This window comes from Microtus ochrogaster, linkage group LG3 (assembly GCF_000317375.1).
Source record: "Microtus ochrogaster isolate Prairie Vole_2 linkage group LG3, MicOch1.0, whole genome shotgun sequence".
Lineage (NCBI taxonomy): Eukaryota > Metazoa > Chordata > Mammalia > Rodentia > Cricetidae > Microtus > Microtus ochrogaster.
In genome coordinates, this window is record NC_022029.1 from 14,797,107 (window position 1) to 14,869,195 (window position 72,089).

A 72,089-nucleotide genomic window follows, 5' to 3' on the forward strand; every position below is an offset into this window, starting at 1 on the left:
CTATTTAAGTGACTGATCCCACCATCATTTTCACTTATTTCTCCCTCTTCACAGAGCATCCGTCTTTCAGAACTCCTGTTGTAGAATATACAGATTAGAATATTAATGAATGCTATGCTAGTCTTCCTATGTGCACACCAGTAGCTTGGAGAGCCTGCTTTCTTATGAAACAGGCTGTTCCAATTGTGAATAGCTCTGTTGTCAAAGAATTTTTTGAATACATTGAATTTGACTTAGAATTTTTATTCGGGTATTAATTCTGTCTTCTGAAGGTATCCCAAGCAAATTTCATTCCATTTCTGTTTGAGAAGCTTCTTACTATCTTGGCCTTGCCGACGCTTTTTCTCTAACATGTTCCTTCTTAAGCTTATCTTGTTCCATAGACATGGTTTCTTCTCACTCATTCAAGTACTCATCTTTGAGCATAATAGACTTTTTTCAAACCTATTTAAAAGTAAGTGGCCCACCAGTTCCAATATTCAAGTCACAGGCAAGAAAGGGATTCGTAATTGCTTTTAGTTCTGTACCACTGCTGATATCATACAAATATTCGATGTATTTGGGAGTTGCGATGGCTCATCTTGGTTGTCAATATGCCACACCTGGGAAGAAGGAACCTCCAGGAAATCAGCCTGTAGGCATTTCTGTAAGGCATTTTCTTATTGGTTAATTGATAGAAAAGAGTACAGCTCACTGTGAGCAGTGTTACTCCTAAACAGGTATTTCTGAGTTGTTTAAGAAAGAAGCTGGCCTTGGTGAGTTCCTGATAGAGCATCTCCATTGTTTCAGTGTGTGGGTGCACCCCTCGCGGTCCTGAGTTCCTTGCTTGTGCTCTCTCTCCATCTGCTCCTGATTGGGACCTTGAGATTTCAGTCTGGTACTCCAATGTGGGTCTCTGTCTCCTTTCATCCCCTGATGAAGGTTAATATTCAGGAGGATGCCTATATGTTTTTCTTTGGGTTCACTTTCTTATTTAGCTTCTCTAGGATCACAAATTATAGGCTCAATGTCCTTTATTTATGGCTAGAAACCAAATATGAGTGAGTACATCCCATGATCCTCTTTTTGGGTCTGGCTTACCTCACTCAGGATAGTGTTTTCTATTTCTGTCCACTTGTATGCAAAATTCAAGAAGTCATTGTTTTTTACTGCTGAGTAGTACTCTAATATGTATATATTCCTTACTTTCTTCATCCATTCTTCCATTGAAGGGCATCTCGGCCATTTCCAGGTTCTGGCTATTACAAACAATGCTGCTATGAACTCACCAAGGCCAGCTGGTCTGGGTCTGAAAAGGCCTGGGATAAAACCCAACTTGCTGAACATAGCGGACAATGAGGACTACTGAGAACTCAAGAACAATGGCAATGGGTTTTTGATCCTACTGCACGCACTAACTTTGTGGGAGCCTAGGCAGTTTGGATGCTCACCATACTAGACCTGGATGGAGGTGGATGTTCCTTGGACTTCCCACAGGGCAGGGAACCCTGGTTGCTCTTTGGGCTGACGAGGGAGGGGGACTTGATGGGGGAGGGGGAGGGAAATGGGAGGCGGTGGCGGGGAGGAGGGATAAATCTTTAATAAATAAATAAATAATAAAAAAGAAAGAAACTGGGCAGTAGTGGTATACACCTTTAATCCTAGCACTCGGGAGGGAACCAGAGGTAGGCGAATCTCTGTGAGTTTTAGGCTAGCCTGCTCTACAAGAGGTAGTTCCAGGACAACTACAGCTGTTACACAGAGAATTCCTGTCTTGGAAAAAAAAAAAAAGACAGAAAGTTAGGTGAACAATCCAATGCAGGAGATGTAAGCCAATAAGCAATATTCCTCTGTGGTCCTTGCTTCCAGTTCCTGCCTCAAGGTTTTGACTTCTTTAGATGATGGACTATAGCCTAAAAGCCAAATAAAGCCATTTTTCTGCCAAGTTACTTTTGGCTATGCTGTTTATCACAACAGAAAAAATAAAACAGAGCAGGAGTCATTATAAAATGTAGTGTGGAGCTGCGGGCCTGCTTTTTGTCCTGCCCGGCTCCCACATGGCTAGCTTTACACCCGAAATAACAACACACAAACTGTATTCATATCAACACTGCTTGGCCCATTTCTATTAATGTATGTAGCACCACGAGGTGGTGACTTACCAGGGAGATTCTAGCCTACGTCCATCTTGGGTCGGAGCTTCATGGTGTCTGCCTCAGAGAGGGAGAGCTATGGAGTCTGAGCCCACTTCCTCTTCCTCCCAACATTCTGTTCTGTTTACTCCACCCACCTATGTTCTAACCTATCAGGCCAAGCAGTTTCTTTATTAATTAACCAATGAAATCAACAGATTGATATATGACACTCCCACATCAATAAAATATAAAGCATTATATAATATACTTTATAAAAGTATATTATGAAAATCCACAATGTCATGCTATCTGATGTAGCTAAGCTATGCCTTACCTATAGTGTGTGATCACATATTTTTATTAGTTGCTTTGTTTGTTTCACCAGGAACTTTATTTAGACACTGAATTCTGATTCTCTCATTCACTGTTTCCTTCTGTTTCATTTGATGCCTTGAAATATTGCTTAGTAAACCTATATTTTTTATGCAAAGTATGAAAATAAATCATAAAATATAAAGGTTAGGATAAAAGTCATATTTATGTTTTAACAATTTATTTTTTAAGTTGTGTCTTACCTGTCTATGTGCACACATACATGACATAGTACACACAACCAAGTCAAATGTTAGCTTGTGTGAAGTGATGCCCCTCTCTCAATTGCACGTGATTTCTGGGGATTGAATGAGGTAGTTATACTTGGCAAGAAGAGCCTTTCCCCTCTTAGCCATTTTACTGTCCTCTCACTCGTGAATTTAAGAAAGAAAAAATGAAAAATAATTTTAGACATCTTTTTTCTTCCCTTTTGGGATAAAGGTGCTGGCTTCTGGTAATTGATACTTTCTCTATAGGTTCTTTTAAATTATATGTTATTGATTCAGTGATACATTATGGAACTTTCTTAGAGATTGATGTCAGAAGGACCTATTCATAGTTTCCAGAGTTAATATTCATCTTCTTCAACCTAGAATAATATTTGCTTTATGTTTCCTTACGTTCTCTGGGATTAAAAGTGGTTCCTACAATTATAAATTTGGGTTTCCTCCTCTCTTAGAGTCTCCTGATTTGGCCTAGTTTCCTTCTTTTTAATACCTATATACTTTACTGCCTAAAGATCACTTAAGTTTATATTACTATCATAGGTAATTGCATTTTAATTTATTCATTCCATAAAGGATTTTTTTTAGTGTATAATATGTATTAGGTCTTACTTTAAAGGCTTGAGAAACAAGTTTGAACAAAATGTATTAAACTCATGTTTTCAAGAAATTCCCAATCTAGACATTAAGAGCAGACTTGAGACCCATATCTTGATGTTAGCATGTGGTAAAATTTGTAAAAGAAATGACAAGAAAATAGGGCAAGTGTTGGGAAGCGTCATTCAAGAAGGTTTGAGAGGGTGGGCTGGCTGACTCTCATCTGTAATCTCAGCACTCTAGAGGCTAAGACAGGAAGATTGCTGAGTTTGACATCAGCTTGACCTACATAGTTAGTTCCAGGGATAGCCTTCCATACAGGGTAAGAATCTGCTGTGATCAACCACTCAATCATTCATTCAATCAATAACAAATAAATGAAGGTATTCCAGACAATTTAATACCTTATGCAAACCAGAAGAAGTTATAATGCCCTTGTGTTTGTGTTTACACGTACTTCAAGTGGATCACAGTGGTTGTGGAGGCAGGAGATAGGACCAAGGTCAGGATGTCAATGTCGTACTTACTCATAAATTTGGATTTTCTATTATAGATGATTAGGACTGGTGGAAGGAGATTGATCAGAGTGATCACAAATGGAGACTTACATCATCTTCAAGTGTACGTGCATTTCAGCTAGTGTTGACAAAGCCTCTTTGTTTGGGTCTTGAGAGTACAGTGCCTGATACCTATGGGCTTTGCAAAGTTCCACTCACTGCTTAAAACATAGGAAAGAAGAAATATTGATTTCATAAAAAACTGTCTGATCAAAATAGCAATTATGTGTCAGGTTATGTGGCAGAGTGTGTAGGCCCTGGGTTCAAACCTTGGCACGACACATATAATAATCATAATAATGAATATTATATTAATTAGATTTCAGCCAATATCATAGAAGTTTTAGAAGTATACTAACTGTTGGTCTGCAGATTAGTTCTTATTTTCATTCAAATGAGATGGATGTTGTACTGAGCAGGAAGGGTTTGTAGAGCAAACACAACAAACATCTGTCTTCTTTGGTCTCTTCAAGTCCACTCTCTGAGTTGGGTACTTTCTCTTTAGATAAGATTTAAGGAAAGCTCCATGGTGTCCCTGGTCAATCTTTGGGAATTCAAGGTCTTAGAATTATTTTAAGAGTTTCTGCCCAGTCTGGTAATTATAATGACTACTCATAGAAATTAATGTTTCTTCTCTCTTTGCATGTGAGTGCTTTTGTACCATTGGTCTGGGTGAAAGGAGAGCTTTGTTTGGCTTTTTCTGGGTTCACATCTGAGAAATTCATTTTTTTTTTTTTTGCCACACATCAGCTGTCTCTGGGGTTGGAGTTGAGGGGGGAGAGTGGAGAAACGAAAGAAAGGAAGGAAAACGGAGACAAAATGGCAATTAGAAAAGCATTATACACAATGTTGGGGAGTTACTAAGGAAGGAAACAAACACAGCCTAGCAACTAATTAAAACTGAGAATGAGGGAATGAGAGCCTTCCCAGTGACTTGTACTTTGTGTGACGTGCTAAGGTGGTGCCTCAGAGGGGACAAAGCTCCGCGTTTATTTGTTCAAGGAGTATTAAGTGCATACTTTACTTTTATATCCATATGAATAAGCCATTTGCAATCTGTGGACAGCTCACATTCCATTGGAGAGAGTAGTAAACAAACAATTAGAATGCATTGTGGCAAGAACACTACCAGCATCTTGCTTTGGAAATTACCGGAGCTCAAAGGAGGAGCCCGAGTGGCTCCGGTAAAAGAGTACTTGATGACAACCTCTGGAAATTCAGACTCCAGTCTGGACCGAACTTGGTGAGTAAGTATTGATTGCGTTGTCTGTGATGTGAGAAGTGGTGTGGTGGTCTAGTAGAGTTAGAGGGATAAGGGCAAGGTTTGCTTTGATATGAGAGTTTTGAGTTATTAGTTGATTGGTGTAGTGGTACACCGTGCAGCATTCCAGTCACCGAAGGACCGCATATTACATGGTGTTCCCATGCCATTGTAATGACCCTGAGGAATTCCTGCTAGCTAGTAATGTTGCTGTCAATCATTGCATCATGATGAAAGTCTCAGATACTGCTGATGATGTGGGTGTAAACGGACTAACTCCACTGATGTTCTTATAAAAGCCAGGCTCATACAATGATGGACAGTAAGTAACACTTAATAATGTCAATAAGCAACTACATTGCTGGTTGATGTAGTTACTAGACTGCTTGTTATTACTTTAGAGTCTATTCTAATTATTTTTGAAGAAGTTTGCTATACAACAACAACATGTCATGCTTCCAGCAGCCTCACAGATGTCCTGTCTGTTGAGTCTCTTTGGTGCAGCATTTTCTGTTGTGCTTGATTTAATCTTTAATCGCATGTTTTGCTCATCATGTTCCTAGTAGTCATCAGCTACTACTGGATGCTATGTTGTGCACAAAATGACAAAATTATCAAAGAATGCATTTCCTCAGAACATATTTTGACTATAAGCAAACTAGGATGAGAGAGGTCATCTGGGATAAATTACCCAGGAGAAGGTTAACTTTTTGCTTATCATTTATGGGGTGAGACATTTATGCAGGCATGGGGACTGAGTTAGATACTGAACAAAGTCTCCCATATCACCCTGCATTCTGAAGATGCCTTGTGAATTCACTTCAAATGCCCAAAGTTCTATTTCTAAAACAATTTGAAGCTAGGTTTGAACACATTACTATTACCCTGCCCCAAACTTAAGAACATCAAAGGATAATCCTAACATGAACTTTTACTTTCAAATATATCCAGTTTGTAAATCTAAACTTTAGTAATCTTACTTCCTTCCTCTTGCTAACTCTTAGCACCATCATTAAAAGAGATCCAAAGAGAAATGTGGGCATACAGATCTGCAAAGGGAAATAAAATGAGACAATTTGTAAGACTTAGAACCATGAAAGTCATTCCCAGTTATTCTCATATGCCACATAAAAATGCAGCTGAAAAATCAAATAATTAAAGCCTTAAAATATGCAATCATTTATTGTATTTAATAATTGCCTTTAGTAGTGACTACAAATTAGGCCCGGAAATTATTACTTTTACCACATCACAGATGGAAGAAACAGAAGCAAAATAAATGAACAAAAGAAAACCCAGGTTATGTATTGGCACAGCTAAGATGCAAGACTGGGCTAGGTGCGGCATTCCTGCCAAGGTGTCTATAACTTTTGTGTGGAGAAAGTCCAGTTGTATACCTTCCGTTGATTTCTTTAAGCTCCATCTTCATGAGCTTGAAGGAGAAACTTACCCATCAGGTGAGAAAAATGCTCCTAAAGGAAAGCTGCTAAGACATTATCTTGAGCCATTGGAAATAGGTGGAACTCGGTTAAAACAATCAAAGAAGACATGAAAAGGGTTAATTATAACCCTCAATACAAAAGCTAGTACAGGCTGTAAACGGTTTCTTTATTTCGATCTTCATGACATTCTGCAAGGTAAGTAATGGCATTCATATTTTATAGATGAGAAACTGAGGCGGAGAGAAGTTAGTAAATTATCTGGGTTGACACCGAAAATTCGCCCGAGTTGTCTCTTTCATTCTTGGTGTTATGACTGGAAGAGTGAACATCCTCAATAAATATTTTTGAATGAATGAATGGCTGAATGAAGTAATAGAGTGGTTTGATTCATATATACCTGATTCTAAAGGTCATTTCTGTTCTGTGTCTTACTCTTTATAAGCAAATGTATTGCGGTCTTTGAGGAGAGAAAATGTCTCGCCTAGGCATCTAACGTAAAAATTAAGATGCATTAAATCAGATGAGGAAGATGGCTCAGTGGATAAAGTGCTTCCACACAAACATGAGGATCTAAGTTTGGATCTCCAGCACCCATGTAAAAGCTGGGCACAGAGGCACATGTCTGTAACCCCAGGGCTAAGGGGCCAAGAGAGGAAGATCTCAGGGCTTCAAAGACAGCAAGCTCAAGAGTCAATGAGAGACACTATTTCAGAAAATAGACATTAGACAATACCTGCTGCTCATGGCTCCCCTTCACGTGTAGAGATGCACACAGAAGCACACACTGTACACGTCCTCAAAACATGCACTGCAATTTCAGATGATCTGCTATGTAAAGTAAGAAAAAAAGGTTATAAAAGACTCTCCGCAATGGCACACAAAATAGCCAGGTCTGAGCTCTGTTTTTCAGGAGCCAATTGCCTTGTTTGGATAGGGCTGGGGTTTTAAGCTGGCCCATTAGTAAGCCATTCAGCACCCTCCCCTAGGGCTCCTCTGACTCCACTACCTCTCACTCTTGAATTTCTCCCTAATTCTCCAGGCTCTTAGCAAGAACTATTCAAACAAATGCACCTGCAGAGATCATAGGCAGCTTCAAGAAGACTGTTATTTTTTAACAAGGATCAAATAAATATAATTCCTTCTATCACAGGAAGGACAAAAGTACTGCTCACTTATCACGGATAGAACAAAGTCAGGAATAAAATGCCCTTGCCATAATCATGGATTCTCAAAGAAAACTTTAAAAGGAAGGAAAAACAGGACTCTTCTTCTAGAGAGAAGTTTACTTCCATATCCTCAGGGCCAAGACAAACTCACAAACCAACAGCAATGGGAAGAGGAAGAGGGGGGTGAAGTCACTATAAGTGACTATAAAGCCATGCCCCTCACTTAGTTTGGCCCCATGCTAGGCTATTCTGGAGGTAACCACGATTCTTATTGATATTTTCTAAGGTTCTTCAAATCAATTATTGTAAGGGATATATATATATATATAAATTATTATCAATATATATCAATTATATATCAAATCAATTATTGCAATATATATATATATGTACACACACACACACACACATATATATATATATATATACATATATGTATATATTTCCAGAACATAAAGAAGTCAGTACGTTGGGAAGACTGGTCTGAGCGTGAACAAAAGGCAAGGAGAAGAAGTGGAGGAAAGGGATGTTCATATAGAAAGACAAACACAATGGAAGAAGACACAGAAACATCAATGCATGGGATAAAGTCATAGTATAAAATTGTGCTTTCTTGTAAGCCTTTGGCCTAACCCTTACATTATAAACATGTGTATCAGACTCCTATGTTTGAACACTTTGTCCCAGCTGGTGGCACTATTTGGGGAGGTTCTGTAACCTGCCGGAAGTGGGATGACATCTGGAGATGTTCACCTGAAATGTTTGCCTTGTTTGCATCAGTTCATCCCGCTGCCTCCTTGAGCTCCCTGCTTCCTTATCAGTACCATGTAGCTAGAATCTGCTTAACACATCATCTGCGACAGACCACGCCCTTGCATCCATGCCTTTCACACTATGACAGACTATCCATGCATGGAAACGAATCTTTGCTCCCCTAAACTGTTCCTATCTTTCACAGCAGTGACAAAAGTAACTAATCCAGTCGTGCCCTGCAAATGCTTCACACTGTCTTTCACCCATCTCCAAGAATGCAGTAGCGCAGTCTAGTTGGAGGTCATGAATCGGGTACTCTCTAGATAGAAAAAAAAGCATCATTGCAATCTGGTGTTTGTATAGAAAGCACAGGCACAGAGGCAGAGAGGGAGGGAGGCTCACATCAGAACACCTGCTCCAAGATACCACCTGAGAAACAGCCGAGGACTCACAGGATGCGAACATCTGTGCACAGCTCCAGATTCCAAGAGCCTTGGATGGCAGGAGGGAGGAAAGTGGAGTGAGGAGTAGGGCAAGAGGGAATCAGACTAACAGGAAGTAAGAAATTAAATGATTCGGATAATGCGGAAGGAGGTGCTGAGGATAAAGGTGTCCGTAGAGGTTACGGAAAGAGGAAGGGCTGCAGAATACTGTTCATAAGTAGATGGCTTTGAGTACAAATGATGAATACGGCTCTTCTAGAGGACAAATCAACACTCTGTGCTCTGTGACACAATTAGACTAAGGATAGAAAGCCTGGTCTACTGCTGGATATTCACAGAACCCTTAGACTAAGGATAGAAAGCCTGGTCTCCGGCTGGATGTTCACAGAACCCTTAGAATGAGGATAGAAAGCCTGGGCTACTGCTGGATGTTCACAGAACCCTTACACTGAGGATATACTGCTGGATGTTCACGGAACCCAAAGCCAAAGATCATGAGCGGTTTGAAAGCAGCCGGGTCTCTGACCAGTGAACATGCTGTGGCCACTGCCCACATCCCAGTTCTTTGTAACATTTTCAGTATCAACTGTTTCTCATTTGTTACTTCTTTGGCTTCTAGAACTCTACTCACCCCCCTCCCCCCATTCTGTTTCCAGTTCTCTGAAGCGTCCTTTTCTAGTTTTACTTTGTCTCTACTCCTTCATGAATCACTCTTGGATGCATTGCTATATTATTTAATTTTGGACTTTGCTTGGGATTACTTTTAAATGAATCTGAAAATTTTTATATACGTGGGAGGTCTAGAAAGAAAATGTGAAAGGGATTCTAGTCCACTACAGCCAGTCCATTCATGAAGTCTGCTGTGTGATTGTTGTGGGCCCTTCGTTTTGAGTTGGTATTGGAGTTCCACAGTGGGTCAGCCACTTGTGCTGGATCTTGAAAGTTGCATCGGTGTTTACCAAGTGAAACAGACCTGTGACCCCTTTGGAGGAAGGACCCTGGGAGCTTGGCAGCAGGTTTGAGTGTAAGGGGTGTATTGTGTGTAGGGAAGACAGAGATCTGCAGCATAGGATGAAGCTGGGATTTTGTGCGTGGCTATAAATTTTTCTGCAGATTCTGATAAAGAAATGTGTTCTGCAGAAGCAGTTGTTGCAAAGCCTTAATTTATAGACTTTGGTTGGACACAGTTTACTTTGTTATGGTTCAAAGGGGGCTACAGTTTCTTTCTTAATGATTGTATTATTGCGCTCAGCGTGCCAATGAGCAAAGGTTTATGAAGGATTCCCCCTGCCTGAGGAAGTCATGTTTAATGTGTTTCATCCATTAATTTGTGGTAATGATAAATCAGATGTATTTATTTTTTTGCTGAAGTGTTTGGTGGCTTCTTAATGTATACATCATTTATAGAATTACTAAAATGCTATCAAAGAATCACATAAATTGGGGTCAGGAATATACCATCTTCTAACAGTGCTCTGTAAGCCTGTATAAACCCAGTTAATTCTGCAATGGGGCCCAGAAAAAGACAAGAGGTGGAGGTGAGAAGGCATGGACAGATTGGAGTCCCCAAGGGATAGAGATAAAGAATGCTGGAGATACCATAAGCTCGAGATCAGGACCTGAGCCTCCATTTTGGAAGCAGTTGGAAATAGGGAATATTGCAGGTGGACATTCTTACTGCTGAACAGGGACTTCATCAGCGGGAACTGTTTAAAGGGTGAGAGACAGTCGTGGGACATCATGGGTACCTCATTGTAGGGCAAGAAGACTTGAACTCACCTAAAGTTACAGAAATACAAAAGAAAGGTGTTTTCAAAAGTCAGACGTCCTTGGTCCTAGCAAAAGGCAACAGGGTAAATGTAGGAGGAAAGTAAAGTGGCATCTGGGCAAATTCCTCGGCTTCTTGGCTGCCAGGACCCAGCAGGGAATGACACTGCTCAATGGTCTCTTGTTGTTAATCATTTTTCTCATTTTCCCTAGCTGGTAACCCTGGGACCATACTAATCAACTCCTCGTTCGCCCAGTATCAGCAGTCTGCCTGTGGCTTACATGGTTCTCTGGTTATTACATGGGAGTTTAATCATTGTCCAAACCCAGCTCCATGTCTTCCTTGCAATTTCACCCTTGATTCAGTTTGTGTTTTCCAAGGAAATGTAACTGCACAGAGGTGGAAAGAATCTATTTAGAGAGAGGGTAGATGGGAATGGAAAACCTCATCAAAAAAAAAGATGGGACATAGGGGTGATGTATAGAAGATTTTCTTTTTCCTGATCCCGGAGACAGAAATGAAAGAAATCCAGAAAAATAAAGGAAAAATTAATGCTACTCTTACAAGTTGCTGCATTCGCTCTTCATCTCATTGCCCGAGGAAGGAGCCCAGGGTGGAAACTGGAAAGCATGAAAGTGATGAGATGAAGAACCTCAGAATGTGAAAACTTGATATTTCAGAAGGGATTGTCCGCAAGTCACATTTGAGTTCCTCTCTGTCCTTCCCATTCCTCCCTGCCTCCTGCTCTAGGACTCATTCACATTCAGAGACAGAGTGGAGGAGGCTGAACTGACTCAGTCCTGGGTCCTTCAGTTACTGGGACCTGTCATGCCGGCCAAGTCAGTTGAGGCTGTGGGATCTCAGAGATGTTACTCATCTCTCTCTGCTCTATAAAGCTGTCTAACTTGCAGGTGGCAAAGGTTAAAATCGGCTCTTTAGGGACTAGCTCCCAAAACCTCAAGGGAATTTATGAATAGATACAGGTGTATTTATATTTTCTTTTAAGAAACATATTGCCAGATACTTTGATCCCCTAAAGAATACTTGATAGTAGAGAGTTATTTTCAATTAACATAAAACATAAAAATGTCCTATGATTTTTCCCATCTCTAAATGCAAACATGTGCATCCTGACTCTGTTTTCCATGACAACATCTCATGTTTCTCCGTCAAAGCCAGTTTACTCAAAGGTATCGTTTCTGACATACACCATCCCTAAGGTTTCCTTTTTCGCTCTTGAAACACCCAAATTAGGCTTTCTCCTCGACCGACCACTTGGATGAAAATCCTCCTGACAGGATCGCCAACAAGTACTCCTACTCCTGCTTTAGAACATTCCAGTAATTACTTCCTGCTCCTTGCCCTGTTGGCCTCTGTGCAGCATCCAGTGTTGCCTTTTTATCTTCCCCATCACACACACTATCTTAATTTGGTTTTCAAGTAAAACACCTCCTTCTTGTTCTTCGGCTACCTTATAGGCTTCTCTTCATCCTTGATCAATGGTTCCTTCTTAGTGGATTTTATTTATTGGTTTGTTTAGTTGTTTTTGTTTTCAATTTCTCGGTTGTGTGTGTGTGCGTGTGTATACATGTGTGTGTGTGAACGTGCCTGTGCATATGTGTACACGTGTGTATGTAGGTATAATTTGCCATGGTGCACATGTGGCAGTCAGAGAACAAACTCAGATGTTGGTCCTTGCCTTTCATCCTGAAGCAAGGTGACTCACTACAGCACGTGACAAACTAGCTGTTCCATTAACTTCCATGGATTATCTTGTCTCTACCTTTTGTTTTATATAGGACTTCTGGGATTATAAACAGATGCTATCATGTCAAGCTTCACTTGGGTCCTGAGGATCTCAACCCAGATCCTATGCTTGTACTGTAAATGTTTAACCCACAGAATCATCTCAGCCCTGTTTTTTGTTTTGTTTTGTTTTGTTACTGTTGTTTGTGTGAGCCAGGACTTCAGTCTATATGTAGTTCTGTAGCCTATGTTGGCTTTGAAAGCATGGAATCATTCCTGACTCAACATTCTAATGTTGGAATTAGAATATAAACTGCTATACAATGCTTGAATATTCTCTTCTCTCTAGTTCTGGTATGTACCACTGATCAGAACTTGGAGCTTTTATTCTCTGTTGACACTCATCTCCCTGTAATCTCAGCCAATAACATAATTTCCCATACCATTCACAAAATGTAATTGCTAAATATTGGCTGTGCCAAGATTACCAGGCCAAGGGGCTCCTGGCATCCTTGACTCCTCTCTTGCACAGTCCTTATTTGTCACCATCAGGTTCTAGGGACTCTACTCTGGAAATCCACCCAGAATCAGATCACTTCTAGACACCTCTTGTCCAGGTCATTGTCTTGGGTTTTGGATTAGTGTGCTACAACCTATATTTCCAAATAATGGAGAAAAGATGCATCTAACTGTGGTTGCAGGGGGCGAAAGGCATCTGTAGATGATTTAGCTGTTGTCTCCATGAGCTGAAAATGGGGTGGGAAATGTCTGGATGCTGTAGCAGTCGAGATGCATCCAGAAGCCTATTGTATTACTTTAATCTCTGACCCCTGATCTGTTTGTCATACTTTATGCCTCATTGTATACTGCAGAAATCTGACTACTTGCCCTATGGCTCTGAGATGTCTTATCCTCGACATGGCCAGTACGTCAGAGCAAAGGGGAAGGGAAAGAATCTGGTTTATCTCATCTGTCCTCCTGATTCCTGCTGCACATCTGACAGTGACATTCCTCCAAATGCAGCCCATGGCAACCTATCTTAATGTGTAGTTGCTAACCTGTGGGCTTTGGAAATACCACTCACACCTCTGTTCTGCTGTCTATCCTTGGATGCTTCATGATTCTCTATCATCTTTTGAGAGCTACCAATCCTCTTGAACTTCTTTGGGTTTATTCTTTCTAGTAAACATTCTGGGATGCTCCTCTATTTCATAGTAGGAGCCCAAATAACATATAAAATTACTTTCTCATTATGAAATAAAAATAACAGTGTTAATTAGTATTTGTGACCATAAATAAAATATTATAAGGGGAGGGTACTGTTGTGAAATATTAGTTGAAGATGTGTTACATTCATTTATGCTGTGGAATATTTGTTTAATGATGCAAATATGTGTTGCATTTTTAATAAATATTTATTTATTTATTATGTACACAATATTCTATCTGCATGTATGCCTGAAGAGGGCACCAGATCTCATTACAGATGGTTGTGAGCCACCATGTGGTTGCTAGGAATTGAACATAGGACCTTCGGAAGAGCAGGCAATGCTCTTAACCACTGAGCCATCTCTCCAGTCCCATGTGTTAGATTCTTTAATGTTGTACTTTAACTCTGTGAGGTTGTACTACTTTGTCTACCTAAAACACCTGATTGGTCTAGTGAAGAGCTGAACAGCCAATAGTTAAGACAGGAGAGGGAGAAGTGGGTGTGCCAGGCAGAGAGAATAAATAGAAGGGGAAAAAGAGAAGGAGGAAAAGTTAGAAAAGGAGAGAAGGAATCCAGGGGCTAGCCACCCAGCTACTCAACCAGTCATGGAATAAGAAGAAAAGAGAGGAATATATAATAGAGAAAGGCAAAAGGTAGGCAGAATAATTTAAGTTAAGAAAAGCTGGCTAGGAACAAGCCAAGCTATGGTTGGGCATCCATAAGTACAAATAAGTTTCCATGTATCTATTTGGGAGCTGCGTGGTGGGTCCTCTAAAGAGTGAAAGGGGAAAAACACCCACCCAACTACAGGCTACAGAACCGTAGGAAGTTCTGCATCATGGGTGGTATCTGCTACCTTGCTTTAACCTGAGCCCTTGGGAAGGGTGAGAAAAAAAAATTAACTCAGAAGTAAAGCAAATCTACAAATCTAGACTGAGTAAACATGAACAAGTTTAAACACAAGGTCACAAGATAGTCTCCGTTAACATTTCGGTGAGCTTATTTCAGGGATTTAAATCTTTATATCACTTTATTTCCCCTGATGTTTGACAATAATATTTCTTAATACAAAAGGGAGGATATTATCAGAAAATGGGAATATGAAGCAAATACAAAGAACAACAACTAAATCCTAAGTTCTGTCACTTAAGGATAAATTTGAGTAAAATGTGCTTCTTTCCTTAGAATATTTCTTTGGAATTTAGAATAGTTCCTGTCTTGCATTCATGGTGTTTTTGAGGTACAGTGAAAATACATCAGTCATAGTTTACAGGACAGAGAAAGTAAAAAACAAAATGAAACAAAAGTCTATAATCTTGACTACTTGTTAGATTTTATTGCTCTCTCATCTTAAAGTAAAAAAAAAATATTTCAGCCATTGGTAGGTATTTAAATGATCAAAATCACTTATTCAATTATCTGGGTTTTAAACCTGCCTTTATGTCTTTGCATTATGCTCCCATGGCAAGATAAGGTTTATTTGGTAGTCTTCTTGGTAAGACAATAGGGTCTTGGTGCCAACACAACCATTGTAGATGAGTCTGTCAGCACAGTGTGTGTGATGGTGGCGTGTATGTGTGTGTGTGTGTGTGTGTGTAGCTCTAGAGCAGTGGTTCTCAGCCTTCCTATGCTGTGACCCTTTAATACAGTTCTTCATATTTTTCTTCTTTTTAATATTTTTGTTGCTGCTTCACAGCTGTGATTTTGCTCCTGTTATGAATTGTTATGTACCTATCTGATATTTCAGATGATCTTGAATGACCCCTCCAAAGGGGTCATGACCTTCAGGTTGAGAACCACTGCTCTAGAGAGGCAACTCTGAAACAGCAGGAGAGGCAGAGCCATAGAAAGCCAAGCAGGTCCATTGTGGTCTTGGCACGGGTATTATAAATCTTAGCACACATGACTGATGATGGCTCCATGGTTTAGCTGAGCAGCAAAGGGGCTCCAGATTTTTGTTTTTGTTTCTTTTTTAATTATCACTCTCAAAATCAAACATAATTTTGGTTTCTCCAGAGCCATAAACTACCTTTTTAAAGAGATTGTTTCTGAGAGGATAATTGTGTTCATGTTATCTGTTCAAATCTCTTGATGACTCTCCTCTTTTTCTATTGTTTTAAGACACGGAAAATGATTTATTTGTGTTTCCAATTATGCTTCAGTACTTCTTCCTCAAAATTTTAGATACTTTAGTTGTTTGATATTAACTTTGCTTTAAAGAACTAGTATATTTTAAGCTGACAATACAGGATAATTCCCAACATGTGTCTAAATATGGTCTTTTCATTAATCTTTCTAATAATGCACCAAGTAATCTCTGTTAATTAATGCTTACTTGCTTCAACTCAACACTTAAGAAAATACCTTGACTATAGATTTGATACTATTTTTTTCCTTAAAAAATCTTTAATATGTATAATTCTTTTAGATCTCTGTTTGGTATTCCCCCCCCACTGTCATTTTTCATCTTTCTTCTGCTTTCTTCCCCAGTGTCAAGGAGTTCTTCAACACCTTTGTTAATGCCAAATTTGACTTTCTATCTCATTAAATCTACCTTTATTGCTTTCAATCTGGAATTCTCTTCCAAATTTGAATAATATTTACATTAATTCTTTCCCTTCATCACATGTTGGCAAAGGTTACCTTATAATTCTAACCCATGTTGTGATTTCTGTTTGTTTGTTTCGGTATCATCCTCCCATCCTCTCTCCAGTCTGCCCTTCTTGCCTTCTGTTCCCCTCTCCTCTCGCCTCTGTCCCCCTTCTGTCCACTGCCCTCCTTTCTCTTCCCTAGGCTAGGGATAGAACTAAAGATTTTGCTCATACTAATGAATATTTTACTACTTTGTAGTACAGTGGACATCACAGTCCTGTTCCTATTACTTAAAAAAAACAAATGTGTGATTCCATTTTGTGGTGACTATCAGGTAATTTTGTAAATATATCTTCCAGTTTTAATGCTGAGTAGTTTTCAGAGTTCTACTTTTTCTAGTTGTTTCTATCTTGCCTTTGAAATTTGAATGAGGATCATTTATACTGTATGGAGCATTCCATGATCTCACTTGGGTACCGTTAAAATGATCTTCTGAGGTGTGCAGCTTGGAAAAAAAAATGGAGTTTACAAACTTGGCCCAATGCCTAAGTTTTTCAAAGGAGGCTGCACTGGGAATAATTCACGTTCAATGAACTGTGTCCATTTAAAGTCTACAATTTGATGGGTTTTGACAGAGGCACAGTGAAACCACCGGTACACTCAAGATGCAGGGCAATTCTGTCAATCCCACAACTATTTTCTCCTACAGCTTTGCGGTCTCTGCTTCCCTCTATCACCTGGTTTTATTTCTGTCACTTTAGATTAATTTTGAATATTCTAAATGCTGATATATATGCAGTCATACAGTATGTAATCTGTGGTGTTTGGTTTCTTTCACTTCTCATAACAAGTTTGCTTTTCATCCACGTTGTACATGTTAATCGTGTTACCAAGGAAATTGAGGTTCCATTTTCTGGGTTCTTAATCTCTTTAGTAAAGGAATTTTAAATAGAAGGGAAGTTTGGAGACAATTTTGTGAGTGATGAAGTGAGGAACACCGGGACAGGTAAGCTGTAAACCTTGGCAGTGGCCGTGGGATGGGAAGAGGAGTGGAGAAAGCACTATGTGTTTGCAAGAAGTAGCCACATGGTGGGTGGGCAGCTGGATGATGGGAAGGGGTGCCTGAGACAGGTTGATAGCCTTAGAGAAACAAAGTGAGGAGGTTCAGAGTGTCTAAGAGATCATCTACAAAATCTGTCCAGTGTGTGAGAGACAAAGAAAAGAAAAAGTTCAACTTTTCTGGAGTAACCTAGAAAAGCAGGCAGGCTGTAGTAGAATATAATGGAAACTCTGTAAGCAATTGCCTCTAGGAGAGGTTTCTGGGAGGGGAAATCTAATTTAAGGGATATTTATTCCTCCCATCTTTTTTGCATGGCTTCAGATGACCCAGCTTATCTGGGAACTGCTCTTCAAGTGATTGACAGGCACGACTGGAATAAAAAGAGGGGACAGTATGTGTAATGTTTTAGGTATAGTGCCAGGTTTCTATCTGGGGTGAAGAAGAGAACTTAAATTCTATTATTTTGACTAGGAGGAAGAAGTTTTGCCTTAATGAGTGTCAACAAAACCCAGATAATTACACTTTGTATTTGTATACAGTTTGGAATTAGAAAGCTGAAGTTTACTTTTCTGTAGCTATCAAGAAAATAGGAGGTAAGGATCCCAAGCTTCTGTGGCCCTTAAGGCTATTATAACAACAGTTCACTTCTGATTTTTGTTAGTATTTTCACTGCATAGCATGGGGAGATACATCACCATTTCTACTATTTGTTCATGGTCAGGTGACTATGAGCAATGATGCCTTAACTGGAAGAAAAATTGATCTCTACCTTTCTTACACCAGTTACAGAAACTGACTGATTTTACTGAGACATAGAAACCCATAGGTATTTTGAGAGAAAATGGAATACTTTTGTGACATTCATTTGACAATGAAATCTTCAAAAGGTCATTAATTATAGGAGAAGCAGTTGATAATAAGGTCCTCATAATTTTTAAATGTTGCCATAAACTAAGAGAAAGTATTTGCAATTCATTTTCTATTAAAGGACTAATATAAGATTATATAGTTAACTCATAGTAGGAAAACCATTCAAAGGGTAAAATAATTTGAACTGATTCAAAGAAGTTTGAATAGTCAATAAGTACATGAAGAAATACTTAAAAGCATCAGTTGTCAGTAAACAAAAATAAATCTATATTTATTAGAGTAACAAAAATTCAAAAGACTACCAGGCAGTGGTGTAGCATGACTTTAATCCCAGTACCCAGAAAGCAGAGGCAGACAGAACTCTGTGAGTTCAAGGCCAACATGGTCTACAAGAGTGAGTTCTATGATAGCCAGGGCTATACAGTGAAACACTATCTCAAAACAAAATGAAACAAAACAAACACACAAACAAAAAAGAATTCAAAAGACAACAATATCCAATGATCACAAGAATGTGGAATACCCCAAACTCTTACAGATTGCTGGTATGAATGAAAACAGCACAGCTTTTTAGAAAACTAGTTTGCCAGTGTCTGATAGCCGTATGTTTACCATAGATATCAAAACATATGTGAACCTGTATGTACACTAACACGCTTCTGTGGTTGCAGCAACTATAGCTATCATAGCTGCATTCCAAAAAGAACTCAGTATTATAAAGCAGCAGCCTGTTTCTGAGTAATATGTAAAATATGAAAATATTACACCTGGTAAAATAAATAAAATATAGTGTTCAGAATGTTATATCATCTTACTATTACAACAGATAGCAGATCAGTAAGTTTCTAGTGTTAGTAATTGGGTGGGAGTGGCTACAAATAAATGAGGGTATTTTCTGGTGACAACAGTTTTCTATATCTCGACTGTGAGCATAGTTGCATGACTTTACATCCATAACAGAATTCATTAAAATATAAATATAAAATGAGCAAATTTTATTCCATACAAAATTTATCTTAACTAATCTGGTTAAATGTTCTTATTTATATAAGCTTATTACTCTTATAAACTCTACTTTTTATAGAAATATTTATTTCATCTAACTTTTAGCTCCTGGAATAAAGTTAAAGATAGTATTCTCTTTTATATACTATTTTTTATATCATTTGTATGGAATTCCGTGTTTCCCTTTGAGAATTGTTTAGTAGTATTGCACCCCTTGTTTCCTTGCTCATCTTTCCACATCTTTTTCCCTCCTTTTTTTTTTTAAGTTAGGAGAATCAATTTAGACATAGTTGAAACCTTTATAAATTCATATTCCTTTTATTAGCTTTATTCATATCATTTCCTTTTCCTTAAATTATTTGAGTTTATCTTACTATATGTTTATTTTATTTCTTATGTTGTTGCTTTTTATACCTTCCTTTTTCGAATTTAAGAATACATGTGTTCTTCTAAAATCATGTTAACCATTTCTCTAATTAACAGTTTTATTGTTGACTTCTGCCTTCTATTTTTATTATGATATTTACTTTCCATGAGTGTATTTTACTTTTCCATCTAAAATTCTAACTCTTTGGGATATATATATATATATATATATATATATATATATATATATATATAATTTTTCGCTCGTACATTGCATCTTGAACAGTTTCTACTCTTTCCACTCCTCCCAGCCCCTCCTTCCATTTCTCTTCTCCCCCAGATCCACTCCTCCTCTGTTTCCTTTCAAACAAAAGGAGCAGGCCTTCCAGGGTATTTCCACCAATCATGGCCTTTTAAAGATACCACAAGACTAGGCACAAGACCTTGTAACATAGCTAGTTGAGGCCTGCTAATAGGAGGAAAAAGGGTCCTAAGTGCAGGCAAGAGTCAGAGTCACAGCCCACTCCCATTGTTGGGAGTCCCACAGGAACACCAATCTGTACAACTATAACGGACGTGCGGAAGGACCAGCTTAGATCCATACGGGGTTCGTGTTTGCTGTTTCAGTCAGGGTTTCTGAGTCGCGGATCCCAGATTGTTTCTGTGGGCCATATTCCCCTAATGTCTTTAATCCCTCCGGCTCCTACAAACCTTCCTCCCCTCTTCTGTAGGATTCCTCTTGCTTTGCTGGTGTTTGGCTGTGGGTCTCTGCATCTGCTCCCATCAGTTGCAGAATGACACCCCACTGATGACAATTAAACTAGTCCCCAATCTGAGCATAGGAGAATATAATTTCATTGACTTTTTTTTTCTTGTTGTGTTTGGTTCTATCTTGGGTCTCTGGACTCTGGTTTCTGGACATGTAGGCATTGTCAGGTTTGGGTTCCCTCTGGTGGCTTGGGCCTCAAATTGAACAGTCCACTCCAGCAAGTTCTGTGTCACCATTGTGGGTCTTATATTTTACAGTGGGAATAGTTTCAAGATAATTTGCCATAAAGAATTTTAGAGGAGCGATGAGTAGCATATCAATAATAATAATATAAAAATCGAAGTAAGGGTGTTTGTGTCTGCTGTATATGCCTATGCAGTACATATGCATGTGTGTGTGTGTGTGTGTGTGTGTTGTATGTATAGTGATAAAAAGTTGCAAGTGCAGTCTTAGATAAGTGGGTATGTGAAGTCTTCTTCATAAGGTAAGATTTGAGTGCTTCTCAAAGAAGAGAGAAAATGTTATCTGGGGGAAAATTTGCAAACCACAGGGAACTTTTATAGCAAAAGCTCTGGGGCAGGATTCTGGCTGGTGCAGCTGAAGCAGTCAATTAACAGAAGCAGAGTGGTGGAGGAGTGGCAGAAGGTGACCGAAGAGGGTATCAGAGAGAACAAGAGTAGGGATAGCTAATGTCATTTAGACATTGGGAAGGAAAACCAAGATCTAAAGGCACTTTTACCCAATCTTCATAAAATGATTGTTGATTTAAGCAGCATTTTACTTTTCAGGAACTGTGCAGAGAAATGCATCTGTTCTGCCAGACAGGCATAATTATTTGACTGAGACAGTGTGGGACCTTTCAAGCTTTGTGAAGACCTTGGCAACAGTACTTTCAAAGACTCTATCTATTCCCTTTTAATCTAATCTTTGTTCAGAAAGCTTTGACTCACTGGATCAATAACATTTATGCTCCTCAGAATAATCTCAATAATTGTTCTTAGGCTTACATCAAACAGATTCAGATGATTTAATATGGAGTCATTTCATTAGAGCATTTTATCCCAGAAGTCTGTAGTGCTGCAGCGGTCATTACCATAACAACAGGTCAGAATACAGCTTCCGCTTGTTTGAATAATCCTGCTAGTCCATTCTTTTTATCTATCCATCATCTATCTATCTATTTATCTATCTATCTATCTATCTATCTATCTATCTATCTATCTATCTATCTATCATTATCTATCTATCTATCTATCTATCTATCTATCTATCTATCTATCTATCATTATCTATCTATCTATCTATCTATCTATCTATCAATCATCTGTCTATCTATCTATCTATCTATCTATCTATCTATCTATCTATCTATCTATCTATCTATCTATCTTGCTCAGTCCATAACTGGGTTACTTTCTGTTTGGCCAAGTTTATCATATCACATATTTGGTTATAAAGTTCCCACTTCTCTGAGCCATAACTTCTCTGTTATTTATTTTTTAGATATTTTTTTTACTGTTTCTATTTAGTGATTATCACAGACTCCTAGCTTTTTAGTTATTCATGGTTTAGGTAAGGATATTATGATTCCTGTATTTCTATGGATAAAAAATCCTGTTAGTGGTGAATTTAGATTTTGTTTCTTTCCCCATGAGTTAGACTCCAATCTTGTCTTTGTATGTCAAAATATGATCAGATAGGTCCCAGCATTGATGGTCATATTAAGTATTTCAATGCAATCTGGAAATAATTGCCTTTATTCATAGAAAAATATTTATATTAACCCCCCTTCATCAGTACAGAAAATGATTTCATTTCTTCAGTGCAATTGAATGTGTTTAGCTTCTTCACCTCCATGATCTTAACAGCCAAACATAAACACAAATCTGGTTCCCAATGCCTTTATGACTTGTGCCTGTCTTGGAGCCAGAGGAATTTCCAACACATTGCAAGCATGAAGATGATTGGTATGAGCCCCAGGTTAATCTCATGTTCATGATATTAATGAAGTTAAGATGAATTTGATGAGGTGTAACTTCTGTTATATTTTTGTTCTGGGGGATACTTAAAAACAAGGTGATGCATATTGCTTTCCTTGAGTGACATGTGATTTTGCTCTGCTTTGGAGAAGGTCCTTGATTTATTGAAAAGATTCATAGCTAGAAGGATATGGCAGAGTGTATTAGAACCATCCACCATCCATCCAATCCTCTAGCCCATACAATTTCAGTTTACAACTTGGGAGGTTCTTGTTTGGTGTATGTTTCTTTGTAAGTATTTTAGTTCTCTTACGATTTGAGATTTTGCTAAAAATCATTTTGATATGATTTTTGTTGTTACTTCATCAGAGGGGTGTCCTTTCTTCTTTGGGTGACAAGATCAGTCACTGGCTCCTCGCCAATGTTGTCCCTGCCCTTGTCTGGCCACCACAGGCTTTAGCATCTAAGCATAACCGTGTTTCCAGTCCCAATCTCTCTCATGTGCAAGCTCCTCATAGACATTCCTCTTTTTCTTTTCTTCTTGCTAACATTTGATTCATCTTCTTTAGTAGATTTTATTGTCACATAAATAACAACATGCGGCCATGTTCTTACTAGGAAGGAAAATATACATGGGATATAGTTCTCTCTTGCTCCCAACACGGGACAGGCATCGACACATGGCTTAGTTGATGACAATTCATAAGCATTAGTTAGAAATTGATTTCAGCCATACACATGGCTAGAAACATGATACGACTCACAGTTTCCAACAGTACTATCATAATAGTCCTATGTGGACCATCCCATGCCATGGCCTTGTATCCGGTACTCTCTATTTCCTTAGGCTGGCTCTTGCCACCTAGTATTATTTTAATCTAACACATGTATTCTGTTGTTTGGTACCAATGATACAGCTTAACTGAAAAAAATTACTTTGTTCAGATTTAATGAGCATGTGTGTTGTTTGTACCCAATCAATGTTTGTTCAATTATTTAGATCGTGCTGGATATGTTGAGTGTGACAGTCAATGGAGGATTTTCAGCACAGACTATTTCATTAACCCAACTGTCATAATGAATTTCATAGTGCACGAATCAGGATCACATTGTAGAATAGTCTTTCTCTCTTCTTTCCTTTTCTTTTATTTTTGGTATGTGATCTCAGTGTAGAATTTCTTCAGTCTGTGGGGTAGCACGTCACCTTTTGAATCTCTGAAGAGTTGTGTTCCATTGTGCTGGGCATCTCAAGCCTGAGACTCAGCATGCTTTCAGGTTCCTGGGAAACTGCTACCATTAAGTGGATAATACAGAAGGATAATACAAAATAGATACAAGTGGATAATACCAAAGAGTCGCCCATTCTTCTTGCTGGGGAGCTTAGAGTGACTGCTTTGCTCTTGTGATTTCAGGGACATGGGCACAGAGGCGAGAACAATGTGTGGCTTCACCTTGTTAAGGTTTTCCCCGGTGGTGTCGGTTTTGGCCAGGTGTTTATCTGAGAGCTGTGATTGGGTCTAAATGTTCAAGCCACAGATGCAGAAGGAAAGGCTCTCTCTGTGTTATAGCCAAGCTCAACATACAACTGTAACTCCAGCCTTGACAATCTCTTGAGCTTCCTGCTTCCACTGTTCTCCCTCTCTCTCTCTCTCTCTCTCTCTCTCTCTCTCTGTCTCTCTGTCTCTCTGTCTCTCTCTGTCTCTCTCTCTCTGTCTGTCTCTGTCTCTCTCTGTGTGTATGTGTGCGTGCACATAATTATATGCTTTATATGTGTGTACATATGTGTGTATCTGTGTATCTGTGTGAATGTGTACATGTATGTGTATGTAAGCGTATATGTGTTTGTGTTGGAGGTCCATGTCGAACATGTTGAACTGTCTCTAGAATTTACCCTCTGAGAGCTTGTGCTGAGCCCCTGGATGCACATTGGATGAATGCAACCCTTCCTGGAGCCTTCTCTCCTGCCAGGCTTCTGCCACACCGCCATGCTGCTAGTCTTTCCTACCATCTCCAGGGAGCCAAGCTCCAGGTCTCTGATACTTCACTGCCTCCAGAAAGCTGTGTGCTTCCACCACGGGGAGTGAGAGTAGTGTGTTTATCAACTGCCAAGCTTGGAATGAAGGCCTTCTCCTTGTGGGAATGCACCAATCACTTCTCAGGACTGACCTTTTGCAGTAGTTCCTCTTGTAAATGATGTTTTGCTTTTCCTGATTGCAGAACAAAATGAGCTTCATAATTAAGCTTGTGGTAGACAAGGTGGCAGTGGCCCTTTGTTTTCCCAGTTGTCTTAGCACAGAGTTCTGAAGCATGAGCAGGGAGTTGGAGCTTTGAGATGATGACATAGATGTGAAATTCCTTTGGGTTTGCAGGCTCCAGCTGGCTAGCAGAATGGTTTTTGTGACATTTGACCTCACAAAGTATTACAGGCTTCTTCTGGGTACGTTGACATAAGCTACACATGAGCATATGCCAAACTCCTCAAATTAAAAAAAAATCCCATAGAAGCTGCATGTGATTATGTATTTATACTATCCAGCATGCAACTGTGCATCAGCACACAACTTGCATCTTGAAATTGGAACAAAGAGGCATTTATTAGTTCCTGAGTAGTGACCATGCAAGTTCAAGAATATTTTGAGACACAGTTCTAACTTAAGCTGAAATCAATGGGATATTTTCCAAAGAGTGTTGAGAGGCCAGGGCTTCATTTCATATCCTTTCGTGTCCTTTGGAAGTAGCCAGCCTGTGAACACACCTCAATTCTCATTACCCAAACTTTAAATGCTGCTTCTATTCTGTTGTTTTGAGGCTAACATGAAACAGCAATGGAACTGTAACAAAAAAACAAAACAAAACAAAATAGAATAGCTCTCTTTGTGATCATTAAGGCAATATTAAAAAGGAAGAAATCAGTACCATTGACCCAACTTTGATATTTTCTGCCTTAGTTCAATGTTGTCACTACACATGCCAGTTACTAAACTCATTGCAGGTTGGAGAAACTCCTAAACTCTGTGAAGAAGAATCCCCTTCTGAATTGAGGTGTTGCATTGTATTACTCTCTGGTACTTGAAAAACAAACACAAGAGCCAGCTAGTACCATTTGTAAGCAAGGACAGTTCCTTCTTCAGGTTGAGCATTTTTGACTAATTATTTAATTCTGAAATTTTTATACTGTATATGCCTTCATTGTGGTAAATAAGTAAACATTGATGACAGTGTCATGGGGCTTGACTCTATGTTGGCTTTGACAAGGTAGCATTACACAGCCTTCATATAGACAACAATAGACAGCAAGGGGTGCCAAGGTCACATGTAATTCACTGGGGCTCATCTGTTATTATTTCCACTCTTTGCAAGTGTTTCAACAAGCCAATTAAATACGTAACTCAGAGTATACCTTGGAGACAAAGTTTTATTATGTAGTCTAAGCTTACCTTGAACTCATGACTTCATGAGTTCACAAACCATCACACCCAGCATAACTTATATGAACAAGAGTGGAGCAATAGTATTAGCCTTGATTTATTGTGTATGATTGAGTTCTAGTAAGTAAATGACCCCCTGACACTCTGCATGGGACTTTTCCCAGTTAAGCCTAGGTGACATTGCTGTAGTATTTTCCCGGGCTTGCTATGTTATCTTTAGAATGAGCTGGACGTGATCTGTAGGAGATGTTCGCTTTGGTCAGGAAAACCTCAGTTTGAAAAGTAGATCCCAGATACATAATCAGAACTAGAAGACTTGCAGACAGACTTTCTCACAGCTTTGTCTTCTGATTTAGGCTTTGAAAGTGAAGGGATAAAAGATCTTCTTTTGTTTCCTGCCCATAAATAGGGTGGAGCTAGGATCTGGGAGCCACAAATGGCCAGTTAGTTTTATCTTATTAGGGGACCGCCAAAGAAGATTTGACTCGCATGGGGTTTTGTTTATCCACCTCCCCAACTATCTTTCTCTTAAAAATTGGAATTCTTGGCAAAAATATGCTGCTAGTTTGATAAATTGTCCTTAAACTAGACAATAAGATGTTAAAGGAACTATTTTTTTTTAACCCCGTGCAGAATCAGCACCTTACCAAAGCAAATGTAGATACAGCAGAACTTTGGAGGAAAGAATTCCAAGAAATGGTATCTCCAGCTTCCAGACATGAAGCAGTTATTTCCTACATTCCTTTAGAAATTTTCCATGGGAAATTGTGTTTCTAGAAGTCCTTTCCACTCCTTTGCTAATGGTACAAAGTAGAAATACTCCCATATTTCACATGGGGAAGTCCAGGTTTAAGTGGGCAAATGACATTTCAGGGATTAAGCAAAGCAAGGATGAATTTGAGACGGTGGCCGGGGAGTAGAATCTGTAGAGAACCACATGGAGATTAATTTTCAGAGAGCCCATTCCCACCTGACTCGTTTATTACATGGACCATGTTGGAGCAAAGTTCATGATATACAGAGGAAGGAGCAATGGCTGCTGTGTAAATGTCCTAAAGAGGGTCATGAGTCTCATGGGCCAGCACTCTAAGAGCATAGCCTTTTCCTTGTTCACTAACCCACTCCCATTCTTGGGAGTACTTCCCTTCTTGATAAACTGTCATGTGTCTCTGGTTCAGTTCTTTGTTCTGGAACAGAAGGGGTTAGAAACTTCAGCAAGTGTCTGCAAGATTCAGATCCTTACTCTTACAGGAGCTATGTCTAAGGAAGAAGATTATACATGCTACGGTCAGTGTTGATGATCTTTCACGATTTAGTGTGGAGACTCTAGCTTGTCTTAGCTCCAGAGATGAACTGAACTTTCCCTCTCACTTTCTCACCTTAATATACTCTGCAAACACAGAGCTATCTTGAATAGGCTACTCTTGGTTTCTATAGTCAAAGCAGTGACTGCGTTGCACAGAGCCTTTTCTATGTGACTTCATTTTTAGGTGCTGGCTGGGAACTAAGGCTCTATTCCTATGATTATTTTCCTTGGTCAATTAGAAAAGTCACTACTAAACATCCTCTGTCTTTCAGCTGATGTCCAATAGATGATTCTCAATGTAACAAAGGTCAAGTCATATAGCAGGTGACTATATTCACGTGAGAGACCATCCTCAGGTTTACAAAGAAATAGGCCTCCAAACTTGGAACACTGTACTTGGTTTAACAGACACTGAAACAGCTCTCATTGGTACCATACAGGAGTCTTTAGAAGTTTAGAATCACATGGCCATTCCAGCTGCAATAGATTAGGACTTTTATTAATTTTTAATTCACTTTTTAAAAAAATGCATTTAAGCCGGGTGGTGGTGGCGCACGCCTTTAATCCCAGCACTCGGGAGGCAGAGGCAGGCGGATCTCTGTAAGTTCGAGACCAGCCTGGTCTACAGAGCTAGTTCCAAGACAGGCTCCAAAGCCACAGAGAAACCCTGTCTGGAAAAACCAAAAAAAAAAATTAATAATAATAAAAAATGTATGTAGGGATTTTGCTTGGACATGTCTGTGGAGGCCAGCAGAGGGTGTCAGATTTCCTGAAATTACAGTTACAGATGGTTGGTAGCTGCTATATAGGTTCTGGAAACAAAACCTGGGTCCTCTAAAAGAGCTATCTCTCCAACCCCAGAACCCTTATCTTTCAATACGACCCTCAAGTGATTTGTAAATACTTTAAAATGTGAGAGGCATTAGTATAGTCAGATCCTAGAAGTTTCTGTCTGAGTCCTTAAATGGAGTAAAGAAAATATTTCAGGGTCTATGAGCTTATTCAATGGTATATAAGTGAGTGATTCTCAACATTGGTAAGATAGAAGAATCATCTGGAACTTTTAAAGAAGCTTAAAAGCTGGGCCCCACTCTCTGATCATTTGATTATAACTGTCCTCTGTTTAGCCTGTCTTGTATGTGTTTACAACATTAGCAAATAATCTTATCATGCTTCTAAAGTTGAGCAGCAATCCCTGTACAAGAAACAGGGAAGTCCATCATGAATCTGAGTCACAAATAAGAAGAACCTTTTGAAATCTTCTCTGTATTTTCCTTCACTCCAGTGTAAAAAAAGGCCATCATTTACAGAGTAGAGAAAATGTGGGCAGAGTTCAGTACCCTAATAAGAAAAGGTAGGAACACAAGAAATTATTGTGGTATACAAGGTGGTGTACTACACACTTGAGATGAATCCGATTTCAGTTCTCCACACCCAGTGAAAAATGTCCTTCATGAGAATTGTATTTCTTCTGAATGGGAGAAAAAAATTATCAATATAAATCCAGATAGAAGTTCAAGGCTGAGATGAACACAGAGAACCCCACGTTTCTGTCGCTTTCATTTGATGGATGTCTGTTCTTTCCACTTCTGAGGAATGATTCTTTCCTTTATGGCCATAAGTGTTTTACCCACAGAGGCCACATGCATTTTCTCAACCACCTGCTTTTCCTTATCCTTAATTCCTTCCCTCTTCCCACTGTCCCTTCTTTTTTCTTTTCTTCCTTCTCTATTGAATACACATGCCTTAGGCATCTTCCAGGTATACTAGAACTCAGTGTTGAATGCAATTTTCTATATGTGCCTCACATTGTACTGAATTTTTTTATGTTTTATATGATTCTTTATACAGTTTGATATTTAGAATATAATCTGGAATGTTAACAAAAGTCTGAAAAGAAGGAATAGTGGGGAAAATTGACTTCTTTGTTTAGGATTTTTATATTTGGCTTATAAGCAACTTGAAATCCTTATTTAATTTTTCTTGCCTGAAAGTAACTCACTCCAGTGAGTTTCTCAAAGGTCAATTAGAATTTTATTCCTGACTTGTGTGGGTATTATCAAATCTTTCTAACTTAGTATATTGTGCAAGGTTGATGTGCACATTGTCGATTCCTTCATCTCAGCCATCAATAAAGATATTGAATAGGCAATAAAGATATTGAATCCTGTCATACTGTGGAACAAAGGCATGGGTGTTTACAATAACACTTATGACCCAAGCAATCTTGCTGATTGAATTTATATATTCTTTTCACAGCAAGGCACGGAGCTCATGGCAATTTTATTTACACAAAGAAATTTAAATATTACAATCATTGCAATCCAGCCTTGTAATCTCTCTTCTCTGATCTATAATATGCTTCAAACCACCCTTTTTGTCGTGGAACCAACTGTTCTTCATTGCCACCTTCTATTTAGATTGAGTTTTAACATGAGTAACTTGAACTTTGATTCTTATAAAATAGCTGCTTCTTCTCTTTGATATTTCCTAATTAATAAATGAACGGAAAAAAAATTAAAGGATGACTTTTACCAAAACTTTCTTTATTCTCTACTTCATGCTATATAGCAGAAGGCTGCTTGTTTGTTCCCAGCTGCCCAGAACAGAAATAATCACACAGAAACCATATTATTTGCAATACTGTTTGGCCATTAGTTTAAGCATATTTCTAGCTTACTCCTATCTTAAATTAACCCACCTCCATTAATCTGTGTATCTCCATGAGGCTGTGGCTTACTGGGTAAAGTTCTGGCGTCTGTCTCTGGCAAGGCTATATGGCTTCTCCTCAACTCCGCCTTCTTTTTCCCAGCATTCAGTTCAATTTTCCCTACCTACCTCTGTTTTGCTCTGGGAAGGCCTAAGACTTTTTTTTTTTTTATTATTAACCAATGGTATTCACAGTATATAGACGGGAATCCCACATCAATTCTACTTATTCCTTCATAAACTGTAGTCCTTCCTACTCATTGAGGGGGTGCTGTTTTGATGTTAGTTCATGTACTGAAACATCTTCTCCCATCACCAAGATAGAATGAGTGGTTGCAGTTGAAATGCTTGGGCTACCAAATTGAACATATGTATTTTCGAGTTTGATTCTAGCAGTTTTCAGACTGAGCATATAAGAATTTCAAAATAAAAAAAAGGAAATTTCAAAATATTTCACAAGCAATAATTCTTCATTCTCAAATGTCAGATAGTCAACAACTTGTAGCAAGACCTCTTCTTAGTGCTTCCTTTTTATTTGGCCTCAGATTATACTCTGATTTAGAAACAAAAAGCCAGTGCAGTTATAATATGACTGGTAGAGAAATGCAGAGTCATGTATCTCCATGGAATGAAACTAAGCCTGCATCAACCCAAAGAATTGACAGTGACACTTCTGCTCACCACCACCCACTAGAGTATCTTTCAGTCTTTTTGCCAATACAAGCCGTCAATTTGAAATGTCAATCACAGTTGGTGACACATTTGAATGATACTTATGCCCCTAAATGCTGGAATGTGTTGCTGCTTTATTTTTTGGATATATACTGACCAACTGCATACTTTGGTCTATAATTTCAATCTCGTTGGGCATCTATGAATCTCACTACTGTTTTTTACATATGTATTGCTCATTATAGCTTTGGAAATATCTTATATGCTGTGGGATAATGCTCTGATACACTGTAAAGATTTTCACTCATTTTGATTTAATAAAACACTGGTTGTTTTATTAAAGTAGCCAGGAAGGAAGTATAGGTAAAGCAATCAGACTAGGAGAATTCTGGGAAGAAGAAAGGCAGACAGGCAGCCACAGGCTAGATGTAGAGGAAGCAAGATGAGAATGCTTTAGTGAGATAAGGTACAAAGCCATGTGACGAAGCATAGACAAGAATCATGGGTTAATTTAAGTTGTAAAAGCTAGTTAATAATAAGCCTGAGCTAAGAGGCCAAACAGTTTATAATTAATATACGTCTCAGTGTGTTTATTTGGGACTGAATGGCTGTGGAACCAGGCAGGACAGAAACTTCCATCTACACTGATGTAATAATATCAACATCTGAAACTACATTGGTTATCCCTGCCTATTTATTGATCTAACATCTTGCTCCAAGTCCCTCTGTCTCAATTATTACTTCTTTTTTACCTTGTTAGTCCTGTTCCATGACTCCTATTTGTCACATAATCTGGCCCTTGCTGGTAATCTGACTTGTAGCATTTACTGTTTGTTCATACATTCACTCACTTATGACCAGATTTTAAGTACCAGCTATATTCTAAAAACCGCATTGTCCACTCAATGGTGGACAAAACTGGGTACAGATCCACACTTCAACCCTAAAAGTGCGATGTAAAACACAAATATTAAGTAATAGGAAATAATTTAAAATTAAAAACTATTTTCTGTGTGTGTTTTTTTAAAAAAAATGTTTATGAAACTCCATTTCCAAAGAAACATTTGTATTGAGCTCTATAGTATAAACAGTGCAGTTTAGGACCAGGTTGGGAGAGGTGCAGTATTCTTGCTACTAAGAATGACACCTTCATTAAGATTCAAGGTAGTGAAAGAAAGGTGTATGTGACCCCTATAACAGTTGTGTGCTATAAGAGAAAGCTCCATTTTCTGGTAGACTCAGGCAGGTTGTGAAATGTGTCCTTGTGAAGAACTTTTGTATATATGTTCAATGGAAAACCATTGATTTGTATGTAGCAGGGCAGAAACATGGCCTTCTTTTGCTTTAAAAATGTCTTTGTGGTTAGTTGAGAAAAAGTTGGTCATAAGGAAGAGTTTAGAAAATTTAGGGAACACCATTTTGTAACATGCAGCAACCTCGGAAAGAAATCTTGACAGCTGATTCCAAGGTGATAATCATAGATATAAAGTTAGAATATTCAGGAAGCAAGATAATAAGAATTCTGTGATGCTGTGAGCATGAAGTTAAAAGGAGAAAGATGCCAAGCATTGCCCCAAGGTACCTGGAGCACAAGGGGAAAGGTCATGTCACTGAAGAATAATCTTATAGAAGGAGACACTCATGAGTTTTTTTCTCAATGCTGTTAGCTTAAAGTACTTTTGAGATAGCTAAGCAGCTCTTAACATAAAAGTTATGAGACACATGTTAGAGTTACTGATGTGGTGTATAGAATGTTGCCGAATTTTTGACTGTGCTGGCAGTACCTGAGAGAAAAAGAAGATGGGATGCTTGCAGGTCTAACAAGCTCACAAAATATATATAAACAATGTACACAATATTATATAGTGTCCTTTATCACATTTAGCAAGAACTACACTTGTTATTTGGTGATGTAAGCCATACACTAGTCCAGTTAATATTTATAATACAATATCCTTGTCACTTTGGCAGCCACTATTCAATTTTCACAGATTTTATGTTATATAAATGTGTAAGCACCACTTAGAGACATAGGCATGGAAATGCAGCAGAGTGAGCTAAGCTCCACTTAGAGACACAGGCATGGAAAAGCAGCGGAGTGAGGCAAATATTTAACTCAGAAGAACAAGGGGTATCAAAGCTGCATTAGGAACCAGGTTCCACCTCTCAGCATGTACTCCTGTCTATAAAAAACAAGCAAAGGTAATATTTTTGTCAACTGATTGTTATCTGATAAATATTATGTCTTCCAATTAGCTGGTGCTTCTGATTTTCCATTTTTTTTCTCACTACTATCTGTGAAATAAGCCTCATCCTATGCAAAATCATCCCAAATGATTCCCTGTCTCTGGATTGTGGAGTCATGCAGAGCATGCGAGATGCAATCTGGCTTACATCACCAAATAACAAGTGAACTTGGGTTGTAACATTGTTTAAAAATGTCCACAAAACAACTGTGCCCTCTCAAGCCTTTGTAGAGCACCCCCAGTATGGTGCCAAGATCATTTGAGGTAATAGAAATTAAGTAAAAGAGAATATTTCTTGGCAGTCGTGTATTTGTGGAGAGGACAGGGTGTGCACTGACTCAAGCCCCCATGTCCTACTTGTCTGAGCTAGAGAAATTTCCTAGGATATGGAATTATTAGCGCCAAAATTTGGCCAGTCTGGTAAAGGACAACAGTTGATCACCTTGTAAGGGAGAAATCACTTTTCCAAGTTATTTGTGAGAAACCGCATGGAAGAGAAGGAATTCAAGAACGATTTCAAGAACAAAAGGTAACTGAGAACGGGATTGAACTGGGAATAGAAAGGCAATGTAAGTTGCCATCCACAGTACCCGGAGCATGAATCCCTCCAGATCTAGTAAGGAGGAGGCATTAGACTCTAAGTCAGCCGTTGTGTGCTGTTCCCCAGGCCTTGCTGAGACAGTGTTGGAATAGTCACCTGCTCTCTTTGCATAGCCCCCTGGGAATTTCTAACCTGACAACTAGAAAACTGATTTAATGAAGTTGAAGAGGCTAGATCATTTTTACCTGTTCAGTCTCTCTCCTGGATGGTCCCATTTTTCCAAAAGAACATGACACATTTTTGTTTTAGAGACTTACTATTGATGAAACAAAAGGTGATGCAGTGAATTAGTTTATACCGTGTACTAAGAAATGAATTATTTGCATATGTGTGCATGTTGATATTTCCCCAAATCAATTATGAGATCAGCAATACCAGACTCCTCACAGTCCTGCAGTTCTTTGAGTCTTTAAGTTCAGTATGGCTTTAGGATAGGGTCATTTCAGGTTCCCTCTCCTCAGTTGCCCAAGGTACTAACTGGGGACATCTCCCTGGACACCTGCGAGCCCGTCTAGAGTCAAGTCTCTTGTGGTGCATTCGGTTAGCGCATTCGGCTGTTAACCGAAAGGTTGGTGGTTCAAGCCCACCCAGGGACGATGGCTTTTAACAAACAACTTTCCATGTTTAAAGCACACTTGTGTGCTGACTTGCCAACTGGAAAGTGCACACTCCTACATTCTTCCCAGAAATTTACAAAGCCCACACAAAACCTCAGCTTCTGTATTTAAGGGATTCATTACCTTGCCTGTCACATGCTGTATATTAATGTCCTGGCGTCTGGTAGGGAAATGAGCAAGCAAGGGCATGTTGGCAGGCTTCCTGGTGTAAGAGTGGAGACAGAGACCATGTAGAGCTCATTTGCTGTGATGCTGTCTTAGTAGATGTCGTTTTCCTTTCTTACCTGACCTTGCTCTTGCTTCTTTCTAGGTTTATTTAAGGATAGCATACAAAGTAATGAGGCTCATTGAGTTATTTCCTTACATATATATCATTGGATTTTATTGGATCTTCTTCTCTGACTACTTTCCTCTTTTGTTCTCTTACTGGCCCCCTGCCTCCCTCTCAGATAGTCACCGTTTTACTTTCATGTTCTGTCTCCTTTTGCTTAATGTCGCACTCTCCTGTCCTATACCCTGCTTTGTGCTTTCTTGACATAAATATGCACACACACACACACACACACACACACACACACACAGAGAGAGAGAGAGAGAGAGGGGGGGGGGTATTTAAACCTAGATTCCATATATGTAGTAAAATATGCTTGTGTTTCTGAGTCGTGCTACTATGGAAATCATACAAAAGTTCTACAAGCTACAATTAAAACTAATGTATTATCCAGATGTTTTATACCTGAGTATATATCCCAAACACAACATGCCACAAAGATACTAGCATATTCACATTAAATGCTCCAATAGTCAAATTAGTTAATAAATGGAATCAGCCTAGATGCCCAGCAGAGAGATGGATAAAAAAACATGGTGCACATACATATCAGACTTTTATTTAACTTCAAGTAAATTGAAGTCATGACATTTACAGAAAAATGGATAGAATGGGAGAGCATTATGTTAAGCTAAATAAGCCAGATGTACCTGTACTTTCCCTGAATGCTTCCAGACTAGATTGAATTATATTTTTGATATATTCTCTTACAATAACCAGGGATATCTGGTTGATTGTCCCAAAGTTGACCTTTAAAAATTCAAGGAAGTATATGAAGGAACTACTATTTCTTAGTTAGTCAACAATATTTTTTATAAAATGAATGCAAGATGCAAACAATATCTTTATGGTGTCATTTGTAGTGCTGGCCCTTTTCTTTGCACATCTGTTTTTAACTGAAAAAAAAAGTAGATTATTAACTCTGGATGGAACCTCAAAATGTCTTATGTAACATTCTTGTTTTGATAATGACTGAAAAATAGTGCCTCTCCTCAAACCACATAAATTTCACTAATGTGTTAGTCCATTTTCTGTTGCTCAAATACAACAGAAAGTGTGCTATATTAAAAAAAATGCTTCATTTTTACAGTTTGGGAGAATGCAAGTTCAAGAGCACGGTGCCAGCATCTTCAAGGCATATGGCAAGGAAACCTGATGGTAAGAGGCATTCTGTAACAAGTGCCAGCATCTTCAAGGCATATGGCAAGGACTTTTTCATTGTATAACCTGATGGTAAAAGGCATTCTATAACAAGACAGCAAGGGACTGGGAGAAGTGTGTTTTAATATAAATTCATTAAACCATGAGTGGACTAATCGTTTAGTGAGAGCTCTGAACTCATGAGCCAGGGAACTACCAATGATCCTACCTCTCTCATTACCAAGCTGGGATCCAATTTCTTGAGCTTGAATGTGTGAAACCTATTTAGACCATAACAGACAAGATTAAATGTGGAACCTACCTATATCCTATCTTTTCCTGGTCTAGATTCTTTCTGCTTCCTGCTCATACTTGTATTTATATGAAACCTTTCCATGTCTTTCATCCATTCAAGACGGGGGATTGGCTTCACTGGTAAAGCTTGCAGCACACTCATTAAAAACAGGAATGAAGGTGGTCTCTCTGACCCAAGGCTGAAGGGCGTATAAAAATTAGAGGACTATGGGAAGCCAAGAGCAGAGTGGGGAGCCCATGGCCAGAGAACTAGTTCTAACAGTTCAGAGCCAAGCAGACAGAGCCAAAAATTGGAGAGGCCAGGGAACAGTAATAAGATTAATAGATAATATACAAGACAGAGCTAACCTGGGAAATTTCTTGGCAAACCATTGTTGTCGGAAGCTAGCTTTTATGTGCCAGCTGCTAGGGAGAAGACAGTGCCAGCTTATTTAAAGGGCCAGGTACAACACAAATAAGAGTGAAAGAGGAGCTCGTGTAGACACAGAAGAAAATATTGGCTTTGCATTAGTCTGAGACTTAAAGTCAGGACGATGAATTAGAAGATGGAGGTGTGGATTAAATCCCATCTCCTCTACACATAAGATGCAAATAATTCTAATTCACAAAGTTTCTTTTATTCCTATAGACTGGGGTGTATGATATCTGCTTAGGTCAACTTATGTAGTCGTAGTTTCCCTTAGAGAGCCCAAAATATAAAATGACTTCAACTTAAAAAAATACCATTTTTTTTTCTTCACACTTATTTTCTCTCACTTTCTGACCTCACAATTGGTGGTCTTGACTTCTGCTTGAGATATATTTTATCTCAAAATATAAATTTAATATAGCCAGTGAGTACTGCAGAGGATGCTTCTACTATATAATCTATTAGCATATGTGTTCAGGGAAAGAGTCATTGGTAGATGAACAAATGGTACAGGCATCTCTCTTTAACAGGGGCCAGAATACGTACCCATGTGCCCATTCATATGTGCATGTTATCTTTAGTTATGTAGTACAGCATCAAGACTGTCTTTGTAGAAAAATGTGCCACCTTGTTCAGCTAAGGACACAGTGGTGTGTCCCGTAGTATTATTCTCCAATATTCTCACTTTCCTCTCATGGAGATATGACTTGAGAACCCAGAATTCTAAGAGATCTTTTAAACCTCCTTTATTCTCAGTTTGTTCTTTCTATAATGCCCTCTTCCTTGGACTGACTAAGCATCTCTCTCAATCACTTGATCTTTCCGAATTCCTCCAAGGTGCATTCATCTAGTTCTCATCATTTCACCCCAAACCATTCCAAATCAATTGACCCTGGTATATGAGTCCATGTGTGAGCCTTGTAAGACAAAAAAATGCAAAGCCAGCATTCTTCAGAGTTTTCAATTCAAGAGCACAGTCAAGAGTTTCACAGGCTATGTGTATGACATTTACAGTTAGATATACCATAAATAAAGACCAGGTACTTCTCACAGTAAATTTGTTGTCTTGTGGTTTTAGCAGGACTGTCTTCCTTTGAGGGCCTGAAGAAAGCATCTGTCTTATGTTTATATTGTAGCTTCTAAATTGTGCTGGAAATCAGCACTCCCTAGATTCTATTGTCTCTGTCTCTGTCTCTGTCCCTTCATGGAGCATGTGCCCCTGGTTTTAATTCCCATTCTCTGAAAGGCACTAGTCATTGTAACCTCATTTTGATTATTTATATTCATGGAAATCCTATTTCCAACTAAGATTTCATTCTGAGGAGCCAAAGGGTATGATATGATTTCAACATATGAACATATACTCTATTCCAGAGTAATACTTCCTAAAAGTTCTATGGGGCTGGGCTTTATTCTCTCTTCCCTCTAAACCCTTCTGGTTCCATAGAGTTTTCTTTCCAAGCTCTTCCTCAGTGACCACACTACACATGGAATTCACCTGTTAGTTCCCAGTTTGTACTTAAGCTTGAGTGTTTCTATTCTTGACTAGATTTAAAATTTTTTAAAATCAGGAGGTGTATCACTGTCATTTTTGTTGTCTTAGCAACTCGCAGTCACTAAAGCCAGAAGGTGACTGGATCTTGGTGACTTGAAGATTCTTTGTATGGTGTAGCATAGTCCAGTGTTTTTCCATGGCCCCCCTTTCACATTTTCACTGCAGTGTTACCCTCAATTTCTGTCATATAGTCAACAGGAGGAAGAACCTCAGGGAATCCCAGCCTTCTGTAGAATCTTCTAGAACACATTCTGTGGCAAGGACCCTAAGGAGAGTATTGGGAAGAGACATTGGTTCTTTGTCACAGCACCTAGGTTACTTCCTCTGATCAAAGTTATAAGCACGAGGAGATTCTATTCTTCACTACTGAACAAAGGGGATCTCATCCAAGATCACCATGATAGCCTCTAACGTCACAAGGTATTCGCACTCATGCTGTTTGCAGCAATAGTAGACACAGAATAGATTCACCAAGCTGCTAGTGCTTTGACATATAAAATGAAGGGAAACACGAAAGAATCCATATGCAAGTTCATTTGCATCTGCAAAGAGCCCAAGAAAAAGATACGTCCATAATTCCATATAATATCTACATAGTGTATAGAATATTGAGCAGATTAAAAACGTATGCGTCTGTGACCTTTTTGAATAAATGATTGGGTTTTGTGGACCAGAGGCTAGAGATCGTGCTTGCTCCTAAGGCAGCAAAGCAGATGGTGCATTAATAATGGGGATATTAGGAAGATCGGCTTCCCAATTCCAGTGTATTCATTAATACACTTTAGACAGTTTAATTGCTTCCTGAAACACTAATTGAAAGAGGTTCATTTGCAAACGCCTAGGTTCTAATAATATAAATCTGGCGCAGTGCCACAAAAGCCCCTTAAATATCATTATAAGATAAATTGTGGCATTTAACTAAAGACAGCTAGATCTTAAAAATAAAGCCAGCACAGAGAAATGTATAAATTTCTTTCAGAGTGTGGAAAAGGAAACACAGTACGTGTGAATCCTTCCCGCATCGGCGTTTCTGCAGTGCTCACCGACGTCACGCAAGCGAGCCCTGGGATTACGAACATCTGGCAAACTCTGTGACTTCGGCGGCACAAAGCAGAATGCTCTCGTTTACATAAACTCATTTCCTAGAGGAATAGCTGTGGAATCTGTTATTTCAAGAGAATATGTGACTAAGTGCTGTTACACCTTTGAGCGAAGGACTTTCCCCTTAGACTCACGCTGCCTGCTGACCTTCCTTAAGTCGGATTTCATGCCTTTATAGGCATATTGATTTTACATGCACTTCCCCGGTATTTACCAAACAAAACTCTGCGCAGTTAGGATAAGAATACATAAGGAGTTTGCCTCGATGTGGAAAACGAGCACAGATTGATCGTTGTAACAATTCCCAGTTTTTGTTTGGTGGAGTAATTTCTGGAATGAACGATGGGTGTTGATGAATTACGTGTTGGCTGATGATGCTGTGTGTAAACCATGAGCTTGTTATGAGAAAACAGAATCAGAAGTTCAAAGTCGCTCAGCAATGCTGCCATCCTTCACTTAAAGGAAGAGAGAGGCATGCTTACCATCTCCAGGACCCCAAGCTCAGGCGCATACCCAGGACCATCGCAGGAGTTCGTGGCATCCGCTTAGAATATGGACAAATAGACTCACATTCAAAATGCAAGGTGTGGAATATGGTGAAAATCAGTAACTCAAATGCTTCTTTCAAAGAAGACAGGTGGCATACAGGAGGAGAGACAAGGCCTATGAAACCTTTAAGGTAAACCAAGAAAACTGTTTAGGGTCAAGATCCACCAAGCTTCTCAAGGAGTAAGGAATTTCCTCTCAAGAAAATGAGAAATGATCCATTGCTTTCAAAGGCTTGCACAGCCCTGTTGTTATCAGGACAGGAATCTTGTTTGCAGTCCCACCTGTGATAAGGAGCGGCTGGCTCAACCGTATCTGCATGTACATATACACCAATTGGATCAGGCCTGTCAATCCATAGTGCTGTTTGAGTGTTCATCCTACTTCGTATCTCAGTTATGAATTTAAGAGTTGTGTTTTACTATACTTGTTTAGAAAAAAATTGAAATTAAATTTTTGTACTTTAATTTAAATATAAACAGTAAAATTTTTCTCATCTCCTCATTCCCCAGTCTTTTGACCCTAAACTTCCCAAAGACAAATGTTACAACTTCAATAAGCAGTCAGATGAAGTACCTATTAGAGAAATTCCGCCAACTATAGTCTTTGCTCCTCACTTCTATCACTGAAACGGTCTATACAATGCCGTGAACTTTACTCTTTTCTCCCTCCCTCTTTTCCCTCTCCAGCTCCTTTTCTCCCTTCTCTCTCCCTTTCTTTTCCTCCTTTTGCATTTTTCCTGTTCTTACCTTCATTTCAATGATTGGACAAGAAGTTGCTAACTAAACTCTGCTTGAGATAAACAAGGCATGTCCCCATGTACATCATCTACTTTCTCATCACTTTTCTTTTTTTAAATTGATTTTTTTTTTGAGCTCTACATTTTTCTCTGCTCCCCTCCCTGCTTCTTCTTTCCCCTTCAACCCTCTCTCAAAGTCCCCATGCTCCCAATTTACTCAGGAGATCTTGTCTTTTTCTATTTCCCATGTAGAATAGATCTATGTAAGTCTCTCTTAGGGTCCTCATTGTTGTCTAGGTTCTCTGGGTTTGTGATTTGTAGGATGCTTTTCTTTGCCTTATGTTTAAAAAATTACCTATGAGTGAACGCATATGATAATTGTCTTTTTGGGTCTGGGTTACCTCACTCAAAATAATGTTTTCTAGCTCCATTCATTTGCCTGAAAAATTCAAGATGTTGTTTTTTTCTGATGTGTAGTACTCCATTGTGTAAACATACCACATTTTCCTTATCCATTCTTTGGTCGAGTGTCATTTAGGTTGTCTCCAGGTTCTGGCTACAACAAATAATGCTTCTATAAACATAGTTGAGCACATGTCCTTGTGGCATGATTGAGTATCCTTTGGATATATACCCAAAAGTGATATTACTGGGTCTCGAGGAAGATTCTTTCCTAATTTTCTGAGAAATCACCACACTGACATCCGAAGGGGTTGTACCAGCTTGCATTCTCAACAACAATGCAGAAGTGTTGTCTTTACCACACAACCTCTTCAACATAAGTTGTCATTAGTGATTTTGATCTTGGCCATTCTTACAGGTATAAGATGGAATCTCAGAATTGTTTTGATTTGCATTTCTCTGATGGCTAAGGATGTTGAGCATTTCTTTAAGTGTCTGAAATTGAGAAGCTCCTGTAAAGCAAAGGGCACAGTCAACAAGACAAAACGACAGCCTACAGAATGGGAAAAGATCTTTACTAACCCCATATCAGACAGAGATCTGATCTCCAAAATATACAAAGAACTCAGGAAACTGGTCATCAAAAGAACACATAATCCAATAAAAAAAATGGAGTCCAGACCTAAACAGAGAACTCTCAACAGAGGAATGTAAAATGGCTGAAAGTCACTTTTCTTTATATGCCCTTCCAGTGAGCTCCACAAACTGGGAATTATTCTCTTCCCTTTTACAATCTTATCTCCTCAGTCACTAAGGTTTGAATAACTTGTCTTCTAGCTTCTAACTAGTTTTCTTCTCTTCTGTCATAACTTTCTTAATCAACCCTTCATGTTGCTTTTCTCTAATCAAATGTGCCAACTTGAAGTCTGACCTACCATCCTACTGCTTATAGACTACCAAATAAAGAGGAAATTCTTCAGAGAAGTGCCCTTCCATCCTACTAACCAGGCTTTCTTTTCTTTACTTTCAGGGTTCTGACTTTTGTTTTCAGTCAAGAGAGTTTCTTCTACAAACTCCATATAGCCTTTGAGTCATTCAGTGATGATAATGTCACACACACACACACACACACACACACACACACACACACACACACACACACAGTCATTATTCAACTCTCTAATAGTTATTCCTTGAAGTAATAATTTTTTCTCATTTAAGATTTTTATAACGTAGTCATTTGTCTGGAGATTAGCAAGTAACAGCTTGTCAAAAAAAATGACTGTCAATTGTAATGAAACATAACAAACAGAAATAGTAAGACTTGGGTTTGGTAAAAAAAAAAAGATATATACAGAGTAAGACCCATATAGTGTCAAATTAGGGGGCCCCAAAGTCTGTAACACAATAAGGTCTTTTGAGGATTTATGTGGCATATCTATACAATGATGCCTAGCAATAGAACCAGACAGTGTATAGACTAGTTCTGTCTGATTTTCTTGCTCATATTTTCATAACTGTTTTGTGGATCTATGCTTTATAAAATGAACACGTGTATGTCTGTATATTTATCTATGGGTATTCATGGATGTGTGCTTTTTATGTTTCAGCACCCTGAGGATATATATGTTAAAATCTGAATGATGACCCATTTGAGAGAGCAAATAAGAGTTACATATGTGGATTTTAAGATATAGAAGTTCTTCTTCCAATCAGATTGGTGACAAAGTCTCCAATTACCTTGTTTAGAAGGGCATGTCTGTGATAAAATGCAGAATTATGTTAGCTAAGGAAAAGTTTACCCACAACTCTGACATGAAGATCCAGAGGGAAGACAGATTGGAAAGCAAGGTGCTAATGCTTAAGGAGAACAATGATATTTTCTGAGATTTTAATGGAAAAAGAGGGGGAGGGGATGAAGAATGAATTCTAAACCATGTGTGTGTGTGATTGTGTGTATGTGTGTGTGTGCTTGTGTGTCTCTCTGTGTGTGAGAGTGTGCCTGTGTGTCCTTCTCTGTGTATGTGTGTGTTGGGTAGATGTGTTCATGAATGTGTATCTGCATTTAGTATTTAGTGGCCAGAGGTTGACTCCGAATGTTATTCTTCAGGACATCACCCACTTTTAATCTGTAGACAGAGTCTCTCACTCATCAGAACTTGAACTCACTGACTCAGTTAGGCTAATTGGCCAGCAAGCCCCAAGGATCTGCCAACTAGTACTGTAGAACAAGCATGCACTGCCATACTAGGCTTCTTTTATGCAGGTTCTGGGGATTGGACTGAGGCCTGTATACTTGTGCAACAAGCTCTTTCCAACTGGATTGCCCTCAAGCCCCTGGGTCAAGTTTTGACTATAGGCATGCTACTTAGATTAGCTTCTGCTATAGTATCTATTATGTGATTGTGTCATATCTGGTGACTTGTAAAACAGGTCCTAATTATGAGGAAGCATTTTTTAAAAGAGGAGGGGCCAGGTGGTGGTGGCATAGGCCTTTAATCTCAGCACTCAGGAGGCAGAGGCAAGCAGATCTCTGAGTTCAAGGCCAGCCTGGTCTACAAGAGCTAGTTCCAGGACAGGACAGGTTCCAAAGCTACAGAGAAATCTTGTCTCAAAAAGCCAAATTAAAACAAAAAAAAGGAGGATTGTTGTTAGAGCTTGCTTGTTCGTTTCCCAGCCATCCAGACCCAAAATTATCACTCAGAAACTATATTAATTACAACACTGCTTGGCCTTTTAGCTTATGCATATTTCTAGCTAACTGTTACATCTTAAATCAACCCATCTCTATTAATCTATGCATCACCATGAGATCATGGTCTACCAGTAAGGTTCCAGCATCTGTCTCTTGTGTCAGCTACATTGCATCTCTGTAACTCTTAACTACTCTTTCCTCCTCTATCTGCATGGAATTTCCACCTTGCCCTATTCTGCATTGCAATAAACCCAGAGCAGTTTTATTCATTAACCAATGGTATTTACAGCATACAGAGGGGATTCCCACATCAGTGGATGCCAAAGGGACAAAGAAATTTTGGATTAGACTCTGTGGGTTATGGAAGTCCTGGGTTCTCATGGCAGATATCAAAGGCCACCTGTAAGACTTAACCTCCTGCTATCAATATTTAAATTCCCACCAGTCTGAACCACTCTCATTATTTTCTAGCCTCTATTTTTCACAAATTTCTCTCTATTCACTGCTAAAGAGTTACAATTGTACATGGGGAGTTGTCCTAAGAACTGTCACTAACATTTGGGTCAAATCAAGTTAAGTGTTTGCAGATAAATGAGGATTCAGAAATTACAACCACAAGAAAAAAGACCAGGAGAAAAAGGTGCCTTGCAATGCTTATATTTCCTAAGCCCTTCAGACATTTAGGTTAGTTGCCTTAGAATTGTATTCATTGACATAGACATGACTAGAGATGAATAAGAAAGTGTGTGTGTGTGTGTGTGTGTGTGTGTGTGTGTGTGTGTGCGTGCTTGAGTGTAGGTGCATGCAGATGCAAACACTATGTACATCATATAGAGGCCAGCGGAGGGTGTCAGGTGACTTCTTCTTTTGCTCTGGCCTTTAATTTTTGAGACACTGTCTCTCACTGAACATGAATCTCACCATTTGGACTTGGCTGGCTGGCCAGCATGTTCCAAGGGCCTGTTTACCTCCACCCTTCAGATGAACTAGGAAACTCCAAACAGGAAACTTGAATGGACGATAGCATCTTCTGCAGGCAGTTAGAATCAGATAGCCCCTGCCAAAAAGATCAACACACCAGTCTCCCAACCCTTCCTGCTCTATAAAATCTGCAACAACTCACCAGCACCTTAGTGTGCAGTCTCCACTGCCACTGAGAACCTGCTGCTGTCCTTTATTGTTCCATTGAGATCAATCTTTTCTTTGTTTTCTTTCCACATCGCCTCAATCAATTCAGATCTAAGAGTTGCAGTTGGCTTCTATTTGGGTGCCAGGGACTTTCACAGCAAGTACTTTTACCAACTGAGCTATCTCCCTGGTCTCTATAATAAATTTTTTAGCTCTCTCCATTGTGTCTCCGACAAAAATCGCCTTCCCTCTCCCTCCCTCCACATCACATGTTCTTGTGTGTGCACCCTGAACAAACACAACGTCGAGCACTAAAATCCACGGTAAATAATTTCTTCTCTACTTGTTTGCATTTTCTTTTGTACAAATCTTCACAGAATTAGCCTTGCAAATCAAAAATCACATTTGAGCAGAAAAGGAAGCAGCGTGTTTTAACTTGACACAAAGTAAGTTTTAAAGATGGGGCAGTGTAGATAGGTGTATTGTTCGTGCCCATTAGACCAGGCTGAGGGATTTTCTGCTTGAAGACACTTAGGAGTTGTCCTTGACTTGAACATAGTGAGATCTCTTAAATAACCTCAGATTTCATAGTAAAACTCTCAGGTCTCATGCAAGGACCATTTGTCCATCTCTACTTTTCTTAAGTATCTTAATGCTATTCCAGCTTTTATTGTTCTCTGTTGTGTCTTGGTGGATGGCTTCATTCTGGAGTTTGAAGAAAATCAGTGGTGAAAAGTCTTACTGATTCTCCAGAAGATGGGAGTTCATTGGTTCATTGGTCACCAGCATCCACAGAAGACAGTTTACAACTCTTTGTAATTTCCAACTCTAGGGAATCTGACACACCACAGAAGACAGTTTACAACTCTTTGTAACTTCCAACTCTAGGGAATCTGACACACCCCCTCTGCTGGCTTCCCAGGGCACCTCCCCACACGTGACAGACTCTCACACAGACATCACATGAATAAAATATAAACCTTGGAGAGTGTTATATAATTAAAACATTTCCTCCTTTCCCTGTCCCCACTCAAAATCCTCCCATATACACATTCCCAATCTCCTTCAAATTCATGGCCTCTTTTTCACTATTGTTATTGTACGCATATGTGCATACACCCCTCCCCCTTCCCCTTGTTGTAAAGGTCCAGCTTTAGGAAGTAGCCTTGACCAAGTTGGTTGTTCTTGCCTCAAGAATACAGGCATGCAAAAGCAATTTAAAATACTAATTTTTGCAAGCATGACATCTAGTGTGAGAAAGGAAAGCATCATTCAGTAGGATACTAGGCTTGTTTCTCCTATGGCTTGATTTTAGCCCTCACTCAAGCCCCCTCTGTGCTTTAATTGAGTTTAGAATTTGTTTTCAAAGATAATTTAAAACTGAAAGATCTCCTGATGGTATTTGGTCCACTTATGTAATTTAGCTCAGTTCTTTTACATGTCCTTTTTATCCATTTATATGACGCAAATAAAATAATACATATGTTCTTAAATACTTAATGCAGTTTTAATAAGGACAGCCGTATTAAATTTTACCAGGTAGAATACTTGTGTTTATTAGTTATCTCTACCTGAGCATGATGGAAGAACAAATATACTCACATTTTGTGTGTGTATGGGGTACGTCTATGTATGTGTGTGTGTGAATGCATGCACACACTTGTCTACATATGTGTAGAATTCAGAGGCATCCAGTGTCTTTATTTATCACTCCATTTTATTCTCTGAGGCATGTTCTCTCATTACTAAATCTGGAACTGGCATATGTCACAACCCTAATGGGCCAGAAATCTCCCCTCTTCCCAGGACTGAGGTTAAGGGTATGTGCTGCCATGCCTATTTTTATATGACCACTGGGCTTCAGAACTCAGGTCCTCATGATTACACAACAAGTTCTGTACTGACTGAGACATCTCCCCAGCCCCAAGTGTTCTCAATTTCTATACAGTCCTCTCTCTGCTCACAACAAGTACCCTAAATCAATGAGGGCTTAGTCTCTAAACTCTGTAGAAGAATGCAGTTTGTTCAGTTTGATATTTTGGAATATTGAATTATCACTTGACATTATTATCTAATTTGGGTTATGTTTAAAAGTCAAAGTCATTAAATATTTTAAGTTTCCTTTGAGATTTGTCTTCCCTTATTAGGATTGGGACATGGAGAGAAAGGATATCTGAAGGAAATTGGTAATGAATTTGCCAAACCTCATGTGTAAAAGGGGTCAAGTTCCCATAAAGAGGAGTGGAAGAGAACATGATTGCAAAATTGAGAGTTTCAAGGAGATTTAGAGGTCAACTTTTTCCTCTTTAACTAAATGTTTAGAGGAAAATTATTTTATCCTTTTGGTTAAGGTCTCTGCAGCCCAGGCTAGCATCTTGTTATGTAGCTGAGGATGACTTTGAATTTCTCATTTGCTTGGTCCCCCTTCTGAGTGCTGGTATTGCAGGTGTGTGCCATACACACACTTCATGAGATACCAGAGATCAAACCCAGGGCATTGTGCAGCTATCAAGTACCCTAGCCATGGTGTTATACCCTCAGACTCTCTTGGGTTTTTTATTGTCCCATGCTCAGGAGAGAGGACAAACAAAAGGGGTACGCTGAGAACTCAGAGGTTATGGCAGTGGTGCTGGAGTAAACTACAAAGACAGCTGTCTTTAGAATGTATTCAATTCATATAGAAAACGTCCTTCCCTATTGATAGTCTGTCTTATAGGTAAAGAAGGTCAGAAATGCTCCTCATTTGTTTGCTGGGGTTATGGTCTTTGATGACAAAACAAGCCAGACATCCAAAACATCCAAAAATATATTTCACTTCTTATACAACAGTGTGGACAGATATAGCTCAAGGAGCATGTGTTTGTGTATCTGTTTTATAAAGAGATTGGAGAAGTTCTTTTCTTTCTTTCTTTCTTTCTTTCTTTCTTTCTTTCTTTCTTTCTTTCTTTCTTTCTTTCTTTCTATAGATCTCTGTGTATAAACTCCTGGGAGTTTGGCTATATAATAATTAGCTTTTGGAATATAAAATATAGTCCTGAAGAGAACTTGGATGACAAACAGGATAATTTAAATTTCTACATGGCTTCCAGTAACTGACTTGACAGTTTTAGACAGACATATTGATTAATAATTATATCCCTGGCAGTAAGTATCTCCACTAAGCCATTCTCCATTTTATTATAGTGTAAATATGTAATCTACATAAAATTAAAGTCGTTATGTACTTGAAACATTGCCTGCTTGAGAGATGCTTTCTCTAAAGAACAGCCCTGTCTTGAATTGCTAACCCCGCCTTTTTTTTTTGGTCAATTAAATAGTAATTATTCTACTCCTCATTTCAAAACTATATTTCTTTCTATATTATTATTTTGCCTAAATTATGCTATCTCCACCTTAGATGTCTCTTTATAGAGCTGCAAATGATATCAAGTGTGAATATTCTGTGTTCATGTTGGCACCTCTGCTAAACATTGAGCTGTTAAATTATGAATTTGTGGTCTCATCACTCACCATACCAGCCCAGGCTAAATGCTCCCTTAAGACATGTCAGTTTTCATCTAAGCACAATTTCAACAGTAAGTGTCTTTTCCCTCGAGAATGCCCTATTTGTTGAAGAAAGATGCAGAAATTTTAGAGTTCTCAAGTTGTACACAGTATCATCCAGTTGGATAAATAATATTGTGCATCTGGAATAATTAATGGCTGACTGGGGGTATTCTACTGTTAAATGCAGTTCAAAATGTTTTTATTTTTCATGTTTTGTAGTTTTTGTCTTTTCCAAAAAGAAAATATTTGGATTTTTCTTAAAAATTTGTAGAGGTTAATGTGTTTAGGGGGTAGCCTAAATGAATGATGTTACAGATATTGTTAAAACAGTGTTTAATATAGTCATGGTGTTTCTAAGGTTATCACTAAGTTTATTATGCTGTATCAAAAGAATAGGGAGAGTTAAAATATGTAAATTGTTTGTAGTTATATCTTACACATATAAGACGTGCTTCACAAAATAATGGTTTTTTTTTTCCAGTTCAAGTGACTTTTATCTTGCTTTGGGGTATTTCATAACTGACAGTGTTAGACTTTAGGTATACTATGGGCACACTGAAGAATAATGTAACTTCATGAATTGTTCATTTGTAGGGTCATGGAAAGGGATTTCTATTATGTTTATGAGTACCTTAAAGGATGGAATAACCTTATATTTTTCCCAAAGGTAGACCCCTTTGAAAACCTTTCATCTATACATATTGACTTAAAAAATGTATATAGCATCAGATTTGAGAGGAACCTGGACCAGGTCCTGCTTTAAGAAGCATGGCTCCAAGTTTACAAAATGGCTCCTGCAGAGTATTTTATGATTCATTCAGAAATGCGCTAGACTCAATCAATGGATAAACTTTCCTACAGTTGGCTTAAGTTTTGCTAGGGACTTATCTACCATGTAGTTTTGGCTACAAAGGGACCAGTAAGTACACAAATGCCTGACTTCAGACATACCAATCATCTGGATAAACTACAAAATAAGACTGTAGAGATGAGCAGATAAGAACCAACCATTCCATATACCACACACACACAAACAAATATACATACACACAAGCACACAATACATACACACATATACACACATATATACATGCACACACATACATGAATGTGTACATACATACGTACACACACATACATACCCTCATACACACATATATTCAAACACAGACACACACACACACATATATATATATACTTAAACACACACATTAACAGATATATACACAAACTTAAATACATACACACATACACACACACCTCACCATCTTCCTGCATAGCCAAGTCTGCACTCTCCTGTTCTGTAAATCCTTATTGCAAAGGGAAGTAAACCCAGATTCTTCCAGGTCTCCTAACTTTATCTCCCTTCTAACCCTGAAAACCAAAGAGAACAATTTACCTAGGACTCAGAGATGTTGTCAGTTTTGTTCACTGCCATATTTCACTAGCAAAATGACTAATACATTATAGGTAGAGAGCACGAGCAAGGAATGCAGGACCACGAGGGGTGGACCCACACACTGAGACAATGGGGATGTTCTATTGGGAACCCACTAAGGCCAGCTGGCCTGGGTCTGAAAAAGCATGGGATAAAACCGGACTCGCTGAACATAGCAGACAATGAGGACTAATGAGAACTCAAGAACAATGGCAATGGGTTTTTGATCCTACTGCACGTCCTGTCTTTGGGGGAGCCTAGGCAGATTGGATGTTCACCTTACTAGACCTGGATGGAGGTGGGTGGTCCTTGGACTTCCCACAGGTCAGGGAACCCTGATTGCTCTTTGAGCTGATGAGAGAGGGGGACTTGATCAGGGGAGGGGGAGGGAAATGGGAGGAGGTGGCGGGGAAGAGGCAGAAATCTTAAATAAATAAATAAATAAATAAATAAATAAATAAATAAATAAAAAGAGATCAGAGAGAAAGTTGCTGCCTCTAAGCAAGGTTGTTCTAATGACTGGGTGTTTGAATCATGGCCTGAAGAAAGCAAAAGAACTAGAGGATGAGCAATGTGGGCATTGGGAATTCAACATTTGGAGCAGGTGACTTGGAAGGCCAATTAGATGACGGTTACATAAAGGCCTGAAATTTGAAGGTTGGCGGCCATGGATAATCTCCGCTTCACACTGGAAATTCACAATTTGAAACTGTTAACTTACAGGAGTCAAGAATCTTTGAGCTAAATGGGCTGACCAAGAAGAGAATGTAGATGGGAGAGGCTCAGAAACCAAACCCTGAGGTACCACAAATCTAGAGATTGGAGATGGGAGGAGAAATGTCTACGGGAGACATTTATCAAACAGTTGAGAGAGAATGATTTCAGGAACCAGGGAAAAAAAGATAGTAACATCCAAAATATCTGTACTTAATATATTAAATATCTATCTAATATCTAAAGTCCACTGTAATTCTGACTAGAATTTTTTTTGTATTACTAGGAAACTATTTTAAACATTGAAGAAACAGTGGTGATGTAGGGTATATCATTTTAAAAACTCAACTATAATTGCATCATGTCCTTCTTCCCTTCTATCCCACTTCCCTCCTCAGTTCCTCTCAAATTAATGGTTTCTTCTTATTTTGTTCTTATTGTTACACACACACACACACACACACACACACACACACACATGCACGCACGCACGCGCGCACACACACACACACACACAAACACAAACACAACTTGCCTTTTCCACTTAGTGTTATTTCAGGGTTGATCACTTGATATTGGATAACCAACGAGGGAGCTCAACCTTGGAAAGACATTATTCTTAGTTGGCTGTAGTCCTTGACTGTCTGGTTTTGGCTAGGGATGATCTTCCCCTTCCATGTTAGTATATCTGTTGCTATTGTCTTTGCTTAGGTTTTGTGTAGGCAGTCATATTGCTGAGCTATCCCTGTCATGTCTAGGAGACACAACCTCACAGCATCTTTCCCAGTCCTCTGGCTCTTACCGTCTTTCTGCCTACTCTTCCACAAACTCCGTGCCACTCAAGTGCAGGAGCTGGGTGATAGATACATCCATTGGAGCTACACACCCCACAATCGATTGTTCTCTGTGTTTTGAGCAGTTGTAGCTTTCCATAATTGTCTCTAATATAAAGGGAGGCATCTTTGATAGGAGGTAAGCACTACATTTACCTGTGGGTAGAAGGGCATATAATTAAAATTAAGAATTATGCTTCTTTAGTAAGGTGGCAATAGTAGGTTCAGAAATCACTTTTATTGTCTACATGTTTATATTCAGAAATGACTGAAGCACAGGTGAAAAGATAATGCGCTTAACTTTATTTCCTGAGAGCTGTTCATGCCCACCGACACAGTTCTATTTGACCAACTTAATTTCCACACATGCTTCAATTTTCTCAGAGTAGTTATATTTTTTCCTGTGAATTCCCTGTCTGGGTTGGTAACATGTCCTCCACCTCCAGCTGTTTCTGAAGACCGTTCTCAGGACTGAGTTCCTGTCAGCTCAAAGGAGCATGAGAATGAATAATGAAAACAACCTTAGTGGAGAGTGAGTTACCAGTTTGGAGGGAGAGCCCAGTGATTCATTAAACACACCAAGAGTCTGTTCTATATCAGTATCCCTGGCAAGAGGGTCCAAATAGAAAATGATGAGTAAGGAGAGCAAATAGAGTCCCCGGGACAACCAGAGAACTGACTAGCATCATATATAGAACATTAGGCAAAAAGGGAGCTTTTAAGAAATCTATATATGTATGAGTAAATGGAAGAAAAGGTATTTAATGACTTAGGAAACTTACTAATATTTTTCCCTGTAATTTTCCCAATATATATTCAACGATTTTATAACAGGAAAGTAAACCTTATTGAACAGATGAATTTAAAGACTTTGTAAATTTAGATTTTCTTTACTCTTTATTGGGCAAAACCTCATGTCTTTTTCTAGTTATGTTTCCATGAAGTTTATGCCCTGTTCACGACTACAGCCTCAGTCACGCTAATGGCCGTGACAACAGCATCATACCTGCTCTCATCACTGCCCGCCAGGGTACTGCCTTCTCCAGCTGATTGTTTTATTAACGATCTTGAAGCTGAAGTACTAAGGAATGAAGAGTATTTAAAAAGGTAACCATGAGGTGCTGGGGAGTCCAGCAAGGAGCCAGTGGTTCTGGTTTCTGAGCCTTTGTCCTCTACAGTTAGGACTTCCAAAGGCCAGCTTTCCCTCTGTCAGTCTTGTGTGGTCTGCTCTGCCTGCCTGCAGACGCTGTGTTGCAGAGGTCACGATTTGTCTTTGATGAAGCTTGGATGGATTGATTTTATTCTCAACATGTTTAAATTGCACTGAGGTTGAAATTTGGGAGGATTTTTTTTGGAAAAGTTCACAATACTCTTACTTTATTAATTTTTTTAAATAAGGGAGAGTTATTATTCAAGCTATGATTATCCAGCAGTTGAATTACCCATCGCCGCTGTGTTAAATTTTATAAAATTAAAAATGTCGCTGAGTGGTTCCAGGATCTCTCTTTTATTCCTTCCGATTTAAATGTGGGAATGCTCATGCCTCTTGTTTTATTTAAAGCAGAGAAGATAGTGTATGTTCAAAGACTGCATTGAGCCCTGGAAAAAGAAATCAAAACAGAAAGATTGTTGAAGAGTCAGCGCCTGCTTGCTTGCTTCTGTAGGGTTACAATCAGGGCAGTTTGCAAAGAAACGTTCATCTCGGGGATCACCACGGCATACTTGGTGACATAAAATGATGAAACAAAATCTTTTTTAGCATCCAAAGGGGTCATGCAGCTCTTAGGCAGCTGTTGTCCTTTGAAATGGTGAGCAAAGCCCTGAAGCCCTGTCTCCCTGGCTGGCACACGTTTTAGTACACGTCTAGTTACCATGGTTTTGACAGAGCTGTAGTAGGCGGAGCCAATGATGGGAGCAAAGTGGGTCACAGCCGGTACAGGTGGTGTGCTGTCCCCCCCTCTCACTCTGGGAAGTGGATGATCTCTTCTCATTTTCCCAGATGAAGCGATGGAGAACTCAGAGCGATGTGATGGCTTACAGGAGACGAGAGCTCACATACGGAGCCTTCAGTCTGAGCCCAGAATCCAGACTTTTAAATTCTTCACCCTGTGCCGCTCCACGTTGGGCTTTATTAGACATGGTGTCCTGAAGCCACCTTAAGCTCTTTATTGCTAGTTATAAAACTTTCTTAAGCACTTCTAAAACCTTAAAAAAAATCCCTTTGTTTCTTTTGTAAGCATCTGCAAACAATCAACACCTCTAAAATGAAATTCACCCAAAAATAGAAAGGCCTTCCAGTAAGATGAAGCCATAAAGAGCACACCTGGCCTACTTGAGAACAAAAAGATCGACTTTGATGGCTCTAAATTGGCCTTCTGCATTAGATGTATTTAGCATGTTACAGATGACCCCGGAGTCACCTCCAGACTGTCAGATGTACCTTTTTGAAGACTTAACATCAGACAGTTTCTGCTGGCTGATGCCATTTACTGAAAGAGAAACAGCGTGACCGGCTAAATCTGAGAAGTAACAGCGATTTTTTAAAATGTGTGTTCCTCCCCACCCACCTGGAAATGACGAGACTCATCCACATAAGGGCCTGCGCCCTGGCCATCAGGCTTCCGTGGAGTGAGTGCTTGGCAATCTAATTGGATGGTGTCTAATCCAGAGCATTCAGCTTCTCACCGCCTGCCTCTACTCAAGAGCTCCAATTGATTGGACAGTGATGGGTGATAAGGATTTTCTCGGAAACTGGGTCCCTAGGCTTCCATACGTCAATAGCAGAAGGAACAGGCCTCAAAGAGTGTCATTCATTGTTCTTGAGAATTATACTCCCAGCTTCTCATAATGGATAGAAATGATTTCAGCATCTCTTTTGTTGCTTATCGACCGGCTCCATCTGTTGCTGTCCTCCAGTTTCTTTAGAATCTTCTCCTCTGCTTTCCCCACCAGAAGTCTGGCTTCCTTCTCTCTCTGTTAATTATCTTCTCATTATTCACAATAAACTATCCAGGAGATGCAGACACTAAACTATTTTTTTTTGTCTTGATTCATCAAACAAGTATTTACTGGTTCCACATTTCAGACATTGGAGATACATCAGCAAAGGGAGAGTCCTCTTGAAGTGCATGCTCCTGGGGAGAAGGCAGGCAGTGAACTTAATAATTAGGAGGTCAGATCGTGATAAGTGCTATAAAGAAAAATAAGATAGGGCAGGAGCGGAGATGCATGCGGATGCCATTTTATTTTGAGCAATCAAGGAAGGTCTCAATTATGAGTGGATGCTTGATTATGAACCCAGAGAATGTGGCATGGAATCTGTGTATGGAACTGTGTGAGGGAGGGTGTTCCTGCCAGAGACCAGAGATTGCAGTCAGGAGCTGAAGGTGGGGAGGAAGGGAGGAAGCAGCCAGGAGATGAGGCCAGGTAGGTAGCTAGATCATGTAGGGTCTTGTGGGCCATTGTGAGAGCTTGGACACAGGCAGCAAGTGATAAATCTGGACTCTGGATGGGTTTAAGGCAAAGGGAAACATAATCTGGCTTTCATTTTGAAAGAATCATTGCAACTGCAAAGATAAGCATAGGCGATATTGAAGGGTGGGAGAGACCTAGGAGAACTGTTACGGTAGCCGAGGAGAAAGAGGAACATGGCTTATGTTAAGCAGGTATAAGGGAGGCAGAAAAGCCCCTTGAATCGGAGATGTTTGTTATGATGATTCTCTTAAGGAAGCTTGGAATTAATGTTTGCAAATGTCTAAAGTTCATTTTTTTTTATTAGCAAGAAAATTTCAGGTACCTTGTGTGCCCTTGACTTTTCAATCTCAAGTCGAGGTTACTTGATACCAGTGAAGAAACAGGTAATGACAGGAGTGATTGACAGCTATGAGCAGCATTCTGGTTCCTAGGCACCTGAAGATGGGAGGTTGCCCAACCACCCCTAACCTATTTGTTTTACATACATAATGGAAAGGCAGGTAGAATCTCTCTCTCTGAGTGGCACTGATGAGTAATGAAACAGATACACTGAAAGCACTTAGCGTGGTGACGGGCAGGCGGCTAGAATTCAATAAATACTGGCTGTTAACCAAATTTATTTTGTAACTGTTCACGTTTGCCTCTACATCCTCATCGAAGGGCTAGGAAATTCTCCTCTTCTCTGAATCCTGAACTGCTATTTATCAGTCTCTGAAACTGCTTATTCCAGCCACTCTCGCATCTCGAATGCATTGCTTTTCGTATGTTCTTGGAGCCACGTTTTTGGTGCCCAAATGATAGAGCAAAGAGAGAGGAGCGAAATGGATGCAGGCAGGGCTTTTACTGGGACATCTGTTACAGCCAGATGGAGATGCCCTGACCACAAGCAAGTCGGTCAGTGACTCCCCCAAAGAAACTAAAAGTGACAGAGAAGTCAGGTAGAGTTGTTGCTGCCAAAAGCGCCTTTCTACATCCTTCCTTCACAGAAGGGAGTTGGTTCTTAAAGAGGGGTCTTGACTGGCCAGAGTCTGAGCTAAGTTAGGGGAAGCTCATTGCTTGGCTTTGACTACTAGGGTAAGGCAGGTTTGCTGGATGCTGTCCCATGCTTATAGTTATTGCATTTTAAATTCTAGACCCATGGGTGAACCCCAGGTTTCTATTTATTTACGGCCTTGTTTGCTTTGCTGTGAAAGCACAAAAGAAGGATCTGATTGCCCTAGCTCCCTTCTGGGTGGTCTCCCACTGCCTTACCAGTGTCTGCAAGCTTCAAATCCTTCACGTTTCTCTCTTCCTGTACTGCCCATATTATCCTGCACTTAATTCCCAGGAAGGTTTTTTTTTTTTTTCCTTAAATCAATCAAGATTATTTCTCAATTACATTCATGGCCAGTCTGGGATCCTATTTATACCTGCTTTCTTGGATTTTTAAAATCATGTGTTGAGGATGTTCATTTTGCTCCTTCTGTCTATATTTCTGTTCATTTCTCTTTCCCATTCCCACCCTCTGACTCTTCTTCTGTCCTCATTTTTCTCTCATTGTAGATACAGGGAGGCTGCTGAGAACCCAGCCCACCCCTTCCAGCCCCTGCTTGCTAAGTAAGGCAGCAGCGTAGTCTCATTTCTTGGTTTCTTCTCCACCTCTCAGGATCTTGTTTTGGGTCCCCATTTTGTTTTAATAACTGCCAGCTTCCTTGTGAGGGAGGCAACTTGACAGTGGGAAGGAGCATATTCAGGACCCACTGGAAAATAGAATTCCTTGTACTATTTTATCCACTAAATCTTGTCAGTGTCCTCATGAGCCTCAATTTGCGTGCCATTGAACAGAGGCACATGGTTTACTGGGATGTATCACTGTGCCTGGGCCCATTGGCTCTATTTCACACTGTGAGTCTTCAGAGAACCTGAACTTCTCAAATGGACTTGCAGTCTGATAAAGCCAGCTGTGATCTTTTTAAGCCCAGGCTTATGGTTTGTCCTGTGAACCTGCCCACATTTGGGTATTCATCCATGATAGTAAGAATGTACTCTTAGATATTTTTTCCCCATTTTGAGTTTTATGATTGCCTGATGACTGCACTTGTATTCTCAATGCATCCCAAGGAGGACTCAAGTGCACTAATGCACACTCAATTTCTATTCAAAAAATAGAAAGAAGATAAAAGAGGGTCCTTAGAGAAACATGACAGCATTAAGAATTATTACAGAGTCTGAGACTTTTTTTCTTAGGTGTGCCATTGATATCCTGTAATTCTGATTTCTTTTTAACTTAAAACTTCTATTTTTTGCTCTTTTTGCACTAGTTTTTTTCTAAATAAAGCAGGGCAGTTAAGCAGCACTTTATGAAGTACATTTATGCATATTCTATTACTTAAATAATGTCTGAAATATAGAAGGCTTCCTTGGAGGGAGTCAAAAATAAGCCAGTTTTCTGCCTTCCGGGAGGTTTCTATCTATTGACTTAGACACAGACATAAAAGAATTAGCTCATGATTATGCAATTGGAATTATCATTATTCCATAGCCAGGCTTGGTCAGGTTACTAGACAGTGTATTTAGTACAGTAGGAGGAAGATTGAAGAAGCTCCTGCCACCTCGCGCTCTCTTTGCTCTATGAGCAAACAGCTTAATCCAAAGCTTCTCCACCTGTCTTCTTGGGAGTGCCAAGAAGTCCCCGCCCATTCCTCCAACTCCAGCCAACTGTGCTGGGCTGGGTCTGTGAACTGATTGCATATGTTATCAAAGAAATTATTGGGATGTCAAACGGCAGTGTCATCTTCCTGGCAACCCGTTCTTGAGCAGATTGTGGTGCAGTAACCTACAGACATATCATTCAAAACGCCAGTCCCACTCCTGGTCTAGCCCTTGCCTCCTCTCTCCAGGCATAGACCCCATCTGGCCAAACAGAAGCACCAATAGATCTAGAGTTCTATATCTTCACAGTTTTTTTCTAGAGCCGAAGCTCACTCCCGTATCATTAGTCATCCTGATGAAAATGTCTGATCATGTTATGACTGATCCTGTCTATTCACCACCTCTCTCTTTTGAATGATGCTTATTGTGTAGCAGACAGAGATCTCCTTGGCATTGTAGTGCACTTTACAACCATGGAGCAGAAGGGCTACGCACTTATTAAACTATAGCAAACCTTGATTTTCGTATTTTCAGCCACAAAGTAAGTAAATACTTAACATATGTGAAAATAGTACTTTTTAAAGAAATAATTTCTCACTTCTCTCCCCCATCCCAGCTCAGACTTGAAATATTTTCGCATCCTTGTTTCTGTTCTTGAGGAGATTGGGTGGAAGTGTTCATGTACTGCCCCGGGTTTCCTTAGGTCCCTTTGATGTAGATTTAGTTTGATATTCCAGATGAACGTTGTGTTTATTTTATTACAGGAAAACACAATTCTCTTCAAAAGTCAGCAAGCATGTTTGAGCTCTTCAAAGTCTGCCTTACACAGAGTACAAAAGCCTGGCTTGTTTAATTCATCGATACGCAATCCTCCACAAATTCACGCAGAAAAACTGCTACTGCACACCAGGTGAGGAGCTCTGCAAGCACTGTGGGGTTAGAAAGGCAATCAAGCTTCTTGTTGATGAGAAATACAGAGCCTCAGAGTACGACTAATCTAAAGCTGAGCAACGTGGAGTTTAAATACCAAAGAGAGACACTTGGAAAGTTTTGTGGAGAAGTGTATGTTTAATTAACATTTAACTTCTTTTTCAAGGTAAAGGGAAGTCTTTTCACTTTCTTGTCTGCAAAATTCAATTTTACAAACTCATGTTTAACATCAAAAAAACATACATCCTATTCGTATAGGGAGAGCCTTTTAGAATCCTTCTAATGTAAATGTAGATTTAGCCAGTGACCAGCCTTCCTTTTAAGGATTTACTTGATAAAAAAAAAATTCTTTCCATGGCTTTAGAAATTATTTTCTTGCTATTCAAAGTGTAAAATTAACTTTAATTTAATAAAAATTTTAATGTGGCATTTCAATTCTGGGCATGTTGCCTCCATACCCCATTTAACATAAGGTATTTTTCATCAATTTCAGATTAAAATAAGGTTGTATATTGATGGCCGAAATTAGAACTGACATCCTTCTAATAATAGAATTATGCAAAAAGCAAGACAAAACAAAAACAAAAATAAAGAAATATTGTGTGGAATATTGTCATTGTCATTTCTGCCCTAAAATCCAAGCTAAACGTATTATAGAAAAACAAACAGAACAGAACAGAACAGAACAGAACAGAACAGAACAGAACAGAACAGAACAGAACAGAACAGAACAGAACAGAACAGCAACAAAACCCTTTGATTCTCCCTGGTGCCGTTGCATGTCTATGGTGTTGCCTCTGTGCTGTGGAGTGGAAACGGGCTGGCTGTGCAGCAGCTAGCAGAGCTGCACACAATCGTAGCTCTCTAGACCCTGAGTAATGAGGTGTTGGACAAATGACTTCAAGTCTCTTCTTTCTATTACCAAAACAATAGCAAGTATTTTTCCCCAGAAGGCCTCTGCTGTTCTATTGAGGTCCTCTTAGTCACTGTGATTGGCAGAAATTACGAATTAGAAGCATTGTGTCCCCGATGGTCCCATGATTGCCCTGTGCTGGCTTGTGGCTTCATTAAAGCTTCTGAATTTTGAAAATAGAATAAAAAGTTTGACGAACACACATAAACAAACAAAAACAAACAAACCCACAACTTAATGGGGAAGAAAGTGTCCTGAACTCTTGAGGTTCTTATCCTGGAAAATTGAGAGTATAAAAAATTTGTGTGCTTGCCAACTGTGCGATCAGAAGTTTGGCGTTCCTTGGAATGAAGCCTGATGACATTTCTCCCCTAAATTTATATCATATTCTCTTCTCTCTCTCTCTCTCTCTCTCTCTCTCTCTCTCTCTCTCTCTCTCTCTCTTTCTCTCTCTCTTTCTCTCTCTCTCATACACACACACATTTCCCAACAAATCAATAAAAAAACCTTGATTGATTAATGCTGAATTTTGCTTGCTTCTTCAAAATGAAAGATCCTTCTCTAATTGTTCATCTAGGAAATTCTTTTTACCTTTGACATCCCTGAGACTCCCTCTCTCATGCTCAAAACATTAAATAACAATTTAAGTTGGTTCTCTAGTGTAGTAACATAATCTACTATATCTTCAATTTTTTACATATATTTCCCGTGCTAATATTATCAGAATATAGAACAATAAAATAGAAACCATTCAGCAAATGATAAGGAAATGAAAGAAGGGAGGGGAGATGGAGATATGGGGGTGGGGAATAAAAAGATTAAGAAAGGGAAAGAAAAAAAAGAGAAGCAAAATGGCTCTGCTTGGATCATGTCAAGGTTAAATTGTTTATATTCCAGTGATTAAGAGAGCTTGCTAGTCTTCCAGAATACCCAGGTTCTGGTACCAGCACTCACACTGGGCCATTTGACAGTCTAAAACCTTTTATAAACTCCAGTGTAAGGGCATCTAACACCGTCTTCTGGCCTCTGTGGACACAGGCTCTCATGTGGTTCACACACACTCTCTCTCTCTCTCTCTCTCTCTCTCTCTCTCTCTCTCTCTCTACCTTAAAATAGTTTTTTTTTAAAATAATAGAGAAATTTCACTGCAAAATAGCCTACAGAATGGTAAAGAACTGAGACTTAGAAAATGACAGTATTTGGTATTATACAGTGGTGGTGGCATATTCTGTAATTGTGGGTAGAACTGAATTAATAATCCTACTTGTCAACTAATGGCTATCAAGATGGTTTCCAGTATTTTCCTTTTCAAACATCACTGCAATAAATATCATTGTGAACATGTCAATATTTATGTATAAGAACTGTTACAGAAAAATTTGATGTGTTCAAGCACATAAGCTTTAAATTTTCTGATATTCTCTGTTATAATGTTTTGCAGAAATGATGGTGTCTGTTTTTAACCTTGGCAATATTTTCACCCCCTTTGGCTACTAGAGGAGACATTTTCAAATGTCTGGGTCCATTTTACAAATTAAAAATTGTTTAATTTTTATTTTAATTTTTAATGTTTCTGTGGAGATGGACAATAATTTTACATCTTAGAATGTCTTCCTTATCTACTGCCCTCATTTATTCATGTTGCTTTCCTAATTTATGAAGCAATTTTTTGTTAATACATGAAGTGAATCCTTTCTTTCTAGTTATTTACAAGGATTTTGGAAAAAATAGTCTTGTAAAATTTATTGTCTAATGTGGTGTCTTAGCAGTTGTGGATGTGCATGTGCCATTTCATATCACTTCTATGTCAATAAAAATCAGATGGAGCCTTTCTGTCCCCAGTGGTGCTGTGTAACAAGGATTTCACACTACTTCAGTCCCAAAGGGAATCCAATCCTATATGTAAAACAGGAGTAATTCATAGAGCTGAATAGTTAATGAAATTGTGCGCTAGTCTGAGTTGATTTGATGTGCATGCACGCAAAGTTCTTCCTGGCAAACTCCTTGGTGTTCAGAAAAACATGATAGTGATTCTGACATGCCCTTCATGGTTTAACAGATTCTTTCAAGGGAGAAGCGACGCACCTGCAAAGCATGCGTTCATCTGGGTCTGGCTTGATCAGACCCTCATTATGTCATAGCAGGTAAATTCTCTTAAGGGTAGCATACACAGATGAAGTTTTCTATTTGTTTTGTTTCAGGCTGCTGGGTCAAAGGATATTTATTATATCTGCAGGTGCGTTTTCCTTCCGCTCCTGTTAGATTTGAATGTGAGATGTAAAATTTAGTCAATTTACAGCATCTTTAAGGGAATCCATTAACTCATTACTGGTCTGGGAAATTATCTCCACCTGCATCTATCTCTCCGCATTACCAACTGCAGTTTTATTACATAAATATGATGAAAAATACATATTTTAACTTTTTTTTAATTAAGTAAATCCCTAAGACTCCTTATAACTAGGAAAATAAAATAATTACTGATGCCAAAAAATAAAATCCAAGCCCTTTGAATCCTTTGTAAACCTCAGGAAGGCCACTATTTTATGACATAAGTATACTAATTCTTTAGTGTTTCTAACACCAAATTCAAATGTCTTCGTCTGGATTCTAAGACTTACATTGAGATGCAATTTATATACATTAAAAGTGATCCTATCTGTGATGGTTATTCTTGGTTGTCAACTTGACATACCTGGGGATAGGTAAACTTAGTTGAAGAACCATCTCCATTGGCTTGGCCTGTGTGTGGAGCATTTTCTTGATTTCTAGTTGAGAGAAGGTCCCATCTGTTCTTGCAGTACAATCTCTAAACAGGTGGGCCTGGACTGTGTAAGAACAGTAGCTGAATGTGAGCCTGGGAGGAGTCAGTAACCAGTGTTCCTCCTTTGTTTCTGGCCCAAGCTCTTGCCTTGAGTTTCTGTCTTGAGTTCCCCTTAACGATGGCACTGTACAATAAAATAAACCATTTCATCCCTAAGTTATTTTTGAGTAGTATTTTACATCAACAGAATCTCAGGCAATATTAAAATAAGTAATTCAGCTAACTCTTTACAAATATATATATAGTCTTGCAAGCACTGTCAGCCTTAAGATATAAATATAGAATATTTGTATCACCCCAAAATGTTTCCCTATGGTTCTGCTCATTCTAAAATAACCAGAAAATTCTAGGAAAGCATACTATTTAGTTATCTTATCATTTCAACTTTTCTAGAATTTCATGAGCATGAAATTCAATTGTGCCATGTGCCATTTCCATAGTACAGTTAGTGGTTCATACGGGTTGTGACATGTACAAAAAGTTTGCTCTCAGTACCGAGTATAGACAGCCATATGCAAAAACCAGCATTTCTTTATTCACCAATTGATGATACGTAGCTTTATACCCAATTTATTGTTACCCAGGAACAAATTTCTGCTAATGTGTCAGTGGAACCATTTGGCCACTTGTGTTAATAGGTTTAAATCCCTATAGATACAGTTTTCTGAATCACCTGGTGAGAATCCCTCTGCAGTCAGAACCGGTGAGTGTTCCAGATGACTGTATAGTTTGTATTCCTGTCATCAACATATAAGACTTACAGTTTCTCTAAATGGTTCCAAGCACCTGCTATTGTTAGTCTTGTTAATTATGGCTATTTTACTGCGAATGTAATGATGCCTCTCTGCAGTTTTAATTTACATTTTACTGATGACTAACGATGTTAAACATCTTTGCATGCACTTGTCACTCATTTGTCTTATGTGGTAAAGTGACTGCCAGCTCTATCGCCCATTTGAAGATGTGACTTTTGTGGATTTTTACTATTGAGGTGAGATAATTTATCTATCATGAGTGCAATCTTATCTGAAGAATAGGCGGTGAAAACGTTCTTTATAATTTTGAAAAGTTTTTAAAAGTGTGCTGTGAAGAGAAAAGGTTTTTTTTTTTCATTTTGAGAAGATACACTTTATTTTTATTTATGGTCTGTGCTTTTCTTATGCCAAGGGATTTTTGTCAAGCACGTTTATAAAGATTTTCTGCTATGTATGTCCTTACATTGCTTTAGCTTCCACTCTTCTATTCAGCTCTAAATTCCATCTCAGGTTAATTTTTGCAAATTGGCAGGAAGCGGGTAAAGATCAGTAGTCGCATATATGCATTTGTACCAGGACCTTGAGTTGAGGTGATTCATTCTTTTCCACTCTCACCTTGTTAACTGTTACAAAGCAAACACTGCTGGGAAGACAGGGCATCGGTCCACTTCTGGATCCTCATTCAGTTCCAATGATTATTGCATGACTCTCCCTTGTGCTTGATTTAATCTCCCACTCGGTGCTCATTTCATCCTTGCCCTAAGCACAGGTTGCACATGTGGCTTTACTGGGAGTATAATATGCTTTCCTCTCTAGATTTATGTAAATTTAGTCTATGAAAAAATGGCCTAAGGTCCCATTTCTTTTGCAGATGTTATTCCCATTGTTCAACAGTCCAAACACACACACCCTCTCTTTTCCTTTCATCTGTCCTGCCCTCTGTTATTCTCTGCTTCTCACTCTCAGCAAAATTCCATTCTCAAATAACAAGAGACTGCCTCATATTTTTGAAACTTGATGATGGATTTACTGGGACACCAAATACATTCTGGCACATTGTTTTTTTTTATTTATGATGAGTGTTTTGAGATGGAAAATCACCATATATTAAGTAGATTCTGCCTATACATATATGTAAATTGTTCTCTCTCTCTCTCTCCACACACACACACAGAGGGAGTTTCTCTCTACATATATATATCTTTACTTGAATAAAGCACTCTACAACACATTTTGATCATTGATGATCATAGATTTATAAAACTCAAATTCAACAGTGCAAGCCTTCTAATTTTTACTGGTTTTCAAAACAGTTTTTTTTAATTGCTATACATTGTTTGAGTTTCTACATAAATGATAAGATCAGCTCAACAAGATGGCTCAGTGGGTAAATGTAGCTATAGGCTTTTCTGCATCCCACCTGGTCTTGTAGCCCCTTATGAGATAATCACTAAGAGGCTTAATATTAATTAGAATTCTTTGGCTGATAATTCAGGCTTATTATTGGCTAGCTCTTACATTTAAACTAACTCATTTCTATTAATCTGTGTATTGCCACATGACTCATGGCTGACTGGTGATACCCTGACATCTTTCTCCCACAGCAGCTGCTGGTGTCTCCCTCCACTCTGCCCTTTATTCTTCCTGTTTTCAGTTTGGCTTTCCCACCTACCTATATTCTGCCCTACCATAGGCCAGCTTTATTCATCAACTAATAAAAGCAACACATATTCACAGTGTACAGAAGGACATCCCACATCAGGTAAAGGCATTTTCCAGTAAGTATGATGGAACCTACAGGGTAAGAAGAGAGAACTGACTAACATAGGTTTTCTCTTCCACTTGCACACTGTGACATATGCACATTCACACCGAAGTAAACAAATGTAATTAAAACTATAAACAAAAAATATAACCAAAATATCAATTTCTGTTCAAACAAAACAAAAAAAGCAAACAAGCAAGCAAGCAAGCAGACAAACAATATCCCCCTTGACTGCTTTAGGAAGAATCAACAGCTATGAGAGATTGAGTGTTCCTATCCATCAACATGGTCTATCTGCTCACTATTGCTGCCTTTAGATTCTTTCAGTAATATTTTACACACTTATGTATCTGCTCACTATGGTCATATTTTTTTACATTTTTGAATGCATGTAGAATATTTATAATACATGTCTGTGTATTCCTGCCTGCAACTTCTATCATCTGTCTTTTAGTTCCTTCCTATTGATCAGTTTTCATTTTAATTATTTATGGTAAAAACTTCTTTTTAAACCTTTCTTTTTATGATATTCTAGATATTGTGGACTTTTTGATTTTGACTGTTAGGTTTTTCTTAATTTCTCTGGAGAATTTTGAACTTGTTTTTTGCAGTTAAGTAAGATGTTAGAAACTCATAAGATATGGCTCTAAATTTTCTATGTCAGGCTCAAGGCAGTGCCAGTTTTTTTATTTTTAATTTCAATTATTTGTATATGTTTGTGTCTATGTTCAGGTCTGTGCACATGTGAATGCAGGTCCTTATGAGTGACAGAAGAGGTCATGAGCACCTTTGCAGCTAGAATTAGAATTACAGGCAATTGTGAGCTGCCAGGTTGTGGGTGTTGGCAATTGAACATTGGTTCCAGACAACAGCAGTGTTCACTCTAACTATGGAACCATCTCTATGGCCCTTTGAAGATGCCATCATTTTGTGCAACCTATCAGAGCCTTGCTTATTGTCAGGTCTTTCACTAATTCATTACAGATCTATGAAAACTCTGGGAATTCAATATCCTACTGTTCTCCTGGGATTTTTTTTCCAGCCTCAAGTAGCTGCCTCTCAGTATACCAAATAGCTACTTAGAACAAGTTTCCCTGCAGATCTTCGGAGGGAATCTCTCAATGCAGTATCCTTTCCTCTGGTGTTGCAAATTCTAGTGTGTTTGGTTTCCTGGAGGACTAATCTCTATTTCCTCAACTGAGACAAGCTGTTGATCAATACAGGTTCTGTTGCCACTGAAAACCCAGTTGCAGGCTCTACTAGGTGGTGACAATGGTCGTGATAACTCAGTTGTTTTTCTTTTCTAAGGAACCACAGTCCTATGCTTCCTGGACAGTGCATTTAGGCTGCTTTGATTTATTTGTCTGATTTCTTGATTGTGGAAAATAGAAGAGTTACTTCAACATGGTCAGTTTCACCTCTCTATTCCACACCTAAGACATACGGTCTCTGTTCCAACTATGTTGGTAATTATATAATTATCATGTTTATACACATTTCATATAAATTCCCCAGTAATGTTTTTCTCTTATTCATTTAAAAATGCTAAGTTAAGCTCAGTCAATTTTTTCTTGTATACAGGGTACAACTTCAGAAGGCATCTTTTGTCTCAGTTCCTATGACGAATACTAAGATATACTGATGTGTAAGAATGATTGGAGAAACATTTGACAAATCTTTCAAAAGCACTCATATCTTACTTTGGTATATTGATTATATAGGAAAGTAAAACTGTAGAGCTCCAGAAATTCTACAACCAGGGACTTTTATTTAAATCACTAGAAATACACACACACACACACACACACACACACACACACACACACACACACACACGTATATTTCCATGAAAGAACTAGGGAGTAATAAAAGCAGAGATACATGATGAAAGAAAATGAGAATAAAGAAAATATGAATAAAGAATAAAGAAAAGATGAAAGAAAAAGAAAAACTGAGGATTGCCTCAGTATATACAGTCATGTTTACAGTCATGGGGTGGAGAAGCTCAAGAAATAGTCATAGTTTGGAAAACGTGAAGATGATAAATTATTGCTGGGGAGTAATGGATGGAAAGCAGAACCAATACAAAAGAACATCTAAGCCATGATGCGAGGTTTTATAATGTAGGTTTTAGAAAAACTCCAGCGTGATAGCAGCAGTTTCTGGAGTAATAAAGGCAAACATATATCCCAGAGAGTTTCAGTCCTTTGGAGAAGGCAATGAAAGGTGCTATTTGACTCAGTGACATTTAATTCCTGCTTTCTGTCTGGCAAGGTGCACTAAGGCTGCTATAAGAGGTGCTTTGTTATTCAGTCACAGCAACGAGGCCATCCTGCACATTGTCTGCTACAGCTTCCTACAATTCTGTATCCCTCCCAAAGTCGACCACCAGACTATCACTCTTGAGCATCTCTGGGTTGTATCTTTGCCTCGTCTTCATGAATCGAGATTTTATTTGGACTCACCAAGTGTCTCCATGAAATCATTTTTCTTCCCAAAGTGCCAAACAATGCTTCATTTTCTCAGGGATAATGAACAATGTGGAACCCCACCCACTTATGCCTTTCTTTGCCTCCTTGGACCAAAACCTAATGAATGGTAACTGATCTTCACAGTGAAGGGAAAGGAAGCTGCTGTAGAAGGGATTGCCACTGAAACATAAACACAAGTAAAAGTAGATGGAGATTGTTGAGGACGTGCGACTAGTCTGTACACGGGATAGTTACAAAGCTTGAGATTAGAATGTCTACTGTCGCAGGGAAACCAAAGCACACCCCGCAAACAGAGTTATTTGCATCCTGATTTCCAGATTTGCATATACATTCATCTACAGATAAAAACAAATTTTGCAAATGCGATTAAGTGGAAGAAGATGAGATCGTGGATTATTATAGATTATCCACTAGGTCCAATGTAGTCAGAAGTTTTGTGGCTCTTTGCGACAACCTTGGCAACAATCAGTGATAATCAGGCAATTCAGTTCAACATGGCTAGCAGGTACTGATTCAGACTTTGGGAATCTGAACTTGAGTAGTTTATTTTAGATATATTTAAGCAAATCACAATTTGGTAAAAAAAAACAAAAAAAAACAACAACAACAACAACAACAACAAAAAACCCACAAAGCTTTCCTGGTTTATAATTAACTCAATTCTGTGTGCACAATAAAGCATACATAAATCTCCTTGAGGAACACTGTAAGCTAAATAAACATCAGATGTGACTACATCAGAACCCTTTGTAAAGTACATGTGACACCTTCCATATGGATTCTATAGGCTGAGTATGGAAAACAAGCTTAGTATAAGAGTCTGGAGGTTGAGTCTGGTGTGGTCTTTGCCACACAGATAGTGCAAAGTCAACAGGCTGTTAACCACCTCCTCTCTCAACTTTTATGTTGGATAATAGGCTATGCATCTCTGCCTTTGAAAGAATAACCATATATGTTTAACATTCCAGTTCCCCTGGTGCTTATCTGTGAGTATGAGGATCTCCAAGCCTCCTACAACAAATGTTTTCATGGCAAAGTAGTAAAAATGTCAAGTGTCAGAGGAGAGGCAGGCATAAAAATGGTAGCAACAATAAAAGTAGGGTCACAAGTTAGGAAATCTGGTGCCTCTGGAATTGGAACAAATAGACTAGGTTGCTAGACATTGCACTATAGAACTCTAGAAGTGCATTTTAGCTCTTCGGTTTGGACTTCTGGGTTCCAGAACTGACATAAGAAATGAGTTTTTTTTTAAGCCACTCACTTGGTGGTAGAGCATTAGAGTTGAAATAGTACATGCAAACCAAGCTAATTATTAATTGGTCATTTGTCCCAGGGTCTAGCCCAGTCTTGTTTTAAAGTCTACTTATTCTGCCTCATTTTTGCTATTTATTTTCTTTTTTATTACAATTCAACTAACACCGTAGTCCCTGAAAGTACTACTGATGTTCAGGGAAATCAATAAAAGTTTCTATCAGCCTTTACATTTGCCTTGGTAGACACTTTCAGTTCTTTCTCACACTTTTGTATTATTATCTAGCATCATTTTGCTTTTGGCCAAAACCTCCCTTTTTATTCACTTATGCTCTTATTTTTACTTATATTTACTGATGACAGACTCTCTAAGAATTTAATTTTAACTGCATTGTGATGTCAATGTCATTTCATAATGTTTCTGTGGGATGGGGGACTCTGGATGGAATTTAGAGCAGTGTGTGTCTCTCACTTTGAGGATTAACATTTCCTTTGGAAGTACACACCATTTCCTCTCCCGATTCTTAGGGTCTCTCTTTGTAGTTCAGTCTGCAGCTCACCATCTTTCTACCTAGGTCCCCAGTACCGGGACCACAGACATGCATCACCATTTCCTGCTTTGTCCTAATACGATATTTCTCTTTTACTTGTTAGTTTCCAAAACGATTAGTGTTATTCACCCTGTTTTCTTTCCTTTAAATCAATATGTTCATCATTTGTAGGCTTTATAATGTGTAATGTTACATCTTTTAATATTTTAGAAAAATAGTAGGTTTAGAATGTACTACCGTCATGCCACATTTTTGTGTGTGTGTGCATTTTCTTCTTGGTGTTCTGGTTACAGCTAGCTCACTGCCACCAGGTTACACACATCCCATCTCATTTTTTTCTCAATTAAGTCTCAATATTTCCTATGAAGTCTTCTTCCATCCTTAACACTGTTTTAAAAGAATTTTTTTAAGATCCAATCTTTTCTCATTTTACATACCTATCCCCATTCCCAGTCCCTGATCTCCTTTCACTCCACCCTTTCCCTCCCGTGACCTCCCACTCACTCCTCAGAAAGGACAAGGCTTCCCATGGGGAGTCAACAAAGTCTGACACTTCACTTCTAGGAAAGACCAAGGCCCTCCCCCTCCATATCTAGGCTGAGCATGGTGTCCGTTCAAAGAGAATGTGCTCTAAGACTCCCATTCAAGAGATAAGTCCTGGTCCCACGGCCAGTGATCCCACATACTGCCCAAGTTTTACAACTGTCCCCCACACTCAGTGGGCCTAGTTTGGCCCTATGCAGGCTGCCCCACTATCAGTCCAAAGCCAGTGAGCTCTTACTAGCTCAGGTCATCTGCTTTTGTAGGTACGTCCATTATGGTCTTGATCTCATTGCTCATATTATTGCTCCTCCTTCTCTTGGACTGGTCTCTAGTAACTTGGCCCTCTGTAGACCTCTGTATCTGCTTCCATCGGTTGGTGGATGAAGGTTCTAGGATGACAATTAAGGTAGTCATCAATTTGATTATAGGTAAAGGCTAGTTTAGGCGTCCTCTCCACTGTTGGTCAGAGTCTTAGCTGGTGTCATCCTTGGGGATTCCTGGGGACTTTCCTAGTGCCATGTTTTTTATTTGTCCTTTAATGGCTCCCTCAATCAAGATATCTCTTTCCTTTCTCCTCCCTCTCTGTCCTTCCCACTTCTTGAACATCCTGTTCTCTCATATTTTCCTCTTCCCCCTCTTCTCCCCTCTCCCTCCCTCTACACCCTCCCTTCTCCCCCACTTCTATTTTTTTTTCAGGAGATCTTGACTGTCTTTCCTTCCCAGGGGATCCATGTATGACTCTCTTAGGTTCTCCCTATTACCTAGCTTCTTTTGGATCATGGACTATAGGCTGGTTATCCTTCGCTTTATGCCTAATATCCACTTGTGAGTGAGTACATACCCTGTTTGTCTATCTGGGTCTGGGTTACCTCATTTAGGATGGTTTTTTTTTTTCTAGTGCCATCCATTTGCATGCAAACTTCAAGATGCCATTGTCTTTTGACAGTTGAGTAGTACTCTCTTGTAATCGTACCACATTTTCTTTATTAATTCTTCAGTTGAGGGGTGACTAGGTTGTTTCCCGGTCCTAGCTATTGCAAATCACACTGTTATGAACACAGTTGAGCAAATGTCCTCGTGGTATGAGTGTGCATCCTTTGGGTATATGCCCAAGAGTGGTATTGCTGGGTCTTGAGGTAGATTGATTCCTAATTTTCTGAGAAACCACAACACTGATTTCCAAAGTGGCTGTACAAATTTGCACTTCTACCAGGAATGAGGGAGTGTTCCCCTTACTTAGCATCCTCTCCAGCATAAACTACCGTGGTGGTTTTTATCTTAGCCATTCTGACTGCTGTAAGATGGTATCTCAGAGTCGTTTTGATTTGCATTTCCCAGATAGCTAAGGATATTGAACAATTTCTTAAGTGTCTTTTGGACCTTTTTAATTCTTCTGTCAAGCATTCTCTGTTTAGCCGGGCGGTGGTGGGGCACGCCTGTAATCCCAGCACTCGGGAGGCAGAGGTAGGCGGATCTCTGTAAGTTCGAGACCAGCCTGGTCTACAAAGGGGGTTCCAGGACAGGCTCCAAAACCACAGAGAAACCCTGTCTCGAAAAAACAAAAACAACAAAAAAAAGAATTCTATGTTTAGATCTGTACTCATTTTTTGATTGGATTATTTGATGTCTAGTATATTGAGTTCTTTACATATTTTGGAAGTTAGTTCTCTGTTCTGTGTGGGGTTAATGAAGATCTTTTCCCATGGGCTGCCATTTTGTTTTCTTCACTACATCCTTATAGAAGCTGCTCAGTTTCAGAAGGTCCCATTTATTAATTGTTGCTATTAGTGTCTGTGCTAAATCTCCCTTATTACTTCTTTAACAATTCACTTTTTAGTTACAAATTTACAGTTGAGTTCTTAGTTGACAACTTTAGATATATACCTTTCAACTTCCAATTTTCTTTAGTCATGTTACAATGTTAATTTATTGATTGGTAGTCATTTTTGCCATTCATATTTAAGAGTTCCAAATGCTAATGTTGCCTACATGTCCATTTCATTTGACTTTATTTTCCTTTGATTCTATTTGGCATGCACCTTAGGTATTAAATGGATAAACAATATTTTGTTTAAATACATTTAAAATTTTTTAAGTTACACTTATGTGTATATGTGGGGGGGGGTGGAGAGGGTCATGCACATGTGCAAATCAGAGAAGAAATTGTGGTAGTGGCGTCTCTACTATATTGATGCCAGGAATTAAACTCAGGTTATCAGGTTTGGAAGTAGTGTATTATCCACTGGGCCATCTGGTCTGCTCAACATATTTGTAGGCTAATATTTTCTTTGTTCGATGTGTGATTGCCTTTGTTATTTGGAAGGCAGCTTTAATTGAGTGTATCACCTCCGGTCATACACTTAAGGCTAGGGCACGGATATACTCAGACTCAGACTAGAACAGGCAGTCTCACTCATGATTCACAGTTCTCTAGAGGCAACAATGAGAGCCATAGTTGTTTGTGAGGACCCTCTTCTCAGGAATTGTGTTTTGCCTTTTCATTGTTACTGCATACATTAAATTTTTACTTGTTTACCCATTTATTTCTCTGTCTTCTTACCCTTCTTACTCCGCTTAAGAGTTTCTCAAACAGTTCAAGAGAATGCAGTACTGGATCACAGCTGGGGAAATTTTGTTCCTTAGGGGGCACAGAGAAGTGACGGAAGACTTAGCTGTGCAGAAAGGTGGTTGGGTTGCCACCGATATCTAGCATGCTGGGGCTAGGGCATTTCCAAACACTGTCTAATAAATAAGTTGGGCCTTTCTACCCTTTCTACCTTGCTCCACCAATGATGAAGGATTCTCTGGCTGCCACTTCAGTATTGTGGAGGGCAGACAGGAAGTCCCAGTCTAAGCAATGAGTGCTGGTGCAATTGCCTTAACTTCGTTCTCTCACAGATCATCCTTCCTCAAGTCCTCGCAGCCTTGGAAGCTGCACATTTCCATTTAACATTCAGACTTCAGCCTCATGACATACATATTCAGCATCTTTGCTGGTTTTCTGTCTTGCACCACAGAGGCTCTGCCAAGCATCTCCAGCACCACCTCTTATGCCAAGGAGAGGAGAGTCTCCAGGGGTACACATGGCTTCCAGAAAGCCACAGTCACTTTAGTGAGCTCTGATTTTCCTGGGTCTGGACCCTCCTGTCACGTCACACAGATTCTGAAGTCTTTACAGTTCCACAAGTTTGTCTC

General features: G+C 39.0%; 1 non-coding gene across 1 annotated transcript; it reads left to right on the forward strand.

Moving 5' to 3' along the window:
- The first annotated feature begins 33,777 nt into the window (after nt 1–33,777).
- On the forward strand, nt 33,778–33,852 carry Trnan-guu. Its single transcript has one exon. It is a non-coding gene; the product is annotated as a tRNA-Asn (tRNA).
- Nucleotides 33,853–72,089: the final 38,237 nt, after the last annotated feature.